We start from the raw sequence: 72,089 nt of genomic DNA, 5'->3' as shown, positions 1-72,089 counted from the left end.
TACCTATTTGATTTACTCATCAAAATCGTTTCCCTGAGGGTAACATGTTAACCTTTTACTCATTGAAATATTACTGGGGAAAACGCTGGAGGTTATTATAAAACTTTTGAATTTTATGACTTTACTGTATGAACTTTTAGCATCAGATAAAGGGTTTAAACAAAAAAAGGAAGATTGAAAGAAATGTCTTTCTTTTAAAACAATTTTTTAGCACTCCGAATAACACATAATCTGTGTTTCCTTGTTGCATGTTACGTTTGCACCTTTTATTATAGTTTATTTACTTTATCCTTAAAACAATTCTCTAACCTCATTTAATGAGATCTTATTTCACCTTTTGATATCCATTCTCTCTTGTAGTTTATTCACACTCTTGAGAGCCAGAGGACATTTTCACCCAGAGACAGAGGATATGTGGCTTCTTTGCTCACTGTGGCTCTTCACAGTAAGCTGGAGTACTTCACTGACATCCTCAAAACATTGCTGAATGATCTGGTGGAGCAGTACATCGCCAAGAACCCTAAACTTATGCTCCGGAGGTAAGAGTAATGCAACAGTTTATTAATATTCACTGTTCTTTTACAATCACTATGATTGAGGCTATAATTCTCTTCTCAGAACTGAGACGGTAGTGGAAAAGCTCCTGACTAACTGGATATCCATCTGCCTATATGGCTTCTTAAGGGTACGTATGAAAATGGCTAAGATTGTATTATTCGTAATGTCTGGGTGGGTTTAACAAAAATAAAATGAGATGATCTGTGGATGGGGTTTAAAAGTAATAAGCATGTATGTAAAACTGTGGTCCAAGATTGTACAGTTGATGTCAAAATTATATTAGCTCTCCTGTGAAATTTTTATTTAAATATTTTCCAAGTGATTTTTAACAGAGCGAGGACGTTTCACAATTAGACGTTTTCCTAAAATGTTTTTTTTCTGAGGAGGAGAGTATTTTTATTGATTTGGTTTTTTTTATTATTATTATTTTTTTTAAGTTTGGCTGGAATAAAAATTTTTAAATTCAATATTATTAACCCCTTAAGACTTTTTTTTATACCTACGGAACAAACCAGTGTCCAATGACTTGCCTAGTTAACATAATAATCTAGTTAAGTCTTTAAATTTCAAGTTAAATACTAGTATCTTGCAAAATAAGTGAATTTAAAATAGAAAATGTTATGCCCTGTCTGTCAACATGGCAAAGACGGAATAAATTTGGGGAGGGCGGAGCACAAAGTAACACATTTTGATTTTGGCCAAATAATGAACAAAGTAATGGAGTAAGACAAATAATTTTTTCATCAACAACACGCAAACCTTTCCTACAAATGAGCATTGAAAGTATGATCGCCGGACCTGTGGTTTATGTGCAGTATTGACAAAAGTGCCAGGAGTAAAAATTACTATTTACCATTTACCCCACCTGTGGGGCAAGTTGTAACAGACAGAGGGTTAGTTGTAACGAGTTTAAAAAGTCAGATTTCACACAATTAGTTTAAATTCAGTTTACTTTAAAGGAATATTTCCTCAGTACTTAACAAATTTTTTTTATTGTACATAGCACAGTATGTTTTTTTATTTATCTATGGGATAAACACATTTGGATTTATTTGCATTATTATTCATTTTTATACAAAGCATTTATTTGCATTATTAGCAATAAAATAGATTTTTTCTATTAAAATATAGTGTCTATTTTAAAACATTTTTATTTAAAGTTCTCAACTCACCCCGCTGTGTCATGTTTTCCTCAAAACTGACTAGCAGTCACTGTGTTTTTTTACACCTTTCAAAATGGTTCCATCTTTTAGCCTAAAAGATGATGATCACAACAATAAAAGATTTTACGTACATACTTTCACAGATTTTTTTTAAATACAAAAAATATTGAGTATAATAAAAAATACTTTTAATGCTGAAAAAAAGTTTTCTCCTGTGTTTCTCATCCAAATTTCACCAAACTTTTTTGATAATTGGCAGGAAGACGTCTGCTGATACTGGTGAAAACCTCGGAAGCATGCCATGGTTAGCCCTGAGCAAATACCTTAAAACTCAATGTTACATTTTATCCCACGTTACGTTGTGCCCCGCACTCCCCTAGTTATTAGAATTTAGTTATTAAAACTATTATGTTTTAAAAATGTGTTGAAGAAAATCTCTCTCCATTTAGCAACAATTGGGAAATATTTTAAAAAGAATTTAAATATCACATGAGGGCTAATAACTTCAACTATAAGTAATCTCCGGAAACTCACCTCAACTCAAGTAGAGTGCACAATATTGTGGCTAAAAATTTTAAATAAAATAGTGCTACATATTACAATAGTGCAATAGTGTCTATTGGATGAGATGTTTAATCGAGATCCTGACTCCTGACTGGTCATTAAAAATCCCATGGCACTTCTCCTAAAGAGTGTCCTGGCTAAATTCCCTCAATTGGCCCTTACCCATCATGGCCTCTCAATCATCCCCATCCACAGAATTGTCTCTCCGTCTATAGCTGGTGTGTGGTGATGCACTAGAGCTGTTGTCCTGTGGCTGCCGTTGCATCATCAGGGTGTATGAGCGGGGTCTTAAAAAGTGTTTAAAGTTGATAAATCATTTATGAGAAAATTAAGGCCCTTAAAAGGTATTTAAAAAGTCTTAATTGCGTTTTTACAAGGTCTTAATTTTTGTTCAAGTATTGTCCAGAAAAAAAATGTCTTAATGTTAACAACGGCGTGCTCTTCCGGGTGATATCACGTAATTTGCGACAAAGTGGGAAGGTGATGTGATACTCTCCACATCTAGCGAAACTGACGCCAAAGTGGAAAAATGTAAGTTTGCGTACTCATGGTTGGAGAAAGAGGAGTTTAAACAATGGCTAAAACCTGTCGCTGAAAACAACCACGTAGTTTATTCTTTCAAGGTTTGTTTCTTCTGAGCTTATTTGAATTCTGTTGCATGGTTGGGCTCCATTTATTTATTTAACTACAACTGTTTATTAACAACTGTTTAATGAGTTAAAGGTTTGATTATGATTAGAACTTGAAGTTGCGATGAGGTCTTCAAATTTTCTGAGAAGCTCTTTAAAAAGTCTTAAAAGGGTATTAAAATTATCTTTAGGATTCCTGCATCTACCCTGATCATCCAAGTGGATGCTGGAGAGACCCCTCCACCCATGATTGTAAAGCGATTTGGGTGTATAGCCATACACAATAAATGCACTATATGAATACACATTACATTATATAGTACAGACTTGACTGAAAACCAAGAATGTCCTTTTGTCATTACTGATTTTGGCTTTTTTAACTGAATAGATTTGTGACGTGTTGTGCAAATGCCATGTCTTATTGTGATTGTATTTCTGCTCTCTGTGTTCAGCATTCAGCTGGTGAGCCTCTGTACATGCTCTTCAGAGCCATTAAACACCAGGTGGATAAAGGACCTGTGGATGCAGTGACTGGCAAAGCCAAATACACCTTAAATGATAACCGCTTGCTGAGAGAGGATCTGGAGTACCGCACTCTGGTTAGCCTTTTTTTAAGCAAATCTTTTTGTTATACAGTTTTTGTGCATTAGTCTAACTAGGTAACAGAGTATACCAACAAACCACTGTTAAAAACAAAACAAAACTCAATCTTTGTGGCACTTAATGCCAAAATGCTATGTATCCTTGTTTCAATGTGATTACACAAGTAAAGTAATATTATAAGCTAATTAATAAAGTGTGGACATGTTCATACTGAAAATGTGTGCATAGAATAGAAAAAGAATGACTATTTGATTCATGAACAAACTTCGTGATGTTTTAAAGAACAAGTCCTCAGCCCTGAGGTTTTTGCCTAAAAATTATAATCTCATCTCATGTAATCAATTTATTAGTGTTTACCCTAGGCTTATGTTATTCAGTGTCCAAAGCTGCTTAGTTCTGTAGCTCTCTATAGTATAGTTTTCAGTATATTGGTCTATACAATCACTATAATGGTGGTGGAGTGGGTAGCACTGTCACCTCACAGCAAGAATGTCACTGGTTTGAGCCTCGGCTGGGTCACATTTCTGTGTGGAGTTTGCATGTTCTCCCTGTGTTCGCGTGGATTTCCTCCAGGTGCTCCGGTTTCCCCTACAAGTCCAAGACACACGGTATAGGTGAATTGGTCAAGCAAAATTGTCTGTAATGTATGAGTGTGAATGAGAGTGTATGGGTGTTTTCCCAGCGATGGGTTGCATTTGGAAGGGCATCTACTGCATAAAAGATATGCTGGATAAGTTGGTGGTTCATTCCGCTGTGGCGACCCCTGATTAATGAAGGGACTAAGCCGAAAAGAAAATGAATGAATGAATGAACAATCACTATATTTTGCTTATTCTTTAGTGATGTCTTATTGTTGTTATATTTTATTTATGTTTTATTAAATCTGCCATGAAAACAAGCTATGAAATCCAAAGTGTAAATGTGTATATTTAAATTTAAAATAAGGTGAAAATACAGTTGAAGTCATAATTATTAACCCCCCTGTTATGTTTCCCTAATTTCTGTTTAACGGAGATAAGATTTTTTCAACACATTTCTAACATAATAGTTTTAATAACTCATTTCTAATAACTGATTTCTTTTATCTTTGCCATGATGACAGTAAAAAATATTTTACTACTTATATTTCAAGACACTTTTGTACAGCTTAAAGTGACATTTACAGGCTTAACTAGATTAATTAGGTTAACTAGGCAGGTTAGGGTAATTAGGCAAGTTATTGTATAATGATGGTTTGTTCTGTAGACTTTAGAAAAAATATAGCTTTAAGGGGCTAATAATTTTGACCTTAAAATGGTGTTAAAAAAATTCAAAACTGCTTTTATTCTCGCCGAAAATAAACAAATAAGACTTTCTATAGAAGAAAAAATATTATCAGACATACTGTGAAAATGTCCTTGCTCTGTTTAACATCATTTGGGAAATATTTAAAAAAAAAAATCAAAGGGGGCGGGGTAATAATTCTGACTTTAAGTGAATATTTATGATTACATTTAAATATTAATGAAAAACCCTCATGCCTTATGTGCTGTTGACATATTTGCATTAATTTTTATATTTTTATATAATTTTATATTTTATGTAAAAATGGGTAGTATAATAGAAATAGTTTGGGTTTTGTTTTTAATTGTAGGCTTTAATATAATAGTAATGTACAAGTAACCAAAATTCCATTATATAGATTTAACATTGTTCTCACTTTTCTCTGAATCTGAAAGAAACAACAGCCAATAGGAAAGTAAATATGTCAGCTATTCTAGTGTCATTTCTTAATTAGGATTGATCTCAGATTTGTCTGTTTGCATTTAGATCCTTTAAAAAACATTGTAACACTTCTAAATATGCATTTAACTTTATTGAATAATGACTCAATTATAGAGCTAGTGTTTCTTCCTATACTGATAAGGTAAATGTGAATGAATTGATAAACTTCCAGTGAACGGTTATTGTGACTTTTTTTTCCATTTATACGGGTCCTTTTACAGAATCGATGTTGTAATGTAATTAAAATATAATCAGTTTAAATAAACGTTGGCATTCAATTAGTTGCTCAAGCGTAAAACAAGTTGAAAAGCCGTTAACATGCACCATTGAAGCTCCATTGAATATACTGGGGTAAAATAAATGTTCATATTTTAAACACATGGCGGGGAAAAATGTAATTAATGCAATGCTTCTTGTACAATCTCACTCAGGCAGTGGGGATCGCTGGTTTTTAAAGAAAACAGACCTTAAACACGCAGATTTTGTAATAGGATACAGTTCATCGGAAGTGCTTGACCCAGGATACTGACAAATTAAAAGTCTTTCCGCATATACCCCATTGTGTTTTACTAAAGTCCCTTTAAGGCAGGTCATTTCACTTGGCGTCCATCTTTGAAATGCTTCTCAGGCAGTAGGCTCTGGAATTCTGTTTGAATTCAATTTAAATTTTCCAAAACTGTTTGCCAAGCTCACGATTAAATTTCATATTTGGATTCACCAAATAAATTAACAACAACAGTCTCTTTAGTTTTATTCTAAATGATCGAATCACACAAAATCTGCAGAAACTAAAAACACACGTTTGGTCCAAGTCCCTCCCCCTGGAGAATTGCCAGTGTAAAGAGATTGATGATTGACTCCACCTAAAAGGCGGGGTTTCATTTACCATATTGACCATTACACTTTTCAAAACTATACTGATGGGCTCCTCTACTAAAAGCTGGGGCTCCATTCACCATATTGACCATTACACTTTTCAAAACTGTACAAGTGACATGTCTTGTGTCTTCTATAGTCTTTGGTTTTACCAAAGTGCTTAGAATGACCAAGAGGTGATACTCAATAGAACGTTCCATTGCAACAGCAGCGCCCAGCAAGAGCCCCAGATTCTGAAATTTTGGAGTGAAAGCGATCGGCTATCTATTGGATCTTATTACTGTCGCGATGGCAAGCAGCTGCTTTGTTTTTTATTTATTTATTTAAATTGTGCATTAAAGCTGAGATACAACCTGAAAGATGCCAATACAATACTTACTATCACAATCATCAGCACTTTTAATAGTTTATTTTACAGACTTATAATTATGCTGTTGTTCTATTGGAATTTTCATTCCAAAATGGCCGCCGCTCTATCTAGTGTCCCAAATTGCACTAGAGTGTCGCCTTTTGGTGATTCTATGGTTTTTGGTTTTATTTAACAAAGAGTAGATTGATTAAAAATTAAAATTTGCACTTAATCGAATCCTGTGTCATCCGAAGTCAAGTTGGATTTGCCAATAAACAGAGCACTCACAAATTTGTTTTTGCTTGTATAAAAAAAGTACTCTTTCACTTTATTCTTTTTTATTCTTTCTCTCTTTAGACGGTGAACGTTCTGATGCAGGGAATAGGCATGAATGAGGCTCAGCCGGTTGCTGCTAAAGTTTTAGATTGTGACACTATAACCCAAGTGAAGGAGAAGATTCTAGACCAGGTGTACAAGGGCACCTCATTCTCTCATCGACCACATACCGACTCTGTAGACCTGGGTGAGAACAACCATTCATGTCTGCTCTTGCTCTCGCATATTAGCTATATCCTGCTTTTATTCTTTTATTCATCGTTTCTTTTCAATTTTTTCAGAATGGCGCTCTGGTGTAGCTGGTCATCTAATCTGTCAGATGAAGATCTAACATCTGTGGTTCAGGGCAACTGGAAACGTCTCAACACGCTCCAGCATTATAAGGTACAAACACAATCTTTGAAACGCACTGTGCTATTCAATATTGACGCCAAGTTTTTTCTTTACAAGCACTGTTACAATGTATATGTTACATACAAATGAACCTGCAGTCAGACTAGAGTTTGAGCTTGCGAAATCTGTACTACGGTGCTACGAAAGGGGGGTGGGATTAAATAAGATATTTAGACATATAAAAAGTGAGCGATTGCTCTATATTTTAAATTCTGTCCAGAGAGGTCATGTTTTGATCCTCGATTGGTCTCATGCAGTCAAGTGATGCGATTTCGCAGGTCAGAGTTCACCAAGCTTGAACTTTGCAATGCAGCAAACTGCGAAACTGCGTTTCCGATCTGCCGCATTCGCCGTGCTTATGTATGGAGGTCTATGGGGAGAAAAGTCCAGTATGACTGCAGCTTAAGTATGCAAATAAACTTAAAGGAACACCCCACCTTTCTTTTGAAAAGGGCTCATTTTACAAATCTCTTAGAGTTTAACAGTTGACTTGAACCATTTTTGAATCCATTCAGCTGATTTCTTGTTCTGGCAGGGTCACTTTTAGCTTAGCTTAGCATAATGAATTGAATCAGATTTGACCATTAGCTTTTTGTTACAAAAAAAAGTTTTGATGATTTTTCTATTTAAAGCTCAAGTCCTCTGTGGTTACATTGTATAATAAATGATGACAACTATTTTCTACTATTTTTCTTACTGTTTTCTAGGCCAATATTGCAAGTCAAAATTGCTAGTCATATTGCTATATTTTTATTTTGGCGTAACAGTCAAAAAACTCTGCTGCTGTACCATATCTGCACCAGGTGGAATTATGTTATGCAGTGCATGACGATGGGCTACTTTCAGAGGGCTGAGAAATGAGCTGAAGGGATTAAAAAATAGTGCAAGTCAACTGTTAGGAGGCTTGTAAAATGTCCCTTTAAAGCATAGGTCTCAACTCAATTCCTGGAGGGGCCGCAGCTCTCCACAGTTTTGCTCCACCCTAATCAAACACAGCTGATCTAGTCGTGTCTGGTAGCCTTGAACACCTTGATTAGTTGGATCAGCTGTGTTGGATTAGGGTTGCCGCAAAACTGTGCAGAGCTGCGGCCCTTCAGGAACTGAGTTTGAGACCTATGCTTTAAGGGGTAAGTTACCCTAAAATTGAAAATTCTGTATTAGTTGTTCACTTTCATGTTCTTTCAATGAGATTTCGTTATCTTCAGAACACAAATAAAATATTTTTGATGAAATCCTAGCACTCTCTCATCTTCCAAAGGACTGCAATAGTTCCAATGTTTAATGTCCAGAAAAGGAACCAAAAACAATGTCAAAGCATTCCATGCCACTTCAGGGGTTCAAGTGTAATCATACAAAAATCCAAAAAACATTTTTGTGTGCCAACATTTTTTAAATACCACTCTGTTTGCCCATATCTTCTCTCTCAGGTCAGGGTGCACATTTACTATAGGTTATACAACATATCAATTCATCATTAGACATCATTAGCGTCAGCAGCAGAAAACGCAAGTATGGTATTTATAGTAAAGGCGTACATTGATCTGATATGGAAGACGTTGGCAAACAAAATGGTTCTTACAATTTTTGAACTGAAAGAGTCACAGAAAATGTGTTTGAAGGTGCGGGGCATTTACCATAGCTCAGAATTTTCCAAGTGTAGTCCAATAAATTCTATAGAAATCTACTCAATGTTGTATGAAATCTAAAAACAAAACAATGCATATAATTCCTGTCATGAATTCTGTTTGGATGCACAGGCTAATAGGTCCAGTTCAGTCTGTAGTGTGTTTTCACTAAGAAACCTGAAGAAAGAGTCCAAGTAATTGGCAACCCTATAGTATAGAATGTGCCAATAAAGACACAAGCCATTGGAGTCCAATGTCTGCTTGATTCAGAACATAAAAAAAAATTTAAAAAGTGCTGGTTAAATCTAAATGTAAGTTTTAATTCATTACCATGCTAAATCTCTCAGAGATGTCATGACAGAAATATGGAAAATATAAAGAATTTATTAAACTTAGAACATATTCACATATTATTTGATTAATAAGATTATTTTAAAATCAAATTGAATTTATTTGGGTATTGAATTCATCAAACTCACTCACTTTCCTACAGCCTAATGCCTGATTATCAGGGATTGCCACAGTGGAATGAACTGGCAATTAATTGATCAAACTCTCACTATATATTCATAGCTCTCATCCTATTAATTAGTCAGTTTGTAACATTTTTGTAAAATTCATTACATTTATTTGTAGATCAAAATCCATTGAATTTTACAATTTAAACCCATTATATTTTTAATGGACTTGGACCCAACCAATACAATAAGTGACTAGGCGTATGGACAAAACAGGAGTGCAAATGTGCGTATGCCACTTCCCACTCAAAAGTTGTAAAAAAATTAAAAAATTAACATGATGGGAAAATGTGCGCAACATATTAACTTGCATATATTCTTCATTGAACCACTTTAAATCTTCATATGAGCCATAATCATTAATAAATAAATTCTAATTTGTTTTGGTGTAGATTCACTTTAAGGAATGTTTCCTTGCTAATTGTATAAATCAAACCCAGTTGTATGTTGTATTGCTGTAAACAGAGATGAATAAAAACTAATGCTAGTTAATTAATGTTGTAAAGTGTTACCAAGAATAGTTTTTCACTTTTTTTCTTCGCATATTTTTGGATTTTAGGTTCCAGATGGTGCAACTGTTGCTTTAGTGCCACGCCACAGCAAACACATTCACCATGATACCCACGATTACATCGCCGGGGAGAGTAAGTAAAATGACTGTGTATAGTGTTCATGTTCACATACACACAACACACAATCGTTTAGATTAATTTTGAAACATTTAAGCTACAAATGGAAGGCTCTGGTGATAACTAATAGTACACTCCCTTTGATGAAGGTACAATATTGTACCTGCAGGTTTTATAAACACAGGTACATTTTGCTTTCCCAAGTACAAATCATGTCCTTAAAGGTACAAACTACAATGTTATAAATTTGTTTCTTTGTCTTAAGGTACAGTCCTCTTCCGTAAAAAGTACTGCCCCAGTGACAAGGTTTTGTACCTTCTTTGGTACAACATTGTAGCTTTTTTTCTGAGAGTGTATAGCAATAATTTGAATACACATAACTAGAGTAATATACAAGACTCCATAAACAAACAAAAAAGAAATTTGTGAAAAGATTGTCCATTAATTAATATAGTCTATATCTAACATTCAGTTCAACAGATTATCAGTGGTGTGTCAAGATGAGAATCATATAATCTATAACTATGTTAAGACATGCTAGGAACACAATGAAACCTGAAACATTGTGCTAAAAATGCTATGCAGTGTGGTAAGATATGTTAGAAACTTGGTAGCATACATTACATCAAGCAGCTGCACAGTAACCAGGCAATATTTCAGAGCATCATAGCAACACATATGAAAATGAATGAATGCTAAATAAAAACAAACAACACATTTTCTCCGTTTTCCACACTTGGAGAATAAGTACTGCATGAAATCTAAATTTACAATGTTTATTTTGCTAGCACACAATGGTAGTTTTAAGGTGAACGATTAATCTGTGCAAGTTAAAACTTTCATTCAAAAGCATTCAAAATCTAACCATTCTTTGTAATGTAGTGTTTCTCTGATGACATTAGTTTGATGATGTAGGTGAAACATGCTTAGCCACCCTAACGTTAGTTTGCCGCAAGTGAAAAAGAATGAGTGCGGTGATGGAAATTTTTTACACTGATGATCATATATTGATGATTGATAATTATATATCGATATTATAAGTTGATTAAGGTTTTGCTAAAGTAAAGATTAAATGCTTTATAATCATTGAGCTATCGAATGTAATCTACTGATTGTTTAACAGTTAAGGAGCTGTAGAGAAATTCTTACCTAAATCATTTGATGTGTCCCAATTTGCATTCTATACTACGCCCTAAAAGTATGTACTTTTTTGTGAAGGAAAATATACCTTTGAGTGTGTAACAGAAGAGTATGCAAGCTTTGGGACACATACTACTGCCTCATTCACAGATCGTGTTTGCTTAGTTATAATCCCTGTCAATCATCCACATTTCTGTCATATTTAATTTCCTACCTTATTGGAGAAGTAGCAGTAGGTTAATCTCCCTTTCACAAGTTTTTTCATGCAGAGAAATCTCCTCAAGGTCTTTGGATAATTATGCATTCAGACGTTAATGTCCAAACACATCTTTATACAAGTTCACATTGTTGTTGCAGATTAATATAATACGGAAAACATGATTTAAATATTTTCCAGTTGGCTAGATATTAATTAACAGTCATACAAACATCTTTACAGAAGCCTCTCTACTTTAAAGGTTGGTCTCGAGCGGTCCACATTGTTTGTTGTTTATTTACACTTTCACCTGCGTATTTAGTTAGAATCAAATTCACATTCAACGCGCAATGTATTGGGGGCAATATCAGCGGTTAGAGTATGGACACTAATATGCTTACGGTTTTTACCAGATATAGTAAACCATCCAGGAACTTTTGGCATACTATTTTCAACATACTATGATTTGGAACATGCTTATTCTATTTTCAAATACTATTTAGGACAGATATGTGAATTGGGATGCAGCATTTGTCTTTAAAAATGCTTGTGAGCCTATGCTTGGAATTATTTTGCTCACAGAGGCTGTCTGTTTTTAAACAGATCATTCTCCGGAGAATAAAGCACTTAAAAAAACAAACTTATTCTGACTTATTTTAATTTCGGTCTTCACATAAAAATGTATTCCTTGTGAATAGGAAGAAACTAATTTGCCATTACAGTGCAAAATTAAACCCCACCACCTACTCAATATTCCATTTCAGTTGGAAATTTGTGTTACTGTAAAGCTGCTATTACTTAAAGACACTTATCATTTTTTAAAACCAACTACACGTAAATAGAGATTACATTTGAAATAAATAATTGAAGCAGTACGTTTTATATGTGTAGCTAGCCTTTTTTTGTGTTCTGCGTTCATCTCTTGAATATATTGCTTCATTTGAACCGCTTGAATTTTGACTATGCAGAGACGCCCATGCTGGAGGATGCAGATGAAGGAGGAGTGAGGCTGTGGCATCTGGTGAAGGCCAGCGAGGAGCCAGAGTTACCCAAACACAGACGAGGGAGTTTAAAAGAACGAGAACGAGCCAAGACCATTCCAGAGATTTATCTCACGCGACTCCTGTCAATGAAGGTGTCCTGACAAATGCACATTCACAAAGCCTATAGATACAGACATACAAAGAAGCCAAACTCATATCAGTCATGTTCCTCTTTTTCCTAATTCTAATTCTAAGTTGCTAATTCTAAAAATAAATAATAAATATACACCCAGGGTATAAATTTAACATTTGCCAAGCATAAATCACTAGAATTTCATAAAACAGGTAGAGAAATGATGCAAGAGTCTTGCATCTTGGCACCCCTTTTACCCCTGATGAGTTTGCATCCCTGCAAACAGTTGCAATTAAACAAGTGTTGTAACCTGATGAAATTTTTAAGGAGTCAATTTAAATGTGCAGCAATATAAATGTATTGTTGTTATATAAAAGAATATATTCTTGTTTAATTAATGATAACTATATGTATGACATATTTTTACGTTAATTAGTATTATAGAAATGTATCTTTAGTCATCCATTTAAACCTTATGTGCTGTTGGGGAGGTTTTCATCCTCTCTGCGTTAATTTGAGTCTTAATTTGGCCATAACCATTTCTGTGTTTCAGCTAGCAGAATGATTTTTGGTGACAAATCTATTTTGACACTATTTTCAGAAAATGCTTTGAATTGAAAAAAAACAACAATACACTTTGGGGAATTTACTATCCTTTTGTTATGTTTAGGATGAAAACATCCACCAAATTAAACTGCTGTAAAACTGCATCAGATCAATAATCAACCTCAGTCCTAATCAAAACTACTAAATGTTTTTAAAAGTAAGGGATTTTAACTCTTTAAGTGGCAAATTCATAAATGATTTGACTGATTTCGGTGGGGGAAAAAGCAATAAAGGATGTATTTTTAAAATAAAAAGTAATTGTGGACTGGATTTTTTAACCTTTTATCAAAGTCTTGGACATGTGAAACAACATTGCCTTTGATGCTTTGTTTTTGATTCATATTATTTTTCTCTCTCTAATTTACTGTTGGTGGTTGTTTTTTTCCCTATTGACTTTCATTATAAACACATCTTTTGGTTACAAATCCATGTTGGAAGAGGTCATATTTGTCATTTTTACTGTTGCTCATCCAGTTGGCATTAACACTTTAGATAGGCCTGTGCAAAAAAAAGCTTAGTTGCTGAATTTTATATGTAGGATAACAGCAAAGTAAAGTTGTGTGTCTGTGAGTGTTTAAAACTGACCTTTACACACTTACCTTGATGTGTCTGAGTAAATCAAAGTATGCATCTCAGCTCTCAGAACTACATGGAATAAATAAAACAAAGACTGTGTATTTATGTACCATTAAATGTGGTTATAATGGAAGTCAGTGGAGCAAAAACAGTAAACAGTAACAGTAAATTATGGAGAAAAAACTTTTTTATCTAATCAAAATCTAATCATGAATGGCATCAAAGCCAATGTTGTTACTAATCTTTCACATGTCCAAGACTGTGATAAAAGGTTAAAAAAATCCAGTCCACAAATACTTTTTTATATTGAAAATACATCGTAATACGTAAAATACATAATTACGTATAACGCATATAAACGCATAACATTTAGTAGTTTTGATCAGGACTGAGGTTGATTAACAGATTTATGCAAAAAAAAAAACTGAAAAAAAAAAAATTTTATATGATGCATTTTACAGTAGTTAATTCACTTGATGTTTTTATCCCTAACATAACAAAGGTTAGTAAATTTGAACAATGCACAAGGGTTAGTCTGTTGTTTTATTCATTCATTCATTTTCTTTTCGGCTTAGTCCCTTTATTAATCAGGGGTCGCCACAGTGCAATAAACCGCCAACTTATCCAGCATATGTTTTATAAAGCGGATACCCTTCCAGCCGCAACCCAACACTGGGAAACACCCATACACTCTTGCACACACTAACATACACTACAGACAATTTAGCTTACCCAATTCACTTATAGCGCATGTCTTTGAACCCATGCAAACACGGGGAGAAAATGCAAAGTCCACAAAGAAATGCCAAGCGACCGAGCTGAGGCTCGAACCAGCGACCTTCTTGCTGTGAGGCGATTGTGCTACTGTCATTTTATATTATTATTAATAATAATACACTAGAGAATAATTATAATACATAATTTGCTCTGGCTGTTTTGAAATAATGAAATAAATCACATTTCTGTTGTTGGTTAAAATTATTTAAGGCCAATAAATGTTAGTCACCGGCAATTAAATAAATCTTACTTTTAGGCCCTACAATTCTATGTTAACATGCTTCTTTTTGGTTTTTATAGGGTACACTGCAGAAGTTTGTGGATGATCTGTTCACAGTTATTCTAAGCACTAGTCGACCGGTTCCTCTGGCAATCAAATATTTCTTTGACTTGCTGGATGATCAGGCAGTCCGCCATGGCATTTCAGACTCTGAGACCATTCACATCTGGAAAACCAACAGGTACTCACAAATTAATCAATGCTTAACATTTTAAGATTCAGTCTTTGTACAACATTTTATTATCATTCACAAAATGACATATCTGCAACGTTCCAGTACCTTAATCACCTATTAATACACAATATGCAATAACAATCTGTCTCTCTGTTAAGCCTTTAATGCGTAAAATCATACCATAGCAGTGTGATCAGTCTTGGCTGGTCTCTGGAACATACGATCACACCAGTGTGATTAAAAATATTCAGTGCGTCACATGATCAGCTGCTAAAATCAAATCTGCTTTCCTGCGATGGCTCATATTTAAAAATCACAATTTATCAGTAAAACGAAAATATAAAACGAAAAAAGTACTTTATATTAAATACAAATCTGGTATATTTTAATGGCTGTAACAGTATAAGCTGTTTGGTGGGAAAAAATGGGCTACGGGTCGGACTCTGGCCAAAAATTTTGATGAGCTGGTGGACAAGGGCCGGTCTACAGCCGGTCTGTCATTCACACACTATTGATTTTTGGTTTGATTTTTATAGAAAATGGGGAAAAAACACTTTAATATGTTGTGCATTTTATTAGACTGGACAGAGTGGGATTTAAAAAGTGCTGCTTCTTCTCCACATGATCATGACTAGACGAACTGGATGTGGTTGACTGTTGCATAATAAAAGCACCACTGCTTTTGTGCCACTCACTCTCGTCTCTCATCAGCAATTGCTTCAGCCATCTAGTTTCACTTTAAGGGCTTTCAGTCTTACTCCGCTTCATACAACCATGATAATAAGTTTAGAATAGTTTAGCTCATTCATGAACATGCTTTCTGCCCCGTAAGATGTAATGAAGATGAAAACTCCCATGATTCCACTCTCAATGTCAAACTGGAAATGAAGAGTTCAGCCAAAACTCTCTAAATCCATCTGACCTCTTTTCTTTTAAATGAGCATTTTCTATCAGGCTCCTCTGATTAGGTTCAGAAGTTTCATTTTATATGTAATGATAAGGTTATTAGCTAGTAAATAAAATAACTTTTTTTTAAAAAAATATCACTTTAGACAATTCTTTGGTATTTAACAAGGTAAATTTTCTTTTGTGTCAAAACCAGCTAAATCCACTTGTGATTTTTTTTTTTTGCAAAAACCTCAAAATCCATCTATTGGGACAAGACTGGGAAAGTGATTGGGAAAATCACTAAAGATGCAATTAGAAATTAAAGCTGCAAGCAGCGATGATAGGGACCTCGCACCCGGGCTCACCGCCGCCCGGCGGCCGTAGGATGACAGAGAACCGCGAACAATAATAATTTAGGCCGATACATAAAAAAATCTGAGAAAATCACAGATTTATGCCAAACTTGCTCCCGTCAGCTGGTGGCGCTATGACTGTGACTCAATATTTTCATGTAGATGTCTTCAGGAGAGGATTTTAATCAACCATGTGAATTTTCAGGCAGATCAGACATTGTTTGGCTGAGTTATAGGCAATTTTACTGTTGCCACCAGGTGGCGCTATGACTGTGACTCAATATTGGCATGTAGATGTCTTCAGGAGAGCAATCTTATAAACCATGTGAAGTTTTAGGCAGATCGGATATTGTTTGGCTGAGTTATAGGCAATTTAAAGTTTGCCAGCAGGTGGCGCTATAACTGTATCGAGTTATTGGCATGTAAACATGTTCAGGTCAGGACACTTATCAAATGTGTGAGTTTTGAGGCAGATCGGATCATGCATGCCTGAGTTATAACGACTTGATGTTTCATGGCGAATCATCAAAGTTTGCGAGTCCGCCACGGACACGCCCATCAACGAAAACTCTAGACCTTCACAATATATCATCGATACTGCTTTCAGATGACACCACTCAAATTTGGTGCTGATATGATAAAATTTGTGGGAGGAGTTTGTTTCACTGTAAATCTTGCTATTTCCTGTAGCCAGCAGGTGGCGCTATAACTGTATCGGGATATTGTCATGTAAACGTGTTCAGGTCAGGACGGTTATCAAACGTGTGAATTTTGAGGCAGATCGGATAATGCATGCCGAGTTATAACAACTTGATGTTTCGTGGCGAGTCGTCAAAATTTACGAGGCCGCCACGGACACGCCCATCGACGAAAACTCTAAAGCTTCGCAATTTAACATCGCCAAGGCCTTTAGATGACATGACTCAATTTTGGTGTCGATCGGATGAAATCCCTAGGAGGAGTTCGTTAAAGTACAACGCCTGGAAATGGCAAAATCGCCACTTTTCGCCGCAGGAAGCCGTAAATATCCGACTTCCTGTTGGGTTTGAGATATCGCTCCTTGAGACTTTTTTGTAGGTCTTGGCATGTTTGAGGTGTGTGCCAATTTTTCGTGCATGTGCGTGATTCGTGGCTCGGGGGCTTGTCCGTATCAATTTTCTAGGTGGCGCTGTCGAGTCATTTTGCCACGCCCACTTCCGAAGCCTATAAGAAACGTAAATTTTCGCGACTTCTGGGGCGTGTGCAAATTTTCGTGAGTTTTCGGGCATGTTTAGACCCTCAAAATCGCGATTCATTCGGGAGAAGAATAAGAATAATAATAATAATTAAAGCTGCAAGCAGCGATGATAGGGACCTCGCACACGGGCTCACCGCCGCCCGGTGGCCGTAGGACGACAGAGAACCGCGAACAATAATAATTTAAGCCGATACATAAAAAAATCTGAGAAAATCACAGATTTGCCATACTTGCTCCTGTCAGCGGTGGCGCTATGACTGTGACTCAAGATTGGCATGTAGATGTCTTCAGTAGTGGAAACTCATCAAACATGTGAAGTTTCAGCCTGATCGGACATTGTGTGGATGAGTTATAAGCCAAACTACCTACTGTCAGCAGTGGCGCTATGACTGTGACTCAATATTGGCATGTAGATGTCTTCAGGAGATGAGTCTTAACAACCATGTGAAGTTTCAGGCAGATCGGACATTGTTTGGCTGAGTTATAGGCAATTTATTGTAGACAGCAGGTGGCGCTATAACTGTGACTCAATATTGCCTGTAGTTGTCTTCAGGAGTGGATTTTAATCAACCATGTGAATTTTCAGGCCGATCGGACATTGTGTGGCTGAGTTATAGGCAATTTTACTGTTCCCAGCAGGTGGCGCTATAACTTTAACTGGATATTGATATGTAAACATGTTCAGGTCAGGACGGTTATCAATTGTGTGAATTTTGAGGGATCGGATCATGTATGCCTGAGTTATAATGACTTCTGTTTTGTGGCGAATTGTCAAAGTTTGCGAGGCCGCCACGGACACGCCCATCGAGTAAAGCTCTAAAGCTTCGCAATTTAACATCGCCAAGGCCTTTAGATGACAAAACCCAATTTTGGTGTCGATCGGATGAAATCCCTAGGAGGTTCGTTAAAGTACAAAGCCTGGAAATAGCAAAAACGCCACTTTTTCGCCGCAGGAAGCTAAAAATATACGACTTCCTGTTGGGTTTGAGATTTCGCTCCAAGAGACTTTTTCGTAGGTTTTGGCATTTGACGTGTGTGCCAAGTTTCGTGCGTGTGCGAGATTCGTAGCTCGGGGGCCTGTCCGTTTAATTTTTATAGGTGGCGCCAGCAGGTGGCGCTATAACTGTATCAGGATATTGGCATGTAAGCGTGTTCAGGTCAGGACGGTGATCAAATGTGTGAGTTTTGAGGCTGATCGGATCATGCATGCCTGAGTTATAACAACTTCCTGTTTCGTGTCGAACCATCAAAGTTTGCGAGGCCGCCACGGACACCCCCATCGACGAAAACTCTGGACCTTCACAATATATCATCGCTAGAGTGTTCAGAGGACACCTCTCAAATTGGTGCTGATATGACCAAATTTGTGGGAGGAGTTTGTTACAATGTAAATCATGTCATTTCCTGTAGCCAGCAGTGGCGCTATAACTGTATCGGGATATTGTCATGTAAACGTGTTCAGGTCAGGACGGTTATCAAACGTGTGAATTTTGAGGCTGATCGATAATGCATGCCTGAGTTATAACGACTTCCTGTTTCGTGGCGAGTCGTCAAAGTTTGCGAGGCCGCCACGGACACGCCCATCGACGAAAACTCTAAAGCTTCGCAATTTAACATCGCCAAGGCCTTTAGATGACATAACCCAATTTTGGTGTCGATCGGATGAAATCCCTAGGAGGAGTTCGTTAAAATACAAACGCCTGAAATGGCAAAAACGCCACTTTTCGCCGCAGGAAGCCGTAAATATCCGACTTCCTGTTGGGTTTGAGATATCGCTCCTTGAGACTTTTTTGTAGGTCTTGGCATGTTTGAGGTGTGTGCCAATTTTCGTGCGTGTGCGTGATTCGTGGCTCGGGGGCTTGTCCGTATCAATTTTCTAGGTGGCGCTGTGGAGTCATTTTGCCACGCCCACTTCCGAGACCCATATCAGCCGACCATTTACGCCGCGTTTGATGTGTGTGCAAAGTTTCGTGACTTTTCGAGCACGTTAGACCCTCAAAAGTGCCCCGATTAGGGGCGAATAATAATAATAATAAAATAATAATAATAATAATAATAATAAAAAACATTACATTACAATAGGGCCTACGCACCGTAGGTGCTCGTCCCTAATTAAAGCTGCAAGCAGCGATGAAAGGGACCTCGCACACGGCTCACCGCCGACCGGTGGCCTTAGGACAACAGAGAACCGCGAACAATATAATTTAAGCCGATATATATAAAAAACCTGAGAAAATCAAGGATTTATGCCATACTTGCTCTGTCAGCAGTGGCGCTATGACTGTGACTCAATATTGGCATGTAGATGTCTTCAGGAGATGAGTCTTAACAACCATGTGAAGTTTCAGGCAGATCGGACATTGTTCGGCTGAGTTATAGGCAATTTTATTGTTGCCAGCAGGTGGCGCTATGACTGTGACTCAATATTGATATGTAGATGTCTTCAGAGAGAATTTAATCAACCATGTGAATTTTCAGGCAGATCTCATTGTGTGGCTGAGTTATAGGCAATTTTACTGTTCCCAGCAGGTGGCGCTATAACTTTAACTGGATATTGATATGTAAACATGTTCAGGTCAGGACGGTTATCAATTGTGTGAATTTTGAGGCAGATCGGATCATGTATGCCTGAGGTATAATGACTTCCTGTTTGTGGCGATCGTCAAGTTTGCGAGGCCGCCACGGACACGCCCATCGAGTAAAGCTCTAAAGCTTCGCAATTTAACATCGCCAAGGCCTTTAGATGACAAAACCCAATTTTGGTGTCGATTGGATGAAATCCCTAGGAGGAGTTCGTTAAAGTACAAAGCCTGGAAATGGCAAAAACGCCACTTTTTCGCCGCAGGAAGCTAAAAATATACGACTTCCTTGTTGGTTTGAGATTTTGCTCCAAGAGACTTTTTCGTAGGTTTTGGCATGTTTGACGTGTGTGCCAAGTTTCGTGCGTGTGCGAGATTCGTAGCTCGGGGGCCTGTCCGTTTAATTTTTATAGGTGGCGCCAGCAGGTGGCGCTATAACTGTCTCGGGATATTGGCATGTAAACGTGTTCAGGTCAGGACAGTGATCAAATGTGTGAAGTTTGAGGCTGATCGGATCATGAGTGCCTGAGTTATAACAACTTCCTCTTTCGTGGCGAACCATCAAAGTTTGCGAGGCCGCCACGGACACACCCATCGACGAAAACTCTGGACCTTCACAATATATCATCGCTAGAGTGTTCAGAGGACACCTCTCAAATTTGGTGCTGAAATGACCAAATTTGTGGGAGGATTTGTTACAATGTAAAATCATGTCATTTCCTGTAGCCAGCAGGTGGCGCGATAACTGTATCGGGATATTGTCATGTAAACGTGTTCAGGTCAGGACGGTATCAAACGTGTGAATTTGAGGCTGATCGGATAATGCATGCCTGAGTTATAACGACTTCCTGTTTCGTGGCGAGTCGTCAAAGTTTGCGAGGCCGCCACGGACACGCCCATCGACGAAAACTCTAAAGCTTGCAATTTAACATCGCCAAGGCCTTTAGATGACATAACCCAATTTTGGTGTCGCTCGGATGAAATCCCTAGGAGGAGTTCGTTAAAATACACGCCTGAAAATGGCAAAAACGCCACTTTTTCGCCGCAGGAAGCTGTAAATATCCGACTTCCTGTTGGGTTTGAGATATCGCTCCTTGAGACTTTTTGTAGGTCTTGGCATGTTTGAGGTGTGTGCCAATTTTCGTGCATGTGCGTGATTCGTGGCTCGGGGCTTGTCCGTATCAATTTTCTAGGTGGGCGCTGTCGAGTCATTTGCCCGCCCACTTCCGAGACCCATATAAGCCGACCATTTACGCCGCGTTTGATGTGTGTGCAAAATTTCGTGAGTTTCGAGCACGTTTAGACCCTCAAAAGTGCCCCGATTAGGGGCGGAATAATAATAATAATAATAATAATAATAATTAAAGCTGCAAGCAGCGATGATAGGGACCTCGCACCCGGGCTCACCGCCGCCCGGTGGCCGTAGGACGACAGAGAACCGCGAACAATAATAATTAGGCCGATACATAAAAAAATCTGAGAAAATCACAGATTTATGCCAAACTTGCTCCCGTCAGCAGGTGGCGCTATGACTGTGACTCAATATTTTCATGTAGATGTCGTCAGGAGTGGAATTTTATCAACCATGTGAATTTCAGGCAGATCGGACTTGTTTGGCTGAGTTATAGGCAATTTTACTGTTGCTCTAAGACCTCTTTTTGTGCTCTTGGAATAATATTCTTCTTTATACATTCATACAGTGGAGGACGTGTAATTAAAGTCTCAGGCCATAACTTGGATGTGGTACAAAAACCTCGGATGCGAGTGACGGGTTCCAAACAGACACCATTTTCCACCCGGAAGAGGCAAAGGCGAAGGAGAAAACTAGAAGTATAACAGATGTGGAAGGGCTGGAAACTGACTGTACAGGAAACACGCACGTTCTGTCAAACGTGTGTATTTTTATTCACTTCAATTATGCTTAAGCCCACACATAACATTGAAGTCAGAATTATTAGCTCCCGTGTTTATTTTTTTCCCAAATTTCTGTTTAACGGAGAAGATTTCTTCAACACATTTCTAAACATATAGTTTTAATACTCATTTATAACGAATTATTTTATCTTTGCCATGATGACAGTAAATAATATTTGACTAGATATTTTTCAAGACACTTATATACAGCTTAAGTGACATTTAAAGGCTTAACTAGTTTAATTAGGTTAACTAGGCAGGTAGGGTAATAGGCAAGTTATTGTATAGCAATGGTTTGTTCTGTACTACTGAAAAAATATATATCTTAAATGGGCTAATAATTTTAAGGTCAAAATTATTAGCCCATTTAAGATATATTTGCTTTTATTCTAGCCGAAATAAAACAAATAAGACTTTCTCTAAAAGAAAAAATATTAACGGAAACACTGTGAAAATGTCCTTGCTCTGTTAAACATAATTTGGGAAATATTAAAAAAGAAAAAAAATTCAATGGGGGCCTAATAATTCTGACTTCAACTGTAGAATAATTCTCAAATTATTATTGTTCTATATTTTTAGAAAACTGCATAAACTCAGATAAACTGTTTGATATTAGATTATTCAGAGATGCATTATGAGCTATTCACTTTATTTTAAAACTGTGTAGATCGTGAAAATAGTGAGTTGGTATTCTTTTGTTCTTACTTTATTGTCTAATAAACATTTATTCATTTAGCAGATGCTTTTATTTTAAGTTTATAATAAATATAACAGACATAACCCATATAGTTAAACAAGTTTAAGATTAATCGAATGATATGATGTATTTTACCAGGAATGTTGACTCTCTACTCACAGTCTTTTTCTGATGTTTTCATTTTTTTCTGTAGTTTGAGGAGCACTGCGAGGTGCAGACCTCCTCTCTGTTATTGTGCTGGACCCCTGGTGTAGATGCTCAAGTACTCAGTGGAAATATGCACGTTGAGTTTCTGTTGGATAATTTACGCTTTGACTTTAACTCTGTCAGCCAGTCACCTTTCACTTATAAGTCCAACCCAACCCTTCACCCACTGAACCATCGAGATCCCACAAAGCCATACCGCTACAAACCTGGATCAGTCATATCAGTGGAGGTCAGTGGGCTTTTATTACTGCATGTTTGACATTTATAAGATTTAAGTGATAGATTTACTAAACAGGGCAAATTTGCACTAGAGTGAAATTCGAAAACAACGCAGATGACATCGAGCAAATTTTAGACATAGATGTACACTACCTGACAAAAGTACTTTGTCGTCGATCCCAATTGTAAGAGCAACAAACAATAACTTGACTTCTAGTTGATCATTTGGAAAAGTGGCAGAAGGTAGATTTTCCCAATGAATCATCTGTTGAATGACCCAAACGTAACAATACTGCAGAAGACATATTGGAACCCGCATAGACCCCAGATTCTCACAAAAATCAGTCAAGTTTGGTGAAGGGAAAATCATGGTTTTACATTCAGTATGAGTGCGTGTGAGAGATCTGCAGAGTGGATGGCAACATCAACAGCCTGAGGTATCAAGACATTTGTGCTGCCCATTACATTACAAACCACAGGAGAGGGCAAGTTCTTCAGCAGGATAGCGCTCCTTCTCATACTTCAGCCTTCACATCAAAATTCCTGAAAGCAAAGAAGGTCAAGGTGCTCCAGAATTGGCCAGCCCAGCCCAGTCACCAGACATGAACAATATTGAGCATGTCTGGGGTAAGATGGAGGAGGCAATGGAGATGAATCCAAAGAATCTTGATAAACTCTTGGGAGTCCTGCAAGAATACTTTCTTTGCCATTCCAGATGACTTTATTAATAAATTATTCGAGTCATTGCAGAGATGTGTGGATGCATCCTCCAAGCTCATGAGAGTCATACACAATATTAATTCTTTTTCCACTGCACCATGACTTTATATTCTATACTGTACATTTTTTCTGTTAAGTGACAAGACATTTGTCTAAGCAAAGTCAGACCTTACTGTCATAATTAAATAATTAAAAATCAAGGCATGATCATATCTTATTTTGGTAAAATAAGTTGAATCTATAGCCCTTTACCTTTCATAAAAGCCACTTCTGATACAAAATGACCAAACTATTTGTTGCTCCTAAAACTTGGATAGATGACAAGACTTTTGCCAGGTAGTGTAATATCTGATTTACATATTGACCAACACAGTAAGTGCAGCACAAATTAGCATAATGGCAAATGAGCAGAGCTGATGCTATTGAGGTCCAGATGATCTATTATGACAAGGAACGGTGCAATTTTTTAAAGGTTATTATTTTATTCAGGCTTATTTATTGGCCAAAGAATATTCATTTTAATAAAATGGAGAAGCTTAATATAAGTGACCTCAAGACAATGAAATATAACAACTTTTACATGCAAAGCTGAATGACTTCAGAACTGGACAGTACCCATGCGCTCAGCTTAAACAGCTTATGTTTATTTACAGTAAGCCATTTCCAACTGAATTACATGAGATAGTCCACAAGATGTACATTTTGACAAACTGTTTGTGGTTTTGAAAGTTCAGGTGCAAAGAGAACAGATTGCACAATGTCCTATGATTGCGCTGGTATACACATGACTCACCCTAATTCCAGGTCATCTTTTAACTACTGAAGCAAATTAAAAATGACAAATTTGGTCGAGCACCATGTTTGGACTATGTTTTCCTCTTTCATTCCAAATAAAATACACATGTAAAACATCTTCTATCTTATATCACACACTCTCTGTTGTCTGCAATGTCTCTTTCTGGCAACAAAAGCAGCCATTTCAAGTTTTTTTTAGCGGTTAAATAATATTAATATATTGAAACACTAAATGAATATTTATATATATAGTATGTTAAATAATATTTGTAAATCTGGTAAAGTGTGTGCAAAGGCATTTATATTTTTATGTTCTCACAATCAACATTGATTGGTTTCAGTGTGCTTTAATGCTCAAAATACTTCAATCTTATTATTCCGTCACAGCATTTTCTATTATAGAAGTTATTCATTGTATTGTTAAAAACCTCAGAGTGCTGATCACTATAACCACTAAATTACTATAGGTGACACGGCGGCTCAGTGATTAGCACTGTCACCTCACAGCAAAAAGTTGGTTCGAATTGGCAAATCTGTGTGGAGTTTGCATGTTCTCCCCTTGTTCATGTGGGTTTCCTCTGGGTGCTCCGGTTTGCCCCACAATCCAAAGACATGCACTATTGGTGAATTGAATAAACTAAATTGGCTGTAGTGTATGTGTGTGAATGAGTGTTTATGGATGTTTCCCAGTACTGGGTTGCAGCTGAAAGGGTGTTCGATGTGTAAACCATATGCTGGATAAATTGCCGGCGGTTCATTCTGCTGTGGCGACCCCTGATGAATAAGGGGGGACTAAGCCAAAGGAAAATGAATGAATAAATAAATTGTTGTAATATTTGTTGTGTGCAGTTTGCCTTCTTGTAAAGTTGATTTTTATGCACATTGGTGCTTTAATGTACATTATACCTTGAGATATAATTATACAAATAATTTCAACTCCCTTGTAACCAACATAATAATCTGGACACAGTGTGTTTTTTAATAATGAACTGCTGACTGTACAATGTATACCAATTGTCATGTTAAGAACTTCATCTAATGTGTCTGTTAACCTTTTTTTTTTCTAGGGTGAGAATTTAGACTTTGCCATCTCCAAAGAGGAAGTAGTAGCGCTGATTGGTGAAGGGGTTTGCACTGTTAAAACTCTGACACATAATCACCTTTGTGAGCCTCCATCCCAGCAACCCCCCCTCTCCCTCAGGCATGGACGCAAGCGAGAGGGAGCTGAGGCCTTTCCAGAGTTTATAGTAAGCATGAACCTAAATCCCTCACAACACACAGTGATGGACCATGGTAAAAAACCTGGCAGCTAAAGCATTAGCTGCTGCTCTATTGACACTGTAGACTCTATTTTAACGATCTAGGTGCAAGTCTAAAACGCATGGTGCAAAAGCATTAACACTTTTGCTGTTTAAGGATGGAAAAATATGCTTTGCATCCTGGCGCATGGACTAACAGCATTGTGCTTATTCTCTTAATGAGTTATGGGTTTGTTTTGAGCATAACATGCCAATATACCAATTAGAGTCTCATTTCCCATTCCCTTTAAGAGTCAGTTGCACTGCGCCATGACACATTCGCTATTACATGGCAGACTTTAAATAGAAAAATTTAATGCTTCACAAAGCTAGAAACAGTAACAGATCATCTGCATGCGAGGATAAAGAATGAGTCTCCTCTATTAGGTCTCTTTACTCACTCTTTACTTTTACTCTTTACTTTACCTCCTTTACTTTCATGGATAAGAAAACGGTGTTGTACGCACTCCACTAAAGACATCCATTAGCCTACATATTGAATTTCGCTTATTAAGCGCAAAGATTGTTTCAAAACTATTTCTAAATTCAGTTCTAATTTTCAGCAAATGAATAAATTAACAATAATAAGGAAATGTGGTCAAACAACTGAGTTACAGTTGAAATCAGAATTATTAACCCCCGCCTGAATTATTAGCCTCCTGTTTATTTTTAAATGTATAAAAATTCAAAGGGAGACTAATAATTCTGATTTCAACTGTATATATTTATCCTGATAAATATTATGTTTAATTTGACTTTTTTATAGCTCCATATTCTCTTATAGTATTTAAGATTTATCCAGTGAGCGACTCAACAAAACGAGCAAAAACCTTTTTTAAACCAATTGTAATAATTTTCATGCTATTTTTTCGTATGATAGACTTTATAGTGCTAAAAGTGCACAGTCATCATCTATTCTGTAACTTAATTGTTTGTAGTAGTGTTGTATTGCACAAACTGGTAATGTGATGTGTGTCTGTCTGTTTCCAGGTCCATTTGGGAAACCTGAACTTTTCGCTGGGACAAGTGCAGTATGATTCTCTCAGTCACTCCATCTTTCCTCTGGTGGCACAGATTGGGGGTTGGAGCAGTTGCTTCTCTGGTCGCTCTTATTGTACTCATCATAGTGTTCATATACAGGTCCGTATATATCGTTGTAATTTGAGATGATATGCTTAGACAGTGCTGTGAAATAGTACTCTATAGAGAATGTGGTATTTTTCAAAAATGTGAAAAGTGCAGTTATTTAATCAGAATTTCTAGATAAAAGATGTACATTTGCTTTCATGTTCTCTCATTTCTGTTCCACCCAGGAGAAAAAGTAAACAGGCTCTGAGAGATTATAAAAAAGTTCAGATTCAGCTGGAGAATCTAGAGACCAGTGTGAGATGACCGCTGCAAAAAAGAGTTTACAGGTAATTTGTGTATATTTAAGATCAGACTTCTAATGATTTAAAAGGATTACAAACTAAATAAAGTTTTATTACAGTGTAAAAGTGCTGAGTTCCACAAAATCGATTGAACATAACACAATTAAAGAGTCACAAAACACCATAACACATTTTTTAAGATGTTGACAGTCGTATATGTGTCCCACTCTGCTATAAACACTATTAGGACACACACAGTTGAAGTCAGAATTATTAGTCTATATATATAATTTTTTTCTTTTTTGAATATTTCCCAAATGATGTTTAACAGAGCAAGGAAATTTTCACAGTGCGTCTGATAATATTTTTTCCTTTGGAGAAAGTCTTATTTGTATTTATTTCGGCAAGAGTAAAAGCAGTTTTTAATTTTTTTAACTAATTTTAAGGTCAAAATGATTAGCCCCTTTAAGCTATATATTTTTTCCCCGATAGTCTACAGAACAAACAATCATTGTACAATAACTTGCCTAATTACCCTAACCTGCCTAGTTAACCTAATTAACCTAGTTAAGCCTTTAAATGTCACTTTAAGCTGTATAGAAGTGTCTTGAAAACTATTCAGTAAAATATTATTTACTGTCATCATGACAAAGATAAAAATAAATAAGTTATTATAAATGAGGTTTTAAAACTATTATGATTAGAAATGTGTTGAAAAACTCTTCGCTCAGTTAAACAGACACTGGGGAAAAAAATAAACGGGCTAATAATTCAGGGGGCTAATAATTCTGACTTCAACTGTATATTTCACAAAAAAGTGAAAATTGGTTATGACCGTGTTAGTAGTTTGAACAAAATAGATTTTGAGTGCACGTTATACAAGCTTTGCATTTGATGTTGGTAATTTACATTAAAAAACATCTGAACTTAAAAGTGTTTTTTTCATATGTTCTGGAATCTTTTTTCCTAATCTTACAGTGTATTTGCACTGGATATAATCAGTTCAGCATGACTAGAGACTATAGAATATATTAAAAGTAGTGATTCTGTCTACACTGAATGCACTCAAAAAATGATTTTTGCTGCTTGTTCAAACTTACTTATATTACATGAGTTAAAAACAACACATTTCTTAAAGGGCCATGAAACCCCCCTGTCTCAGCAGGGCGTTTTCACACGTCTAGTTTGAAAAAAGTCAGGAAAGTGGGTGAGTCCAGCTTTGTTTAGGTGGGAGTGTTGAGTGGCGAAAGAGGGAAGGCTTTGCATGAAAAAGGGGAGTTTCATTATGTGCACACGCTGATTTTCACAGCAGCAACACAGACGCAGGGGAGATAGACAGTGATTTGGAGAGCAGCATTTACAGCTGAGCTGTGTGGAAGTGGACGATTTTCAGTCTACAATATTGTAGTGATATTACTGTAAACTTAGTAATTAAATCATTTTGACTAAGGTATGTCTTTAAAAACTGAAAGAGTACTACTGACGATACTAACTAATTTAGCCTCTTAATAAACACAAACAAAGAACATTAATCACACACTTAAATGACAAATCCAGATTTCACCATTTCCAAAAGCTTTCATGTAAAAATGTTCCAAGCCAAATATCAAACTTAATTGTTTTATGGTCAACAACTTAAATTTGATAAAAATTATTAAGTTTAGCTAAATTGATTTGTGTTGGGACAACATGAAGGAATAGTGTGGAACTCTGCATTTTTTTCAGTGTGTGGTGCGATACGACAACAAATAATCGGATTTCTGGTATTTCCTTAAAGGAACTATCATTTTGTTGTTATAATAATAGAAACAATAGGTTACAATAGTGTATTCCATTATTCAAAAGACCAAACATGCACCTGCTTCAGTTTTTTTTTTCATAGTGCTAAATAAAAAAATGATGCAATAAATATAATCTATTCGTGAAAAACAAAGTGTATTTAAACAGCAATGACTGCACAGAAACCAAACATGAAAAGGTGTAAATTCAAATAATAAAAAAGAAAGTGGGGGGCATTTTTACCAGTATTTGATAGGACATTAGGAGGACAGAAAATAAAGTGGGAGAGAGGGAAAGGGGGGGCAGGATTGGGAAAGGTCCACAGGTCAGGATTCGAACTTGGGACCCCCTGGTGCACTATATGTTGGCACACTAACCACTTGGGTATCGGCACCTACCAAAAATTTGTATTTACACAAACCGCTTAAGCCTTTAACTGCCTGCTCTACCTAATGTCTGGTTGACCATATTTGACTGGTGTAAATAATGACTGTTAAGATCATTCAAACAATGATTTAAATAATGGCTTACACTCGCAGTATTGTTAGTATACAAAAAATCTAACTTTAATCCTCTTGCACTTCTACACTTGATTTTAGTTTTAATGTAAAAAAAAAAAAACAAGAAAACATGTTAAATGAGAATCTGAAATGTTTTATGGCATACTTCAAAAAATAAAGATGATTTAGTATTGAAAAATGTTTTATTTCGATTGTTTTTAAGTAAATTGGTCTTACACTTCATATTTTGATTATGGGATGTGTTGAAAAAAATGCATTAAGTGTTTTAACTAGTGACATTAGGAGTTAAGAAATGCAGTCCAAATTTTTTTAACACTGAATTTTGAGCAGACACAGACCCACTTTAGGGTGTAAAGATGGCTCTAGTTCTCTTAGTTTCTCCAGTGTAAAGCAGACTTGTAATAATTGCACATCTGACTCTTAAACTTTCTCAGACCTGATGACTGAAATGATGGATGTGACGAGTGATCTTGTGGGATCAGGGATCCCTTTCTTGGAGTACCGCATGTATGCAGAGCGTATCTTTTTCCCCGGACACCGAGAGTCTCCGCTTCGCAGAGACCTGGATGTGCAGGAGTGTCGGCGGGCCACGGTGGAGCAGGGACTCATTCAGTTATCTAATCTCCTAAACAGCAAACTCTTCCTCACAAAGGTACCTGAAGTAATACTTTCTTCTTTTGTCATTTTTGATCCATTTTCTCCTAAAATTACCTATTACATTATTCCTAACAGAGATTTTGAGCTGTATCTAAAATCGCCCCATATACTTATTCACTATTCCTTATATTAGTCCGCTAATAGAGTCCACCTAAAGGAGTGAATTTAAACACTGAGGTGAATTTGTAGTAGCTGTAGTAGCTAGAAGCGGTAGTTGCTGTACACATTAAAGAATCTACAAATCATTTAAACAAAATGATCATAATCATCATAAAAACAGCATTACATGTACTTACTATAATATTAGTAGACAACCCTAAAACAAGCCTACATTATGCATCCCTATAGTAAAGACATGTTATTAATGAATATTTTCCCATACTCTGTACACACACAATGACAAAATAACTGAATTTACAAACAATTTAGACATTTTGAAAGTTTAGATGGAAAAAAAAAAACATTTTTGGGGCACTATATGTTGGTGCACTAACCACTTGGCTGTGTATATATATATATACACACACACACACACAGTTGAAGTCATAATTATTAGCCCCCCTGTTTATTTTTTCCCCAATTTCTGTTTAGCGGAGAGCAGATTTTTTTTCAACACATTTCTAAACATAATAGTTTTAATAACTAATTTCTAATAACTGACTTATTTTCATCTTTGCCATGATCACAGTAAACAATATTTTACTAGATAGTTTTAAAGACACTTCTATACATCTTAAGTGACATTTAAAGGCTTAACTAGGTTAATTGGGTTAACTAGGCAGGTTAGGGTATATAGGCAAATTATTGTTTAGCAATGGTTTGTTCTGTAGTTAATCGAAAGAAATATAGTTTAAAGGGGCTGATAATTTTGACCTTAAAATGGTTCACAAAAATTAAAAACTGCTTTTATTCTAGCCAAAATAAAACAAAAAGACTTTCTCCAGAAGAAAAAATATTATCAGACATACTGTGAACATTTCCTTGCTCTGTTAAACATCATTAGGGAAATATTCAAAAAAGAAAAAAATTCAAAGGAGGCTAATAATTCTGACTTCAACTGTGTGTATATATATATATATATATATATATATACACCTTATATTAAATTCAGTGGTGGAAAGAGTACTGAAAAATCATACTTAAGTAAAGGTACCATTTACTTGCCTAAAAATGTAGTGCAAGTAGAGTAAAAGTATCTGTTGTAAATATTACTCAAAGTATGAGTAAAAAGTAGACCTTTCAAAAGTACTCAAGAGTAGTGAGTAATGATTATTATGCTGTAAAAAGCTGATGCGTTAACATGTAATTTGTGGATGTGTGTAAACGTAGCATTCTGTAGTGCATTTAGTTATTGCCTAGCAGGCACACAACATCATAAGACGTTAATATTAGGTTAGATTTAGGTCGTGATGTCAGGTGACCAAAATGGACAACGTTATTTTGATGTCCAATAACGACGTCAAATGATGTTGATATTTGGTTGATTTTAGGTTGTGTTGGAAAGTGACCAAAATCCAACGTCGAGCCAACATCTTAAACCAACGTCATGTTGACATCAAATAGTGACATTTATTCATCAGGTATGGCAACCATAATCCAACCTTTGATAGATGTCATAGTGGTAATGTCCACACAACGTCAAGCTGTAACATCATTAGATGTTGATGGTTGGTTGATTTTAGGTTGGATGTTTACCACTGACGTCGGCCTGACGTTGAGTTCTGATGTCAACCTGATTTTATTTCCAAACAAAATCCAACGTCCCCTCGATGTTGGGGTACACCATCAATCTTACAGTAAACCTTCTCATCAGTGACGTGCATCTAAACAGTCTCTGGGTCAATGCGTGTAAAGATTTTAGACATCTTCTTGGACACTTTTAATGCTTCCAAACAGTTTGCTGCATGTCTTGAGGTAGTTCATTATGATGCGATTTACCTTCTATGTGCAATTTGATTAGACAGGAACCACAGGACTGATTATTCTAGACAAGAAAAAATAATGTAGTGACTGCAGGTTGAAGGAAATTAGTGGAGTAAAAGTACCAATACAGCTGTAAAAATCTAATCAAGGGAAAGTAAAAGTACACATTTTTAAAACTACTTCGTTTATTACAATTTCTGAGAAAAACTACTTAATTACAGTAATTTGAGTATTTGTAATTTGTTACTTTACACCACTGATTAAATTATTGTCAAACTCAAGTAAACATCCCTGCTCGATAATTTAGCAGCAGTCAGCACAAAGTAGTTCTTATACCTATTTGATTTACTCATCAAAATCGTTTCCCTGAGGGTAACATGTTAACCTTTTACTCATTGAAATATTACTGGGGAAAACGCTGGAGGTTATTATAAAACTTTTGAATTTTATGACTTTACTGTATGAACTTTTAGCATCAGATAAAGGGTTAAACAAAAAAAGGAAGATTGAAAGAAATGTCTTTCTTTTAAAACAATTTTTTAGCACTCCGAATAACACATAATCTGTGTTTCCTTGTTGCATGTTACGTTTGCACCTTTTTATTATAGTTTATTTACTTTATCCTTAAAACAATTCTCTAACCTCATTTAATGAGATCTTATTTCACCTTTTGATATCCATTCTCTCTTGTAGTTTATTCACACTCTTGAGAGCCAGAGGACATTTTCACCCAGAGACAGAGGATATGTGGCTTCTTTGCTCACTGTGGCTCTTCACAGTAAGCTGGAGTACTTCACTGACATCCTCAAAACATTGCTGAATGATCTGGTGGAGCAGTACATCGCCAAGAACCCTAAACTTATGCTCCGGAGGTAAGAGTAATGCAACAGTTTATTAATATTCACTGTTCTTTTACAATCACTATGATTGAGGCTATAATTCTCTTCTCAGAACTGAGACGGTAGTGGAAAAGCTCCTGACTAACTGGATATCCATCTGCCTATATGGCTTCTTAAGGGTACGTATGAAAATGGCTAAGATTGTATTATTCGTAATGTCTGGGTGGGTTTAACAAAAATAAAATGAGATGATCTGTGGATGGGGTTTAAAAGTAATAAGCATGTATGTAAAACTGTGGTCCAAGATTGTACAGTTGATGTCAAAATTATATTAGCTCTCCTGTGAAATTTTTATTTAAATATTTTCCAAGTGATTTTTAACAGAGCGAGGACGTTTCACAATTAGACGTTTTCCTAAAATGTTTTTTTCTGAGGAGGAGAGTATTTTTATTGATTTGGTTTTTTTTATTATTATTATTTTTTTTAAGTTTGGCTGGAATAAAAATTTTTAAATTCAATATTATTAACCCCTTAAGACTTTTTTTTATACCTACGGAACAAACCAGTGTCCAATGACTTGCCTAGTTAACATAATAATCTAGTTAAGTCTTTAAATTTCAAGTTAAATACTAGTATCTTGCAAAATAAGTGAATTTAAATAGAAAATGTTATGCCCTGTCTGTCAACATGGCAAAGACGGAATAAATTTGGGGAGGGCGGAGCACAAAGTAACACATTTTGATTTTGGCCAAATAATGAACAAAGTAATGGAGTAAGACAAATAATTTTTTCATCAACAACACGCAAACCTTTCCTACAAATGAGCATTGAAAGTATGATCGCCGGACCTGTGGTTTATGTGCAGTATTGACAAAAGTGCCAGGAGTAAAAATTACTATTTACCATTTACCCCACCTGTGGGGCAAGTTGTAACAGACAGAGGGTTAGTTGTAACGAGTTTAAAAAGTCAGATTTCACACAATTAGTTTAAATTCAGTTTACTTTAAAGGAATATTTCCTCAGTACTTAACAAATTTTTTTTATTGTACATAGCACAGTATGTTTTTTTATTTATCTATGGGATAAACACATTTGGATTTATTTGCATTATTATTCATTTTTATACAAAGCATTTATTTGCATTATTAGCAATAAAATAGATTTTTTCTATTAAAATGTAGTGTCTATTTTAAAACATTTTTATTTAAAGTTCTCAACTCACCCCGCTGTGTCATGTTTTCCTCAAAACTGACTAGCAGTCACTGTGTTTTTTTACACCTTTCAAAATGGTTCCATCTTTTAGCCTAAAAGATGATGATCACAACAATAAAAGATTTTACGTACATACTTTCACAGATTTTTTTTAAATACAAAAAATATTGAGTATAATAAAAAATACTTTTAATGCTGAAAAAAAGTTTTCTCCTGTGTTTCTCATCCAAATTTCACCAAACTTTTTTGATAATTGGCAGGAAGACGTCTGCTGATACTGGTGAAAACCTCGGAAGCATGCCATGGTTAGCCCTGAGCAAATACCTTAAAACTCAATGTTACATTTTATCCCACGTTACGTTGTGCCCCGCACTCCCCTAGTTATTAGAATTTAGTTATTAAAACTATTATGTTTTAAAAATGTGTTGAAGAAAATCTCTCTCCATTTAGCAACAATTGGGAAATATTTTAAAAAGAATTTAAATATCACATGAGGGCTAATAACTTCAACTATAAGTAATCTCCGGAAACTCACCTCAACTCAAGTAGAGTGCACAATATTGTGGCTAAAAATTTTAAATAAAATAGTGCTACATATTACAATAGTGCAATAGTGTCTATTGGATGAGATGTTTAATCGAGATCCTGACTCCTGACTGGTCATTAAAAATCCCATGGCACTTCTCCTAAAGAGTGTCCTGGCTAAATTCCCTCAATTGGCCCTTACCCATCATGGCCTCTCAATCATCCCCATCCACAGAATTGTCTCTCCGTCTATAGCTGGTGTGTGGTGATGCACTAGAGCTGTTGTCCTGTGGCTGCCGTTGCATCATCAGGGTGTATGAGCGGGGTCTTAAAAAGTGTTTAAAGTTGATAAATCATTTATGAGAAAATTAAGGCCCTTAAAAGGTATTTAAAAAGTCTTAATTGCGTTTTTACAAGGTCTTAATTTTTGTTCAAGTATTGTCCAGAAAAAAAATGTCTTAATGTTAACAACGGCGTGCTCTTCCGGGTGATATCACGTAATTTGCGACAAAGTGGGAAGGTGATGTGATACTCTCCACATCTAGCGAAACTGACGCCAAAGTGGAAAAATGTAAGTTTGCGTACTCATGGTTGGAGAAAGAGGAGTTTAAACAATGGCTAAAACCTGTCGCTGAAAACAACCACGTAGTTTATTCTTTCAAGGTTTGTTTCTTCTGAGCTTATTTGAATTCTGTTGCATGGTTGGGCTCCATTTATTTATTTAACTACAACTGTTTATTAACAACTGTTTAATGAGTTAAAGGTTTGATTATGATTAGAACTTGAAGTTGCGATGAGGTCTTCAAATTTTCTGAGAAGCTCTTTAAAAAGTCTTAAAAGGGTATTAAAATTATCTTTAGGATTCCTGCATCTACCCTGATCATCCAAGTGGATGCTGGAGAGACCCCTCCACCCATGATTGTAAAGCGATTTGGGTGTATAGCCATACACAATAAATGCACTATATGAATACACATTACATTATATAGTACAGACTTGACTGAAAACCAAGAATGTCCTTTTGTCATTACTGATTTTGGCTTTTTTAACTGAATAGATTTGTGACGTGTTGTGCAAATGCCATGTCTTATTGTGATTGTATTTCTGCTCTCTGTGTTCAGCATTCAGCTGGTGAGCCTCTGTACATGCTCTTCAGAGCCATTAAACACCAGGTGGATAAAGGACCTGTGGATGCAGTGACTGGCAAAGCCAAATACACCTTAAATGATAACCGCTTGCTGAGAGAGGATCTGGAGTACCGCACTCTGGTTAGCCTTTTTTTAAGCAAATCTTTTTGTTATACAGTTTTTGTGCATTAGTCTAACTAGGTAACAGAGTATACCAACAAACCACTGTTAAAAACAAAACAAAACTCAATCTTTGTGGCACTTAATGCCAAAATGCTATGTATCCTTGTTTCAATGTGATTACACAAGTAAAGTAATATTATAAGCTAATTAATAAAGTGTGGACATGTTCATACTGAAAATGTGTGCATAGAATAGAAAAAGAATGACTATTTGATTCATGAACAAACTTCGTGATGTTTTAAAGAACAAGTCCTCAGCCCTGAGGTTTTTGCCTAAAAATTATAATCTCATCTCATGTAATCAATTTATTAGTGTTTACCCTAGGCTTATGTTATTCAGTGTCCAAAGCTGCTTAGTTCTGTAGCTCTCTATAGTATAGTTTTCAGTATATTGGTCTATACAATCACTATAATGGTGGTGGAGTGGGTAGCACTGTCACCTCACAGCAAGAATGTCACTGGTTTGAGCCTCGGCTGGGTCACATTTCTGTGTGGAGTTTGCATGTTCTCCCTGTGTTCGCGTGGATTTCCTCCAGGTGCTCCGGTTTCCCCTACAAGTCCAAAGACACACGGTATAGGTGAATTGGTCAAGCAAAATTGTCTGTAATGTATGAGTGTGAATGAGAGTGTATGGGTGTTTCCCAGCGATGGGTTGCATTTGGAAGGGCATCTACTGCATAAAAGATATGCTGGATAAGTTGGTGGTTCATTCCGCTGTGGCGACCCCTGATTAATGAAGGGACTAAGCCGAAAAGAAAATGAATGAATGAATGAACAATCACTATATTTTGCTTATTCTTTAGTGATGTCTTATTGTTGTTATATTTTATTTATGTTTTATTAAATCTGCCATGAAAACAAGCTATGAAATCCAAAGTGTAAATGTGTATATTTAAATTTAAAATAAGGTGAAAATACAGTTGAAGTCATAATTATTAACCCCCCTGTTATGTTTCCCTAATTTCTGTTTAACGGAGATAAGATTTTTTCAACACATTTCTAAACATAATAGTTTTAATAACTCATTTCTAATAACTGATTTCTTTTATCTTTGCCATGATGACAGTAAAAAATATTTTACTACTTATATTTCAAGACACTTTTGTACAGCTTAAAGTGACATTTACAGGCTTAACTAGATTAATTAGGTTAACTAGGCAGGTTAGGGTAATTAGGCAAGTTATTGTATAATGATGGTTTGTTCTGTAGACTTTAGAAAAAAATATAGCTTTAAGGGGCTAATAATTTTGACCTTAAAATGGTGTTAAAAAAATTCAAAACTGCTTTTATTCTCGCCGAAAATAAAACAAATAAGACTTTCTATAGAAGAAAAAATATTATCAGACATACTGTGAAAATGTCCTTGCTCTGTTTAACATCATTTGGGAAATATTTAAAAAAAAAAATCAAAGGGGGCGGGGTAATAATTCTGACTTTAAGTGAATATTTATGATTACATTTAAATATTAATGAAAAACCCTCATGCCTTATGTGCTGTTGACATATTTGCATTAATTTTTATATTTTTTATATAATTTTATATTTTATGTAAAAATGGGTAGTATAAATAGAAATAGTTTGGGTTTTGTTTTTAATTGTAGGCTTTAATATAATAGTAATGTACAAGTAACCAAAATTCCATTATTATAGATTTAACATTGTTCTCACTTTTCTCTGAATCTGAAAGAAACAACAGCCAATAGGAAAAGTAAATATGTCAGCTATTCTAGTGTCATTTCTTAATTAGGATTGATCTCAGATTTGTCTGTTTGCATTTAGATCCTTTAAAAAACATTGTAACACTTCTAAATATGCATTTAACTTTATTTGAATAATGACTCAATTATAGAGCTAGTGTTTCTTCCTATACTGATAAGGTAAATGTGAATTGAATTGATAAACTTCCAGTGAACGGTTATTGTGACTTTTTTTCCATTTTATACGGGTCCTTTTACAGAATCGATGTTGTAATGTAATTAAAATATAATCAGTTAAATAAACGTTGGCATTCAATTAGTTGCTCAAGCGTAAAACAAGTTGAAAAGCCGTTAACATGCACCATTGAAGCTCCATTGAATATACTGGGGTAAAATAAATGTTCATATTTTAAACACATGGCGGGGAAAAATGTAATTTAATGCAATGCTTCTTGTACAATCTCACTCAGGCAGTGGGGATCGCTGGTTTTTAAAGAAAACAGACCTTAAACACGCAGATTTTGTAATAGGATACAGTTCATCGGAAGTGCTTGACCCAGGATACTGACAAATTAAAAGTCTTTCCGCATATACCCCATTGTGTTTTACTAAAGTCCCTTTAAGGCAGGTCATTTCACTTGGCGTCCATCTTTGAAATGCTTCTCAGGCAGTAGGCTCTGGAATTCTGTTTGAATTCAATTTAAATTTTCCAAAACTGTTTGCCAAGCTCACGATTAAATTTCATATTTGGATTCACCAAATAAATTAAACAACAACAGTCTCTTTAGTTTTATTTCTAAATGATCGAATCACACAAAATCTGCAGAAACTAAAAACACACGTTTGGTCCAAGTCCCTCCCCCTGGAGAATTGCCAGTGTAAAGAGATTGATGATTGACTCCACCTAAAAGGCGGGGTTTCATTTACCATATTGACCATTACACTTTTCAAAACTATACTGATTGGCTCCTCTACTAAAAGCTGGGGCTCCATTCACCATATTGACCATTACACTTTTCAAAACTGTACAAGTGACATGTCTTGTGTCTTCTATAGTCTTTGGTTTTACCAAAGTGCTTAGAATGACCAAGAGGTGATACTCAATAGAACGTTCCATTGCAACAGCAGCGCCCAGCAAGAGCCCCAGATTCTGAAATTTTGGAGTGAAAGCGATCGGCTATCTATTGGATCTTATTACTGTCGCGATGGCAAGCAGCTGCTTTGTTTTTTATTTATTTATTTAAATTGTGCATTAAAGCTGAGATACAACCTGAAAGATGCCAATACAATACTTACTATCACAATCATCAGCACTTTTAATAGTTTATTTTACAGACTTATAATATGCTGTTGTTCTATTGGAATTTTCATTCCAAAATGGCCGCCGCTCTATCTAGTGTCCCAAATTGCACTAGAGTGTCGCCTTTTGGTGATTCTATGGTTTTTGGTTTTATTTAACAAAGAGTAGATTGATTAAAAATTAAAATTTTGCACTTAATCGAAATCCTGTGTCATCCGAAGTCAAGTTGGATTTGCCAATAAACAGAGCACTCACAAATTTGTTTTTGCTTGTATAAAAAAAGTACTCTTTCACTTTATTCTTTTTTATTCTTTCTCTCTTTAGACGGTGAACGTTCTGATGCAGGGAATAGGCATGAATGAGGCTCAGCCGGTTGCTGCTAAAGTTTTAGATTGTGACACTATAACCCAAGTGAAGGAGAAGATTCTAGACCAGGTGTACAAGGGCACCTCATTCTCTCATCGACCACATACCGACTCTGTAGACCTGGGTGAGAACAACCATTCATGTCTGCTCTTGCTCTCGCATATTAGCTATATCCTGCTTTTATTCTTTTATTCATCGTTTCTTTTCAATTTTTTCAGAATGGCGCTCTGGTGTAGCTGGTCATCTAATCCTGTCAGATGAAGATCTAACATCTGTGGTTCAGGGCAACTGGAAACGTCTCAACACGCTCCAGCATTATAAGGTACAACACAATCTTTGAAACGCACTGTGCTATTCAATATTGACGCCAAGTTTTTTTCTTTACAAAGCACTGTTTACAATGTATATTGTTACATACAAATGAACCTGCAGTCAGACTAGAGTTTGAGCTTGCGAAATTCTGTACTACGGTGCTACGAAAGGGGGTGGGATTAAATAAGATATTTAGACATATAAAAAAGTGAGCGATTGCTCTATATTTTAAATTTCTGTCCAGAGAGGTCATGTTTTGATCCTCGATTGGTCTCATGCAGTCAAGTGATGCGATTTCGCAGGTCAGAGTTCACCAAGCTTGAACTTTGCAATGCAGCAAACTGCGAAACTTGCGTTTCCGATCTGCCGCATTCGCGTGCTTATGTATGGAGGTCTATGGGGAGAAAAGTCCAGTATGACTGCAGCTTAAGTATGCAAATAAACTTAAAGGAACACCCCACCTTTCTTTTGAAAAGGGCTCATTTTACAAATCTCTTAGAGTTTAACAGTTGACTTGAACCATTTTTGAATCCATTCAGCTGATTTCTTGTTCTGGCAGGGTCACTTTTAGCTTAGCTTAGCATAATGAATTGAATCAGATTTGACCATTAGCTTTTTGTTACAAAAAAAAAGTTTTGATGATTTTTCTATTTAAAGCTCAAGTCCTCTGTGGTTACATTGTATAATAAATGATGACAACTATTTTCTACTATTTTTCTTACTGTTTTCTAGGCCAATATTGCAAGTCAAAATTGCTAGTCATATTGCTATATTTTTATTTTGGCGTAACAGTCAAAAAACTCTGCTGCTGTACCATATCTGCACCAGGTGGAATTATGTTATGCAGTGCATGACGATGGGCTACTTTCAGAGGGCTGAGAAATGAGCTGAAGGGATTAAAAAATAGTGCAAGTCAACTGTTAGGAGGCTTGTAAAATGTCCCTTTAAAGCATAGGTCTCAAACTCAATTCCTGGAGGGCCGCAGCTCTCCACAGTTTTGCTCCAACCCTAATCAAACACAGCTGATCTAGTCGTGTCTGGTAGCCTTGAACACCTTGATTAGTTGGATCAGCTGTGTTGGATTAGGGTTGCCGCAAAACTGTGCAGAGCTGCGGCCCTTCAGGAACTGAGTTTGAGACCTATGCTTTAAGGGGTAAGTTACCCTAAAATTGAAAATTCTGTTATTAGTTGTTCACTTTCATGTTCTTTCAATGAGATTTTCGTTTATCTTCAGAACACAAATTAAAATATTTTTGATGAAATCCTAGCACTCTCTCATCTTCCAAAGACTGCAATAGTTCCAAATGTTTAATGTCCAGAAAAGGAACCAAAAACAATGTCAAAGCATTCCATGCCACTTCAGGGGTTCAAGTGTAATCATACAAAAATCCAAAAAACATTTTTGTGTGCCAACATTTTTTAAATACCACTCTGTTTGCCCATATCTTCTCTCTCAGGTCAGGGTGCACATTTACTATAGGTTATACAACATATCAATTCATCATTAGACATCATTAGCGTCAGCAGCAGAAAACGCAAGTATGGTATTTATAGTAAAGGCGTACATTGATCTGATATGGAAGACGTTGGCAAACAAAATGGTTCTTACAATTTTTTGAACTGAAAGAGTCACAGAAAATGTGTTTGAAGGTGCGGGGCATTTACCATAGCTCAGAATTTTCCAAGTGTAGTCCAATAAATTCTATAGAAATCTACTCAATGTTGTATGAAATCTAAAAAACAAAACAAATGCATATAAATTCCTGTCATGAAATTCTGTTTGGATGCACAGGCTAATAGGTCCAGTTCAGTCTGTAGTGTGTTTTCACTAAGAAACCTGAAGAAAGAGTCCAAGTAATTGGCAACCCTATAGTATAGAATGTGCCAATAAAGACACAAGCCATTGGAGTCCAATGTCTGCTTGATTCAGAACATAAAAAAAAATTTAAAAGTGCTGGTTAAATCTAAATGTAAGTTTTAATTCATTACCATGCTAAATCTCTCAGAGATGTCATGACAGAAATATGGAAAATATAAAGAATTTATTAAACTTAGAACATATTCACATATTATTTGATTAATAAGATTATTTTAAAATCAAATTGAATTTATTTGGGTATTGAATTCATCAAACTCACTCACTTTCCTACAGCCTAATGCCTGATTTATCAGGGATTGCCACAGTGGAATGAACTGGCAATTAATTGATCAAACTCTCACTATATATTCATAGCTCTCATCCTATTAATTAGTCAGTTTGTAACATTTTTGTAAAATTCATTACATTTATTTGTAGATCAAAATCCATTGAATTTTACAATTTAAACCCATTATATTTTTAATGGACTTGACCCAACCAATACAATAAGTGACTAGGCGTATGGACAAAACAGGAGTGCAAATGTGCGTATGCCACTTCCCACTCAAAAGTTGTAAAAAAATTAAAAAATTAACATGATGGGAAAATGTGCGCAACATATTTAACTTGCATATATTCTTCATTGAACCACTTTAAATCTTCATATGAGCCATAATCATTAATAAATAAATTCTAATTTGTTTTGGTGTAGATTCACTTTAAGGAATGTTTCCTTGCTAATTGTATAAATCAAACCCCAGTTGTATGTTGTATTGCTGTAAACAGAGATGAATAAAAACTAATGCTAGTTAATTAATGTTGTAAAGTGTTACCAAGAATAGTTTTTCACTTTTTTTCTTCGCATATTTTTGGATTTTAGGTTCCAGATGGTGCAACTGTTGCTTTAGTGCCACGCCACAGCAAACACATTCACCATGATACCCACGATTACATCGCCGGGGAGAGTAAGTAAAATGACTGTGTATAGTGTTCATGTTCACATACACACAACACACAATCGTTTAGATTAATTTTGAAACATTTAAGCTAAAAATGGAAGGCTCTGGTGATAACTAATAGTACACTCCCTTTGATGAAGGTACAATATTGTACCTGCAGGTTTTATAAACCACAGGTACATTTTGCTTTCCCAAGTACAAATCATGTCCTTAAAGGTACAAACTACAATGTTATAAATTTGTTTCTTTGTCTTAAGGTACAGTCCTCTTCCGTAAAAAAGTACTGCCCCAGTGACAAGGGTTTGTACCTTCTTTGGTACAACATTGTAGCTTTTTTTCTGAGAGTGTATAGCAATAATTTGAATACACATAACTAGAGTAAATATACAAGACTCCATAAACAAACAAAAAAAGAAATTTGTGAAAAGATTTGTCCATTAATTAATATAGTCTATATCTAACATTCAGTTCAACAGATTATCAGTGTGTGTCAAGATGAGATCATATAATCTATAACTAATGTTAAGACATGCTAGGAACACAATGAAACCTGAACATTGTGCTAAAAATGCTATGCAGTGTGGTAAGATATGTTAGAAACTTGGTAGCATACATTACATCAAGCAGCTGCACAGTAACCAGGCAATATTTCAGAGCATCATAGCAACACATATGAAAATGAATGAATGCTAAATAAAAACAAACAACACATTTTCTCCGTTTTCCACACTTGGAGAATAAGTACTGCATGAAATCTAAATTTACAATGTTTATTTTGCTAGCACACAATGGTAGTTTTAAGGTGAACGATTAATCTGTGCAAGTTAAAACTTTCATTCAAAAGCATTCAAAATCTAACCATTCTTTGTAATGTAGTGTTTCTCTGATGACATTAGTTTGATGATGTAGGTGAAACATGCTTAGCCACCCTAACAGTTAGTTTGCCGCAAGTGAAAAAGAATGAGTGCGGTGATGGAAATTTTTTACACTGATGATCATATATTGATGATTGATAATTATATATCGATATTATAAGTTGATTAAGGTTTTGCTAAAGTAAAGATTAAATGCTTTATAATCATTGAGCTATCGAATGTAATCTACTGGTTGTTTAACAGTTAAGGAGCTGTAGAGAAATTCTTACCTAAATCATTTGATGTGTCCCAATTTGCATTCTATACTACGCCCTAAAAGTATGTACTTTTTTTGTGAAGGAAAATATACCTTTGAGTGTGTAACAGAAGAGTATGCAAGCTTTGGGACATACTACTGCCTCATTCACAGATCGTTGTTGCTTAGTTATAAGCCCTGTCAATCATCCACATTTCTGTCATATTTAATTTCCTACCTTATTGGAGAAGTAGCAGTAGGTTAATCTCCCTTTCACAAGTTTTTTCATGCAGAGAAATCTCCTCAGGTCTTTGGATAATTATGCATTCAGACGTTAATGTCCAAACACATCTTTATACAAGTTCACATTGTTGTTGCAGATTAAATATAATACGGAAAACATGATTTAAATATTTTCCAGTTGGCTAGATATTAATTAACAGTCATACAAACATCTTTACAGAAGCCTCTCTACTTTAAGGTTGGTCTCGCGCGTCCACCTTGTTTGTTGTTTATTTACACTTTTCACCTGCGTATTTAGTTAGAATCAAATTCACATTCAACGCGCAATGTATTGGGGGCAATATCAGCGGTTAGAGTATGGACACTAATATGCTTACGGTTTTTACCAGATATAGTAAACCATCCAGGAACTTTTGGCATACTATTTTCAACATACTATGATTTGGAACATGCTTATTCTATTTTCAAATACTATTTAGGACAGATATGTGAATTGGGATGCAGCATTTGTCTTTAAAAATGCTTGTGAGCCTATGCTTGGAATTATTTTGCTCACAGAGGCTGTCTGTTTTTAAACAGATCATTCTCCGGAGAATAAAAGCACTTAAAAAACAAACTTATTCTGACTTTATTTAATTTCGGTCTTCACATAAAAATGTATTCCTTGTGAATAGGAAGAAACTAATTTGCCATTACAGTGCAAAATTAAACCCCACCACCTACTCAATATTCCATTTCAGTTGGAAATTTGTGTTACTGTAAAGCTGCTATTACTTAAAGACACTTTATCATTTTTTAAAACCAACTACACGTAAATAGAGATTACATTTTGAAATAAATAATTGAAGCGTACGTTTTATATGTGTAGCTAGCCTTTTTTTGTGTTCTGCGTTCATCTCTTGAATATATTGCTTCATTTGAACCGCTTGAATTTTGACTATGCAGAGACGCCCATGCTGGAGGATGCAGATGAAGGAGGAGTGAGGCTGTGGCATCTGGTGAAGGCCAGCGAGGAGCCAGAGTTACCCAAACACAGACGAGGGAGTTTAAAAGAACGAGAACGAGCCAAGACCATTCCAGAGATTTATCTCACGCGACTCCTGTCAATGAAGGTGTCCTGACAAATGCACATTCACAAAGCCTATAGATACAGACATACAAAGAAGCCAAACTCATATCAGTCATGTTCCTCTTTTTCCTAATTCTAATTCTAAGTTGCTAATTCTAAAAATAAATGAATAAATATACACCCAGGGTATAAATTTAACATTTGCCAAGCATAAATCACTAAGAATTTCATAAAACAGGTAGAGAAATGATGCAAGAGTCTTGCATCTTTGTCACCCCTTTTACCCCTGATGAGTTTGCATCCCTGCAAACAGTTGCAATTAAACAAGTGTGTAACCTGATGAAATTTTAAGGAGTCAATTTAAATGTGCAGCAATATAAATGTATTGTTGTTATATAAAAGAATATATTCTTGTTTTAATTAATGATAACTATATGTATGACATATTTTACGTTAATTAGTATTATAGAAATGTATCTTTAGTCATCCATTTAAACCCTTATGTGCTGTTGGGGAGGTTTTCATCCTCTCTGCGTTAATTTTGAGTCTTAATTTGGCCATAACCATTTCTGTGTTTCAGCTAGCAGAATGATTTTTGGTGACAAATCTTATTTTGACACATATTTTCAGAAAATGCTTTGAATTGAAAAAAACAACAATACACTTTGGGGAAATTTACTATCCTTTTGTTATGTTTAGGATGAAAACATCCACCAAATTAAACTGCTGTAAAAAGCATCAGATCAATAATCAACCTCAGTCCTAATCAAAACTACTAAATGTTTTTAAAAAGTACAGGATTTTAACTCTTTAATTGGCAAATTCATAAATGATTTGACTGATTCGGTGGGGGAAAAAGCACATAAAAGGATGTATTTTTAAAATAAAAAGTAATTGTGGACTGGATTTTTTAACCTTTTATCAAAGTCTTGGACATGTGAAACAACATTGCCTTTGATGCTTTGTTTTTGATTCATATTATTTTTTCTCTCTCTAATTTACTGTTGGTGGTTGTTTTTTCCCTATTGACTTTCATTATAAACACATCTTTTGGTTACAAATCCATGTTGGGAAGAGGTCATATTTGTCATTTTTACTGTTGATCATCAGTTGGCATTAACACTTTAGATAGGCCTGTGCAAAAAAAAGCTTAGTTGCTGAATTTTATATGTAGGATAACAGCAAAGTAAAGTGTGTGTCTGTGAGTGTTTAAAACTGACCTTTACACACTTACCTTGATGTGTCTGAGTAAATCAAAGTATGCATCTCAGCTCTCAGAACTACATGGAATAAATAAAAACAAAGACTGTGTATTTATGTACCATTAAATGTGGTTATAATGGAAGTCAGTGGAGCAAAAACAGTAAACAGTAACAGTAAATTATGGAGAAAAAACTTTTTATCTAATCAAAATCTAATCATGAATTGCATCAAAGCCAATGTTGTTACTAATCTTTCACATGTCCAAGACTGTGATAAAAGGTTAAAAAAAATCCAGTCCACAAATACTTTTTATATTGAAAATACATCGTAATACGTAAAATACATAATTACGTATAACGCATATAAACGCATAACATTTAGTAGTTTTGATCAGGACTGAGGTTGATTAACAGATTTATGCAAAAAAAAAAACTGAAAAAAAAAAAAATTTATATGATGCATTTTACAGTAGTTTAATTCACTTGATGTTTTTATCCCTAACATAACAAAAGGTTAGTAAATTTGAACAATGCACAAGGGTTAGTCTGTTGTTTTATTCATTCATTCATTCATTTTCTTTTCGGCTTAGTCCCTTTATTAATCAGGGGTCGCCACAGCGCAATAAACCGCCAACTTATCCAGCATATGTTTTATAAAGCGGATACCCTTCCAGCCGCAACCCAACACTGGGAAACACCCATACACTCTTGCACACACTAACATAAACTACGGACAATTTAGCTTATTCAATTTACCTATAGCGCATGTCTTTTGGACTGTGGAGGAAACCCATGCAAACACGGGGAGAACATGCAAACTCCACACAGAAATGCCAACTGACCCAGCCGGGGCTCGAACCAGCGACCTTCTTGCTCTGAGGCGATTGTGCTACTGTCATTTTATTATTATTATTAATAATAATACGCTAGAGAATAATTATAATACATAATTTGCTCTAGCTGTTTTGAAATAATGAAATAAATCACATTTCTGTTGTTGGTAGAAATTATTTAAGGCCAATAAATGTTAGTCACCGGCAATTAAATAAATCTTACTTTTAGGCCCTACAATTCTATGTTAACATGCTTTTTTTTTGGTTTTTATAGGGTACACTGCAGAAGTTTGTGGATGATCTGTTCACAGTTATTCTAAGCACTAGTCGACCGGTTCCTCTGGCAATCAAATATTTCTTTGACTTGCTGGATGATCAGGCAGTCCGCCATGGCATTTCAGACTCTGAGACCATTCACATCTGGAAAACCAACAGGTACTCACAAATTAATCAATGCTTAACATTTTAAGATTCAGTCTTTGTACAACATTTTATTATCATTCACAAAATGACATATCTGCAACGTTCCAGTACCTTAATCACCTATTAATACACAATATGCAATGACAATCTGTCTCTCTGTTAAGCCTTTAATGCGTAAAATCATACCATAGCAGTGTGATCAGTCTTGGCTGGTCTCTGGAACATACGATCACACCAGTGTGATTAAAAATATTCAGTGCGTCACATGATCAGCTGCTAAAATCAAATCTGCTTTCCTGCGATGGCTCATATTTAAAAATCACAATTTATCAGTAAAACGAAAATATAAAACGAAAAAAGTACTTTATATTAAATACAAATCTGGTATATTTTAATGGCTGTAACAGTATAAGCTGTTTGGTGGGAAAAAAATGGGCTACGGGTCGGACTCTGGCCAAAAATTTTGATGAGCTGGTGGACAAGGGCCGGTCTACAGCCGGTCTGTCATTCACACACTATTGATTTTTGGTTTGATTTTTATAGAAAATGGGGAAAAAACACTTTAATATGTTGTGCATTTTATTAGACTGGACAGAGTGGGATTTAAAAAGTGCTGCTTCTTCTCCACATGATCATGACTAGACGAACTGGATGTGGTTGACTGTTGCATAATAAAAGCACCACTGCTTTTGTGCCACTCACTCTCGTCTCTCATCAGCAATTGCTTCAGCCATCTAGTTTCACTTTAAGGGCTTTCAGTCTTACTCCGCTTCATACAACCATGATAATAAGTTTAGAATAGTTTAGCTCATTCATGAACATGCTTTCTGCCCCGTAAGATGTAATGAAGATGAAAACTCCCATGATTCCACTCTCAATGTCAAACTGGAAATGAAGAGTTCAGCCAAAACTCTCTAAATCCATCTGACCTCTTTTCTTTTAAATGAGCATTTTCTATCAGGCTCCTCTGATTAGGTTCAGAAGTTTCATTTTATATGTAATGATAAGGTTATTAGCTAGTAAATAAAATAACTTTTTTTTTAAAAATATCACTTTAGACAATTCTTTGGTATTTAACAAGGTAAATTTTCTTTTGCGTCAAAACCAGCTAAATCCACTTGTGATTTTTTTTTTTTTGCAAAAACCTCAAAATCCATCTATTGGGACAAGACTGGGAAAGTGATTGGGAAAATCACTAAAGATGCAATTAGAAATTAAAGCTGCAAGCAGCGATGATAGGGACCTCGCACCCGGGCTCACCGCCGCCCGGCGGCCGTAGGATGACAGAGAACCGCGAACAATAATAATTTAGGCCGATACATAAAAAAATCTGAGAAAATCACAGATTTATGCCAAACTTGCTCCCGTCAGCTGGTGGCGCTATGACTGTGACTCAATATTTTCATGTAGATGTCTTCAGGAGAGGATTTTAATCAACCATGTGAATTTTCAGGCAGATCAGACATTGTTTGGCTGAGTTATAGGCAATTTTACTGTTGCCACCAGGTGGCGCTATGACTGTGACTCAATATTGGCATGTAGATGTCTTCAGGAGAGCAATCTTATAAACCATGTGAAGTTTTAGGCAGATCGGATATTGTTTGGCTGAGTTATAGGCAATTTTAAGTTTGCCAGCAGGTGGCGCTATAACTCTATCGAGTTATTGGCATGTAAACATGTTCAGGTCAGGACACTTATCAAATGTGTGAGTTTTGAGGCAGATCGGATCATGCATGCCTGAGTTATAACGACTTGATGTTTCATGGCGAATCATCAAAGTTTGCGAGTCCGCCACGGACACGCCCATCAACGAAAACTCTAGACCTTCACAATATATCATCGATACTGCTTTCAGATGACACCACTCAAATTTGGTGCTGATATGATAAAATTTGTGGGAGGAGTTTGTTTCACTGTAAATCTTGCTATTTCCTGTAGCCAGCAGGTGGCGCTATAACTGTATCGGGATATTGTCATGTAAACGTGTTCAGGTCAGGACGGTTATCAAACGTGTGAATTTTGAGGCAGATCAGATAATGCATGCCTGAGTTATAACAACTTGATGTTTCGTGGCGAGTCGTCAAAATTTACGAGGCCGCCACGGACACGCCCATCGACGAAAACTCTAAAGCTTCGCAATTTAACATCGCCAAGGCCTTTAGATGACATGACTCAATTTTGGTGTCGATCGGATGAAATCCCTAGGAGGAGTTCGTTAAAGTACAACGCCTGGAAATGGCAAAATCGCCACTTTTTCGCCGCAGGAAGCCGTAAATATCCGACTTCCTGTTGGGTTTGAGATATCGCTCCTTGAGACTTTTTTGTAGGTCTTGGCATGTTTGAGGTGTGTGCCAATTTTCGTGCATGTGCGTGATTCGTGGCTCGGGGGCTTGTCCGTATCAATTTTCTAGGTGGCGCTGTCGAGTCATTTTGCCACGCCCACTTCCGAAGCCTATAAGAAACGTAAATTTTCGCGACTTCTGGGGCGTGTGCAAATTTTCGTGAGTTTTCGGGCATGTTTAGACCCTCAAAATCGCGATTCATTCGGGAGAAGAATAAGAATAATAATAATAATTAAAGCTGCAAGCAGCGATGATAGGGACCTCGCACACGGGCTCACCGCCGCCCGGTGGCCGTAGGACGACAGAGAACCGCGAACAATAATAATTTAAGCCGATACATAAAAAAATCTGAGAAAATCACAGATTTATGCCATACTTGCTCCTGTCAGCAGGTGGCGCTATGACTGTGACTCAAGATTGGCATGTAGATGTCTTCAGTAGTGGAAACTCATCAAACATGTGAAGTTTCAGCCTGATCGGACATTGTGTGGATGAGTTATAAGCCAAACTACCTACTGTCAGCAGGTGGCGCTATGACTGTGACTCAATATTGGCATGTAGATGTCTTCAGGAGATGAGTCTTAACAACCATGTGAAGTTTCAGGCAGATCGGACATTGTTTGGCTGAGTTATAGGCAATTTTATTGTAGACAGCAGGTGGCGCTATAACTGTGACTCAATATTGCCATGTAGTTGTCTTCAGGAGTGGATTTTAATCAACCATGTGAATTTTCAGGCCGATCGGACATTGTGTGGCTGAGTTATAGGCAATTTTACTGTTCCCAGCAGGTGGCGCTATAACTTTAACTGGATATTGATATGTAAACATGTTCAGGTCAGGACGGTTATCAATTGTGTGAATTTTGAGGCAGATCGGATCATGTATGCCTGAGTTATAATGACTTTCTGTTTTGTGGCGAATTGTCAAAGTTTGCGAGGCCGCCACGGACACGCCCATCGAGTAAAGCTCTAAAGCTTCGCAATTTAACATCGCCAAGGCCTTTAGATGACAAAACCCAATTTTGGTGTCGATCGGATGAAATCCCTAGGAGGAGTTCGTTAAAGTACAAAGCCTGGAAATAGCAAAAACGCCACTTTTTCGCCGCAGGAAGCTAAAAATATACGACTTCCTGTTGGGTTTGAGATTTCGCTCCAAGAGACTTTTTCGTAGGTTTTGGCATGTTTGACGTGTGTGCCAAGTTTCGTGCGTGTGCGAGATTCGTAGCTCGGGGGCCTGTCCGTTTAATTTTTATAGGTGGCGCCAGCAGGTGGCGCTATAACTGTATCAGGATATTGGCATGTAAGCGTGTTCAGGTCAGGACGGTGATCAAATGTGTGAGTTTTGAGGCTGATCGGATCATGCATGCCTGAGTTATAACAACTTCCTGTTTCGTGTCGAACCATCAAAGTTTGCGAGGCCGCCACGGACACACCCATCGACGAAAACTCTGGACCTTCACAATATATCATCGCTAGAGTGTTCAGAGGACACCTCTCAAATTTGGTGCTGATATGACCAAATTTGTGGGAGGAGTTTGTTACAATGTAAAATCATGTCATTTCCTGTAGCCAGCAGGTGGCGCTATAACTGTATCGGGATATTGTCATGTAAACGTGTTCAGGTCAGGACGGTTATCAAACGTGTGAATTTTGAGGCTGATCGGATAATGCATGCCTGAGTTATAACGACTTCCTGTTTCGTGGCGAGTCGTCAAAGTTTGCGAGGCCGCCACGGACACGCCCATCGACGAAAACTCTAAAGCTTCGCAATTTAACATCGCCAAGGCCTTTAGATGACATAACCCAATTTTGGTGTCGATCGGATGAAATCCCTAGGAGGAGTTCGTTAAAATACAACGCCTGAAAATGGCAAAAACGCCACTTTTTCGCCGCAGGAAGCCGTAAATATCCGACTTCCTGTTGGGTTTGAGATATCGCTCCTTGAGACTTTTTTGTAGGTCTTGGCATGTTTGAGGTGTGTGCCAATTTTCGTGCGTGTGCGTGATTCGTGGCTCGGGGGCTTGTCCGTATCAATTTTCTAGGTGGCGCTGTGGAGTCATTTTGCCACGCCCACTTCCGAGACCCATATCAGCCGACCATTTACGCCGCGTTTGATGTGTGTGCAAAGTTTCGTGAGTTTTCGAGCACGTTTAGACCCTCAAAAGTGCCCCGATTAGGGGCGGAATAATAATAATAATAATAATAATAATAATAATAATAATAATAATAAAAAACATTACAATTACAATAGGGCCTACGCACCGTAGGTGCTCGGTCCCTAATTAAAGCTGCAAGCAGCGATGAAAGGGACCTCGCACACGGGCTCACCGCCGACCGGTGGCCTTAGGACAACAGAGAACCGCGAACAATAATAATTTAAGCCGATATATATAAAAAACCTGAGAAAATCAAGGATTTATGCCATACTTGCTCCTGTCAGCAGGTGGCGCTATGACTGTGACTCAATATTGGCATGTAGATGTCTTCAGGAGATGAGTCTTAACAACCATGTGAAGTTTCAGGCAGATCGGACATTGTTCGGCTGAGTTATAGGCAATTTTATTGTTGCCAGCAGGTGGCGCTATGACTGTGACTCAATATTGATATGTAGATGTCTTCAGGAGAGAATTTTAATCAACCATGTGAATTTTCAGGCAGATCGGACATTGTGTGGCTGAGTTATAGGCAATTTTACTGTTCCCAGCAGGTGGCGCTATAACTTTAACTGGATATTGATATGTAAACATGTTCAGGTCAGGACGGTTATCAATTGTGTGAATTTTGAGGCAGATCGGATCATGTATGCCTGAGGTATAATGACTTCCTGTTTTGTGGCGAATCGTCAAAGTTTGCGAGGCCGCCACGGACACGCCCATCGAGTAAAGCTCTAAAGCTTCGCAATTTAACATCGCCAAGGCCTTTAGATGACAAAACCCAATTTTGGTGTCGATTGGATGAAATCCCTAGGAGGAGTTCGTTAAAGTACAAAGCCTGGAAATGGCAAAAACGCCACTTTTTCGCCGCAGGAAGCTAAAAATATACGACTTCCTGTTGGGTTTGAGATTTTGCTCCAAGAGACTTTTTCGTAGGTTTTGGCATGTTTGACGTGTGTGCCAAGTTTCGTGCGTGTGCGAGATTCGTAGCTCGGGGGCCTGTCCGTTTAATTTTTATAGGTGGCGCCAGCAGGTGGCGCTATAACTTTATCGGGATATTGGCATGTAAGCGTGTTCAGGTCAGGACGGTGATCAAATGTGTGAGTTTTGAGGCTGATCGGATCATGCATGCCTGAGTTATAACAACTTCCTGTTTCGTGGCGAACCATCAAAGTTTGCGAGGCCGCCACGGACACACCCATCGACGAAAACTCTGGACCTTCACAATATATCATCGCTAGAGTGTTCAGAGGACACCTCTCAAATTTGGTGCTGATATGACCAAATTTGTGGGAGGAGTTTGTTACAATGTAAAATCATGTCATTTCCTGTAGCCAGCAGGTGGCGCTATAACTGTATCGGGATATTGTCATGTAAACGTGTTCAGGTCAGGACGGTTATCAAACGTGTGAATTTTGAGGCTGATCGGATAATGCATGCCTGAGTTATAACGACTTCCTGTTTCGTGGCGAGTCGTCAAAGTTTGCGAGGCCGCCACGGACACGCCCATCGACGAAAACTCTAAAGCTTCGCAATTTAACATCGCCAAGGCCTTTAGATGACATAACCCAATTTTGGTGTCGCTCGGATGAAATCCCTAGGAGGAGTTCGTTAAAATACAACGCCTGAAAATGGCAAAAACGCCACTTTTTCGCCGCAGGAAGCTGTAAATATCCGACTTCCTGTTGGGTTTGAGATATCGCTCCTTGAGACTTTTTTGTAGGTCTTGGCATGTTTGAGGTGTGTGCCAATTTTCGTGCATGTGCGTGATTCGTGGCTCGGGGGCTTGTCCGTATCAATTTTCTAGGTGGCGCTGTCGAGTCATTTTGCCACGCCCACTTCCGAGACCCATATCAGCCGACCATTTACGCCGCGTTTGATGTGTGTGCAAAGTTTCGTGAGTTTTCGAGCACGTTTAGACCCTCAAAAGTGCCCCGATTAGGGGCGGAATAATAATAATAATAATAATAATAATAATTAAAGCTGCAAGCAGCGATGATAGGGACCTCGCACCCGGGCTCACCGCCGCCCGGTGGCCGTAGGACGACAGAGAACCGCGAACAATAATAATTTAGGCCGATACATAAAAAAAATCTGAGAAAATCACAGATTTATGCCAAACTTGCTCCCGTCAGCAGGTGGCGCTATGACTGTGACTCAATATTTTCATGTAGATGTCTTCAGGAGTGGAATTTTATCAACCATGTGAATTTTCAGGCAGATCGGACTTTGTTTGGCTGAGTTATAGGCAATTTTACTGTTGCCACCAGGTGGCGCTATGACTCTGACTCAAAATTGGCATGTAGATGTCTTCAGGAGAACAATCTTATCAACCATGTGAAGTTTTAGGCAGATCGGATATTGTTTGGCTGAGTTATAGGCAATTTTAAGTTTGCCAGCAGGTGGCGCTATAACTTTATCGAGTTATTGGCATGTAAACATGTTCAGGTCAGGACACTTATCAAATGTGTGAGTTTTGAGGCAGATCGGATCATGCATGCCTGAGTTATAACAACTTCCTGTTTGATGGCGAATCATCAAAGTTTGCGAGTCCGCCACGGACACGCCCATCGACGAAAACTCTAGACCTTCACAATATATCATCGATACTGCTTTCAGATGACACCACTCAAATTTGGTGCTGATATGATGAAATTTGTGGGAGGAGTTTGTTTCGCTGTGAATCATGTCATTTCCTGTAGCCAGCAGGTGGCGCTATAACTGTATTGGGATATTGGCATGTAAACGTGTTCAGGTCAGGACGGTTATCAAGTGTGTGAATTTTGAGGCAGATCGGATAATGCATGCCTGAGTTATAACAACTTGATGTTTCGTGGCGAGTTGTCAAAATTTACGAGGCCGCCACGGACACGCCCATCGACGAAAACTCTAAAGCTTCGCAATTTAACATCGCCAAGGCCTTTAGATGACATAACCCAATTTTGGTGTCGATCGGATGAAATCCCTAGGAGGAGTTAGTTAAAATACAATGGCTGGAAATGGCAAAAACGCCACTTTTTCGCCGCAGGAAGCTGTAAATATCCGACTTCCTGTTGGGTTTGAGATATCGCTCCTTGAGACTTTTTCGTAGGTCTTGGCATGTTTGAGGTGTGTGCCAATTTTCGTGCATGTGCGTGATTCGTGTGTCGGGGGCTTGTCCGTATCAATTTTCTAGGTGGCGCTGTCGAGTCATTTTGCCACGCCCACTTCCGAGACCCATATCAGCCGACCATTTACGCCGCGTTTGATGTGTGTGCAAAGTTTCGTGAGTTTTCGAGCACGTTTAGACCCTCAAAAGTGCCCCGATTAGGGGCGGAATAATAATAATAATAATAATAATAATAATAATAATAATAATAATAAAAAACATTACAGATACAATAGGGCCTACGCACCGTAGGTGCTCGGTCCCTAATAAAAAACATTACAGATACAATAGGGCCTACGCACCGTAGGTGCTCGGTCCCTAATAATAATAATAATTAAAGCTGCAAGCAGCGATGAAAGGGACCTCGCACACGGGCTCACCGCCGCCCGGTGGCCGTAGGACGACAGAGAACCGCGAACAATAATAATTTAAGCCGATACATAAAAAAATCTGAGTAAATCACAGATTTATGCCATACTTGCTCCTGTCAGCAGGTGGCACTATGACTGTGACTCAAGATTGGCATGTAGATGTCTTCAGTAGTGGAAACTCATGAAACATGTGAAGTTTCAGCCTGATCGGACATTGTGTGGATGAGTTATAAGCCAAACTACCTACTGTCAGCAGGTGGCGCTATGACTGTGACTCAAGATTGGCATGTAGATGTCTTCAGTAGTGGAAACTCATCAAACATGTGAAGTTTCAGCCTGATCGGACATTGTGTGGATGAGTTATAAGCCAAACTACCTACTGTCAGCAGGTGGCGCTATGACTGTGACTCAATATTTGCATGTAGATGTCTTCAGGAGATGAGTCTTAACAACCATGTGAAGTTTCAGGCAGATCGGACATTGTTTTTCTGAGTTATAGGCAATTTTATTGTTGCCAGCAGGTGGCGCTATAACTGTGACTCAATTTTGGCATGTAGTTGTCTTCAGGAGTGGATTTTAATCAACCATGTGAATTTTCAGGCAGATCGGACATTGTGTGGTTGAGTTATAGGAAATTTTGCCGTTGCCAGCAGGTGGCGCTATGACTGTGACTCAATATTGATATGTAGATGTCTTCAGGAGAGGATTTTAATCAACCATGTGAATTTTCATGCAGATCGGACATTGTTAGGCTGAGTTATAGGCAATTTTATTGTTGACAGCAGGTGGCGCTATAACTGTGACTCAATATTGCCATGTAGTTGTCTTCAGGAGTGGATTTTAATCAACCATGTGAATTTTCAGGCCGATCGGACATTGTGTGGCTGAGTTATAGGCAATTTTACTGTTCCCAGCAGGTGGCGCTATAACTTTAACTGGATATTGATATGTAAACATGTTCAGGTCAGGACGGTTATCAATTGTGTGAATTTTGAGGCAGATCGGATCATGTATGCCTGAGTTATAATGACTTTCTGTTTTGTGGCGAATTGTCAAAGTTTGCGAGGCCGCCACGGACACGCCCATCGAGTAAAGCTCTAAAGCTTCGCAATTTAACATCGCCAAGGCCTTTAGATGACAAAACCCAATTTTGGTGTCGATCGGATGAAATCCCTAGGAGAAGTTTGTTAAAGTACAAAGCCTGGAAATGGCAAAAACGCCACTTTTTCGCCGCAGGAAGCTAAAAATATCCGACTTCCTGTTGGGTTTGAGATTTCGCTCCAAGAGACTTTTTCGTAGGTTTTGGCATGTTTGACGTGTGTGCCAAGTTTCGTGCGTGTGCGAGATTCGTAGCTCGGGGGCCTGTCCGTTTAATTTTTATAGGTGGCGCCAGCAGGTGGCGCTATAACTGTATCGGGATATTGGCATGTAAGCGTGTTTAGGTCAGGTTGGTGATCAAATGTGTGAGTTTTGAGGCTGATCGGATCATGCATGCCTGAGTTATAACAACTTCCTGTTTCGTGGCGAACCATCAAAGTTTGCGAGGCCGCCACGGACACACCCATCGACGAAAACTCTGGACCTTCACAATATATCATCGCTAGAGTATTCAGAGGACACCTCTCAAATTTGGTGCTGATATGACCAAATTTGTGGGAGGAGTTTGTTACAATGTAAAATCATGTCATTTCCTGTAGCCAGCAGGTGGCGCTATAACTGTATCGGGATATTGGCATGTAAACGTGTTCAGGTCAGGACGGTTATCAAACGTGTGAATTTTGAGGCTGATCGGATAATGCATGCCTGTGTTATAACAACTTGATGTTTCGTGGCGAGTCGTCAAAGTTTGCGAGGCCGCCACGGACACGCCCATCGACGAAAACTCTAAAGCTTCGCAATTTAACATCGCCAAGGCCTTTAGATGACATAACCCAATTTTGGTGTCGATCGGATGAAATCCCTAGGAGGAGTTCGTTAAAATACAACGCCTGGAAATGGCAAAATCGCCACTTTTTCGCCGCAGGAAGCTGTAAATATCTGACTTCCTGTTGGGTTTGAGATATCGCTCCTTGAGACTTTTTCGTAGGTCTTGGCATGTTTGAGGTGTGTGCCAATTTTCGTGCATGTGCGTGATTCGTGTGTCGGGGGCTTGTCCGTATCAATTTTCTAGGTGGCGCTGTCGAGTCATTTTGCCACGCCCATTTCCGAGACCCATATCAGCCGACCATTTACGCCGCGTTTGATGTGTGTGCAAAGTTTCGTGAGTTTTCGAGCACGTTTAGACCCTCAAAAGTGCCCCGATTAGGGGCGGAATAATAATAATAATAATAATAATAATAATAATAATAATAATAATAAAAACGGAGCAATTCCAATAGGGCCTTGCACCGTTTGGTGCTCGGTCCCTAATAATAAAAAACATTACAGATACAATAGGGCCTACGCACCGTAGGTGCTCGGTCCCTAATTAAAGCTGCAAGCAGCGATGATAGGGACCTCGCACACGGGCTCACCGCCGCCCGGTGGCCGTAGGACGACAGAGAACCGCGAACAATAATAGTTTAGGCCGATATATGAAAAAATCTGAGAAAATCACAGATTTATGCCAAACTTGCTCCCGTCAGCAGGTGGCGCTATGACTGTGACTCAACATTTTCATGTAGATGTCTTCAGGAGTGGAATTTTATCAACCATGTGAATTTTTAGGCAAATCGGACTTTGTTTGGCTGAGTTATAGGCAATTTTACTGTTGCCACCAGGTGGCGCTATGACTGTGACTCAATATTGGCATGTACATGTCTTCAGGAGAGCAATCTTATCAACCATGTGAAGTTTTAGGTAGATCGGATATTGTTTGGCTGAGTTATAGGCAATTTTAAGTTTGCCAGCAGGTGGCGCTATAACTTTATGGAGTTATTGGCATGTAAACATGTTCAGGTCAGGACACTTATCAAATGTGTGAGGTTTGAGGCAGATCGGATCATGCATGCCTGAGTTATAACAACTTGATGTTTCATGGCGAATCATCAAAGTTTGCGAGTGCGCCACGGACACGCCCATCGACGAAAACTCTAGACCTTCACAATATATCATCGATACTGCTTTCAGATGACACCACTCAAATTTGGTGCTGATATGATGAAATTTGTGCGAGGAGTTTGTTTTACTGTAAATCATGTCATTTCCTGTAGCCAGCAGGTGGCGCTATAACTGTATCGGGATATTGGCATGTAAACGTGTTCAGGTCAGGACGGTTATCAAACGTGTGAATTTTGAGGCTGATCGGATAATGCATGCCTGAGTTATAACAACTTGATGTTTCATGGCGAGTCGTCAAAATTTACGAGGCCGCCACAGACACGCCCATCGACGAAAACTGTAAAGCTTCGCAATTTAACATCGCCAAGGTCTTTAGATGACATAACCCAATTTTGGTGTCGATCGGATGAAATCCCTAGGAGGAGTTCGTTAAAGTACAACGCCTGGAAATGTCAAAATCGCCACTTTTTCGCCGCAGGAAGCCATAAATATCCGACTTCCTGTTGGGTTTGAGATATCGCTCCTTGAGACTTTTTTGTAGGTCTTGGCATGTTTGAGGTGTGTGCCAATTTTCGTGCATGTGCGTGATTCGTGGCTCGGGGGCTTGTCCGTATCAATTTTCTAGGTGGCGCTGTCGAGTCATTTTGCCACGCCCACTTCCGAAGCCTATAACAAACGTAAATTTTCGCCACTTCTGGGGCGTGTGCAAATTTTCGTGAGTTTTCGGGCATGTTTAGACCCTCAAAATCGCGATTCATTCGGGAGAAGAATAAGAATAATAATAATAATAATTAAAGCTGCAAGCAGCGATGATAGGGACCTCGCACCCGGGCTCACCGCCGCCCGGTGGCCGTAGGACGACAGAGAACCGCGAACAATAATAATTTAGGCCGATACATAAAAAAATCTGAGAAAATCACAGATTTATGCCAAACTTGCTCCCGTCAGCAGGTGGCGCTATGACTGTGACTCAATATTTTCATGTAGATGTCTTCAGGAGTGGAATTTTATCAACCATGTGAATTTTCAGGCAGATCGGACTTTGTTTGGCTGAGTTATAGGCAATTTTACTGTTGCCACCAGGTGGCGCTATGACTCTGACTCAAAATTGGCATGTAGATGTCTTCAGGAGAACAATCTTATCAACCATGTGAAGTTTTAGGCAGATCGGATATTGTTTGGCTGAGTTATAGGCAATTTTAAGTTTGCCAGCAGGTGGCGCTATAACTTTATCGAGTTATTGGCATGTAAACATGTTCAGGTCAGGACACTTATCAAATGTGTGAGTTTTGAGGCAGATCGGATCATGCATGCCTGAGTTATAACAACTTCCTGTTTCATGGCGAATCATCAAAGTTTGCGAGTCCGCCACGGACACGCCCATCGACGAAAACTCTAGACCTTCACAATATATCATCGATACTGCTTTCAGATGACACCACTCAAATTTGGTGCTGATATGATGAAATTTGTGGGAGGAGTTTGTTTCGCTGTGAATCATGTCATTTCCTGTAGCCAGCAGGTGGCGCTATAACTGTATTGGGATATTGGCATGTAAACGTGTTCAGGTCAGGACGGTTATCAAGTGTGTGAATTTTGAGGCAGATCGGATAATGCATGCCTGAGTTATAACAACTTGATGTTTCGTGGCGAGTTGTCAAAATTTACGAGGCCGCCACGGACACGCCCATCGACGAAAACTCTAAAGCTTCGCAATTTAACATCGCCAAGGCCTTTAGATGACATAACCCAATTTTGGTGTCGATCGGATGAAATCCCTAGGAGGAGTTAGTTAAAATACAATGGCTGGAAATGGCAAAAACGCCACTTTTTCGCCGCAGGAAGCTGTAAATATCCGACTTCCTGTTGGGTTTGAGATATCGCTCCTTGAGACTTTTTCGTAGGTCTTGGCATGTTTGAGGTGTGTGCCAATTTTCGTGCATGTGCGTGATTCGTGTGTCGGGGGCTTGTCCGTATCAATTTTCTAGGTGGCGCTGTCGAGTCATTTTGCCACGCCCACTTCCGAGACCCATATCAGCCGACCATTTACGCCGCGTTTGATGTGTGTGCAAAGTTTCGTGAGTTTTCGAGCACGTTTAGACCCTCAAAAGTGCCCCGATTAGGGGCGGAATAATAATAATAATAATAATAATAATAATAATAATAATAATAAAAAACATTACAGATACAATAGGGCCTACGCACCGTAGGTGCTCGGTCCCTAATAATAATAAACGGAGCAATTCCAATAGGGCCTTGCACCGTTTGGTGCTCGGTCCCTAATAATAATAATAATAATAATAATAATAATAAACGGAGCAATTCCAATAGGGCCTTGCACCGTTTGGTGCTCGGTCCCTAATTATTTTACAAAACATAAAACACATTACACAAACCACCTACAATTAAAAATCTATAAATCTGTCAAGTACATGGCGGTTCATTCCACTGTGATAAACCAGGGAAAATGCAGAAGGAAAATTAATGAATGAATTCTGTCAAGTAAGTGGATTGATCAATAACATTAAACTGACATTAATTAAATCTTAACCATCTGTTGTCATTTCTGATATTTGGGATTTAGATTTAATGTAAGTACAGCAATGTAAACATTGCAGACATTGTAAACTAAGCTTGATAGATTCAAATAATGTAGTGTAAAAACATTGTGAAACATCAATATCTGTGCATTGTCCATTAATATAAAAATCTTATCAGATTAATAGGTATTATAAAGTAATACAAATAATGTATAGTTTTTATGTATTATATTTATCTTTTTTAAAATAGCTTAAATTAGCAAATAAAACACAAGGTAGGCATACTGGGCAAAAAGGAAATGTCTCTCAGACAATTTTAGAAGCTGTCATTCATTCATTCTTACCATACTCAAGCTCTTGGGTCTCTTTTTTTATCCTCATAGCATCCACGTGGGATAAAAGAACGGCATCTTAACTATTTCTTTCGTGGAATGCAGTTGCCGTTTAATGTATAGTAAATCAGACTCATTCGAAGTAGCGTCGCTGCGCAAAAACATTTTATGAATGCATGCTACACTTCCGACTGTACATTGTTTTTTCTTTTTCTTATAATGCAGTTTTGAGGTAAGGGATGTTTTTATTAGCTATTCACTGACAGTTGGTCAGGCTCATCTATTTCATCAGACTCCGTCTTTTTAAACCGACATCAAAAGTGGAATAAAACAGTCTCCTTATAAAAGCCGGCATATCAGTGTGCTGCTACGTTGAAAATATATGATTCAATTCACACTTTCTAATTGGTTCTCGGGATATAGAGGCTTTTGCTGTCAAAGGCAAGTGGCATTTAGCAGCTTTTGCCAACAAACTGTTATTTCTGAATGCGCTGATGCTGCGATTTGGATGATTAGAAGCAAATATATATGTTGATGGTGTTCTACGTGCCTAAAGCATTCACTCAATGTCATTATCTCATTTTTGGTGGAAGTGGCGTTTAGCGGCTTTTGCATCTGAACTCTTCGAATATGTAAATATGTATTTTTTTCTGTTAACATGCACCCTCTGGTGGTGAAAATCACAAACTGTGCCTTTACATTTGTTATATAAATATTTTTAAGCACTATATATATATATATTTAAGCACTTAACTGGAAATACTTTGTAGATGAATAAATAAGATATTCAAGCATCAGCTTATGAGCAAGTGTGAAACTCATCCAGTTTTCCCCATAAACTGATTCAGCTCTGTTTTTGCTTCCAGTTTGCCTCTGCGGTTCTGGATCAACATTGTGAAGAACCCTCAGTTTATCTTCGATGTGCAGGTGTCTGATAATGTGGATGCAGTTCTGTCAGTAATTGCTCAGACATTCATGGACTCCTGTACTACCACAGAGCACAAGCTGGGCAGGGTAAGAGACAAACAAAAGAAGGCACTGTGGAATATTGAAAAGACTGCAGATTATAATATCTAAAATATAAATGTTTCTTACTATCCATTTAGGATTCACCTATTAATAAGCTGCTGTATGCTAGAGATATACCTCGCTACAAACAGATGGTTGAACGGTAAAATGACCTTGGACTGCTTAACCATTATAAAGGCTATATAGGGAAGCCACCTTGTTCTGAATCTCTGTATTTTTCTGACCCAGATATTATGCAGACATCAAGCAGACAATCTCTGCCAGCGATCAGGAGATGAACTCTGCTCTGGCTGAGCTCTCCAGGGTATGGCCATCATCTGTGCACTTTCTTTAAACCGTTACATTTACAAGTGTAATTAACTGTTCATGAGGTTTACACTCTTAATGTGTGCTTTGTTTGTCAGAATTATTCTGGAGAATTAAATTACTTGGTGGCCCTGCATGAGCTCTATAAGTACATCAACAAATACTATGACCAGGTGAGTTGTGAGAGGATTAAACAGACACAAAAGACTATTCCTGATAAGAAATAAAAGGTTAATGATAAAAATATAGTTCTAAAAATATAAAGGTGATTTTCATCAGAATGTATATACTCAGAATACCTAGAATCAAATTATATTAAGATTTTAAGAAGACTTTCTTACAGTTGATGAACGTACAGTTGATGAACAGTAAGAACATTGACAGTCTTACAATCCATCCTTCATCAGCTTGAGTATTTAAAGCAGCAGGCCACAAAACTGCAGAGAATGAAACTAAACTTGTAATAACCTGATTATTGTTGTCTTTTTGTGTGGATTCTAATATAGTTATAATTTTAGTTATCGGAATAGTTTACTAATTCCAGTTACTAAGTTTACTTAAATTGTACGTTTACAGCATTAATTAATCTGCTTACACTTCACAAAAACATCCCACTGGTTTGTGCATTAACAAGCATTGACAATGAGCAATATATTTTAAGCTGTATTAATTTTTGTTAATGGTACTTGATGAACAAAAAGCTTCTAGCTCAGATCCATTAACTAATACCTTCAGATTTTGATTTGATAATGTGTTAGTAATAGTATACACATTAACATTTACATTTAGAATTTCTAAAGTACAGTTGAAGTGAGAATTATTAGCCCGCCTTAGATTTTTTTTTTTTTTTTTTTTTTAAACATTTCCCAAATTATGTTTAACAGAGCAAGGAAATGTTCACAGTATTTCTGATAATATTTTTTCTTCTGGAGAAAGTCTTATTTGTTTTATTTATATACAGCTAGAATAAAAGCAGTTTTACATTTTTTAAATAAATTTTAAGGTCAAAATTATTAGCCCCTTTTGGCTATTGTTTTTCCCAATAGTCTACAGAACAGACCATTGCTATACAATAACTTGCCTAATTACCCTAACCTGCCTAGTTAACCTAATTAACCTAGTTAAGCCTTTAAATGTCACTTTAAGTTGTATAGAAGTGTCTTGAAAAGTATCTAGTCAAATATTATTTACTGTTTGTCATCATGGCAAAGATTAAAAAATCAGTTATTAGAAATGAGTTATTAAAACTATTATGTTTAGAAATGTGTTGAAAAAATCTTCTCTCCGTTAACAGAAATTGGGGAAAAAAATAAACAGGGGGGCTAATAATTCAGGGGGGCTAATAATTCTGACTTCAACTGTATATTTTGATATCATAAAATGTTAACGTACAGATGTTAAATAATATACTGATACATTAGTAAAATATATATATCAAATATATATACAGTGCTCAGCATAATTGAGTACACCTCATTTTGAAAATGAATATTTGTATTCTTTTCTCAGTGAATATAGGCAATGTATTTTGGTGCATTTAAACAAATGAGATTTATTAAACAGATATAATTATTAAAATAATATTTTTGTCACCAAACATATTTAGAAATTGAAAGAAAATACAATTAACTTCAAGCAAAAAATTGCAAAACAAAATGACAACCTACAAAATTTCAACTAAATTTTTAAATTTTTTGTTGCTTCTCTTGATTTTTTTTTTTTCTTTTAAAATTTGTATTTAATATTTTTCTATAACATATAAATTTGGGTGAACTCGTTTTTGGACTGTTATTGTAAATTATTTTGTTAGATAAGCTCCAGATTTGGCTTCAGTACCGACTAATCTAATGTATATGCACAAATATAATATTGTGTAGCTGCCTATTAAAAATATGAATTAAAAAGATAGATTTGTGAGGGGTGTACTTATATATGCTGAGCACTGTACATTATTATTATTATTTTATAATTTCATTTATTTTATACAACAATAAAATAAAACATGATATAAGGAACTGTCTATTTTTTTCATTTTGATATTGGGTCATCAAAAATGTTGAGGCGTCGTTTAGCTACATATTTATATAAGCGTCATCTTAACTGTATGCATATTTATAACAAAATGGAGCCTATAACATTACTGCCTCCTTTCATTTTCATTGAAAAATATGAAACATACCCTTTTGCTGAACATCTCTTTTGCTGAATATCAGTCTTAATAATCAATAATAGCAATCAGCGATACAATAAGTTTATACAATATAGGAAATAAAGGAAAGCAATCGCTCAATGTGCAGAATCAGTGTACGTGGCTACGAAAATTTATATATTAACTTATCTTTGCATTGTCCGTAGTGTATGAGTGTGAATGAGTGTATGGATGTTTCCCAGAGATGGGTTGCAGCTGGAAGGGCATCCGCTGCGTAAAACATGTGCTGAATAAGTTGGCGGTTCATTCTGCTGTGGTGACGCCGGATTAACAAAGGGACTAAGCCGAAAAGAAAATGAACTTATCTTTGTGCTGAGGCAAAACACGTTACCTGAGAACAAGTGGTAGATTCAAAATTCAGAAGAGTGGTTAGATAGAGACAAGATGAATTAAATATCATGTTTAACAACTATAGTAAGATATGGGTCTAGCGGTAGATCCTTGATGAACTGTACGATGTGTGCTGCTCTCACCTGGGGAGGTGCCTGCAGAGCACCTGCTGATTGCCTGGAGCTCAGACGTGCACATACGCTGCAGTGCATACCAGAGTGTGTGTGCTCACGAGATGTGCGTTTTCAGCGATGTAGTGTGGACTGAGATCTTTTCAGGAAAGCTAGGTGAAACGCCAGTGTGGACGTGGATCATTTTCATTCTAAAACACTGTTTTAAAAATAAAACATATTAGTGTAAACAGGGCCTTATTTTACATCTTCTTAAAAGAGGCATAATAGGTCTCCTTTAACAATGAAACTGAATTAACTAACTGAATTCATCTTTCCTAAATGCTTATGTTTTTGTCGGTATGTTAGATTATCACGGCCTTGGAGGAAGACACCACTGCTCAGAAGATGCAGCTTGGCTACCGGCTTCAACAGATTGCCGCGGCTGTAGAAAATAAAGTGACAGACTTGTGATCAAGGACAAAGTCAAAGTGAAAGCAATAAGTGCAAAGACACTCATAGGGGTGACTGTGAACCCACGGTACAGGTACTTTAGGTACAGCATCAGTTGCAAATGTGTGGCAGATTTCCACAAAGCTCATGCTCCATTCATTTTGATATCTACTAACGGAGATGATTGAAACCAGAAGGGTGTAGAATGTTGCAGTCTTTGAATGTAGGAATGGGATGATTTTATTCAGAACTATATGGATTACAGTATTCCCATTAGAGTTGGTCAGATGTCCTTTTTCATTTTTTTATTATAAACCTGGATGCCTTGAGTTCATGAATCTACTCCCAGTGGACGTGTTTTTCTGCAGAAGAAAACATATAAGCTTTTTGCTTGGACATGACTTTATTACAGAACACTATGAGATGTTCTGTCCTCTGTCTACCTCTTCTTTCTGCATCTGTCTGTGTGGTCTTGTTTCGCTAATGTTCTTCTGCTCAGCGCAGCTATAGAACGTTTGCTCTTGTTCACTGGGGGAAACATTTGAATGTGATTTTAAGATTTTGCTAAAACTGTCAAAGAAACAACCCCAACAATGACTCGTTTTAAATGTTTTAGAATTTTTTTTTTTACTTTTTCATAATTAATGTGTCACTGGAGAAATATTAAGCCAAGCATACACTGTTCTCTGTTACATAAGGCTCGTACACACCGGGATGCTTTTTGTTTGCGTTTATCATCAGCGTTTTACGAGACGTTTTTCTGGGTTCAAACCCAAGCGATTTTCACTGCCGTCGAGCAGAAGAGTATGCAAAATCACTCCTTGACATTAGATGGCGCTACACAATTTTAAGCTTCTGACACCCGCTTGTAACACAGAAAAAGTTACTGGCAATTCTAACAAGCATGGATGGCTCAAGTAGCAGCTCCAGCGATGAAGAAATCCAGTTGGTGATGGTTGACATTACTGGAGTTTTCCAGGAGAAATAACAAAACGGGAGGGTGGCGGGAGATGGATCTGAAATAAGGGAGACTCCCGAGAAAAACGGGAGTGTTGGCAGGTATGTTAGTGCACTGGTGAACAATAATCATTTCTTCATCGCTAGAGCTGCTACTTGACCCATCCATGCTTGTTCGAATCACCAGTAAAACTTTAACAACAAGCGTGTCAACTTTCTGTCTTCTGTGTTAGAAGTGGGTGTCAGAAACTTAAAGTTGTGTAGTGCCATCTTGGGTTTGAATCTGGAAAAACGTCTGAAAACGCTGACGAAAAACGCAAAAAAAAGTGTCCTGGTGTGTACGAGCCTTGAAGTGCCATTATTCACCAAGTCAGGTCAAATCATGTTCAGACACTTTTAAATGTTTTTTTAATCTTGTGGTGTCTTTTTAAGCTTTTTAGTCTTGTTTTTTTGTGCCAATATTGGGCTGAATGGATTAATCGTCTCATCCTCTAACATTTCATCAACAAGGCTTTTTGAAGACAGATAACTGTATGTAGGTACATATAAAAGATAGTATTGTAAAGTTTTAGCGTTCATGTGGGAAAATAATGATCTGTATTGTATGTAAAGTCATGCTTAATTATATTAGTGCTGGTCCACTGTATAGGTAAATGTGTTTCTCAGTCGCAGTTAACTTCTTTTAATTTGAAGAGCATTCTCAAACACTTAACGATGGAAATTTGAGAGAAATAGTTTTTCAGTTGTCAAGAGGAAAGTTGTGACTGTGGTATTTACCTTTTGTTTTTAGTACAGGGGCACCACGGGTGGGGTGGGGCGGAATTTAGGACGATTCTTAGACACTTAATAGAGGGCTCATACATCCCCTTCTTCACTTTCATCCGCGACTATCCCCTGCTGCCAACCCCCCTCTTCATTTTCATCCGCAATAGCCACCCCCCCCCCCCCCCCCTGTATTAGTATACTACAATTTTGTAAATATTTCCTGTGTATACTGATTTCCTGTGTAGTGGTTTGGCAAGTTCAAAAAAGTAAATTATTTTAAAACTTGTAAACAGTTTAAAAGAGATGTTTAACAAAAAAGCTTACAACTTTAACATTAAGAAGATTTATAGATTTTCATTTCTGAATGTATGTGTATTGTGAGAATTCAAATTTAAGATATGTTGTCTTTTTCATAACATCACATGAACTAAAGTGGCATTGTATTTGGGCATTCAAAGATTATGCATCAGTTTAAAAAATAGGATGAATAAAGTTTACATCTGGAAAGTTCTGTCAGACTCTGTTGTTGTTGGTGCTTAAAACTCTTTCTGTTGTTTATTGTGATTTAGGTGTGCAGGAACTCAAAATACTATATTGTAGACAACAAGAACTTGATTAACGTAATAATTGAATTAACTTCTCACCCTGATGACATTTTAAACCTGTTTGTCTTTCTTCTGCGGAAGAATAATATTATAATTATATATTTTGGTTTATACACTGTTTTAGTATGCCCCAAATTTTAGCATGTAAAATGTTTCAGCATACTAAAAAAGGTTTTAGTATGGTTTGTGTTTATGCAAGAGAGACAAGTGTGGCGCTCATACCTGTCAACATTGGGATAGGAAAATGAGGGATATGGCCACCATAATATGGGATACTCCCAAAAACAAACAAAACAAAACAAATGACCAAATATGATATTCTGGAGCTGTTTGATTGTAAATAAACAGTTAAATGATCAGTAATATGTTTTATTTATTATAATAATAATTATTATTATTTACAAAAGAAAAAAAATAGTATACATTAGCAGCAAATAAATTAGCAACCAGTTCAGATAATTAAAATTAATAGCTATTATAAAGAAATAGAATCAAGTTATTAAATCTCATTAATCTTTTCTTAACTACATAACTATAACTAAAGTTTTGATAAAGACAGCTGAGAGAGCACTCAGTCTTGGATAAGAAACAGATTGTACTTTTAAGTGTGTGTGTGTTCTATTTGATTGTGATCAGAGTCAGCTCTAAACAGTCTAGTGGATGTCTGATGTTTATATGCTTAAGATATTGTTCAGAATTGTACCCTACGTGGAAATTTTTGATGAAACTGCAAACTATCTTCTGTAAACTTCATTTATTTATTTGAATCTCTGACTCCAGCTCTTCTTCATCTGAGAGACTGGTCTTTCTTTGGGTTAAAATTGTAAATTACCCCTACAATATGAACAAAGAGACAAAAAGGGTTAAATCAATAAAATGCCAGCAAATTAAACAAGTTCTTAGTGATTTACACTAGGAAAGAGTTTTACATGCAATATAATTGTTAGAGTCTTTTAAAGAAGTTCACATATAAATCAAAGTCTTTTCTGGAAATTAAAAATTAAGAGTGTTTCTTTGAAAATGTACATTTATGGATGTAAAATTGAGCTAACTATAAAGAGCACCTGCAGATCAGCCACTGGCATTTGAAACAGCCATTGAAGTATTGTAGGAATCACCACTGTAAGACTTATTTGTATGTTGTTTGTCTTATTTTCTTAGCATCTACATCAGCAATCTATCTAAAACTGCTATTATTTGTGAAAACAAATTTGAGAAAGCATCAATGTGAGGCCGCATTTTTATGATGTCATCATATAGACTTCATGCAGTACTAGTGAATTGGGTAGCCTAAATTGTCTGTAGTGTATGTATGAGTGTATGGACGTTTCCCAGAGATGGGTTGTGGCTGAAAGGGCATCCGCTGCATAAAAACGTGCTGGATAAGTTGGCGGTTCATTCCGCTGTGGCGACCCCGGATTAATAAAGGGACTAAGCCGAAAAGAAAATGAATGAATGTGCAAAAAATGCCTAATGGAATTGGCTTATGTGCAAACAACAGTATAATGGCTGGAGCAGATTGAGTGCAATAGTAGTGCAAACTGAGATGGAGAATATAAAGACCATGATAACTGACATTGTTTATGAAACAAAGATAATTTGGAAGGAATTTTCTTAGGATTATAATTACACAAAAGCAAAAAATTTAAACCCCCTAATTTAGAGAAAAATTTATTTGGTATAAGATTCACAAGGAGGCATGATTTTTAAGATGCTGATTAATCCAATTAATTTTGATTGTATAATAAAGATTAGCAAACATTTGATTTTTTTATTATTAACAACAAATACAAAATTATACAGTAATATACAAAAATCTGTGGCAGAGTGTACATCAAAAACATTCAGTAATTAAAAATCTTATATTCCTTGAGTATATTACGAGTCGTCTTTGCTTTTTTGTTAACAATGTTCAATGTGCAGGAGTCCTTAGTCACTTGGAGGAAGTGAACAAAATTTGGCTTTGATCCAGTCCATTTTTTATTAATATGAAACTTTCCCATAATAATAAAAATTTGTACTAGAAAGGTAAATTTTTTGCATGTATTGACATAATAATATATAATACTACTAATAATGCAAATATCAAAATTTTGTAATTTGAATACACTATTTGTTTTCCTTCTAAGAAATTTTCCCACATCCACCCAGAAAGTTCTTGTATCAATCACAAAACATGTGAACAATTGATTCCTTTTCAACAAAAATCACAGGAATAATCAATATCCAAATTAAATCTCTCTAAAACCTTTTTAGCTGGAAATATACAATGTCAAATTTTAAATGTAACTTCTTTTACTTTATTTATACATATACGAAATATGAAATTGTATATGAAATATACAATATATTTCATAAGAAGCTTTTTTCCAATTTATATTTATGAATACATTGGTTCATTTTAAATTATTATATATAACTGTATCACCTGTTACAATATTTCTAATACATTTATTAGTATAACTTTGTTTAATAATATCTATATCTCCTAAAAAAGATTTTCTTTAACATATTTTCCTTACATTATTCTGATCTTTTTTTTTTTTAAGTTCCCAGGTTCTGCAGGTTGCAATGTCCCGAATTTTGCTTGCCAATTTTAAGCCAACCGTAATAGATTGTTTTGGTTCAATTTAGAATTTCCCCAACCACTGCAGAGCCCGGGGGACCAGAGTGAGCGCTCCGACTAGGCCCCCCTGGTCCTACATTAATCTGATCTAACAGAAAAAAAATCCCCTTACTGACGGTATGATGACGTACCCTTGTCCAAACGAATGCCCGCCATGTTTGTAGTTTTTGTATTATTTGTTTACGCCTTCCACTTGGTTGGGAATAATAAATAAAGTAATCTTAATCAAACGCGAGCACAATTTAAGATACATTGTGCGGATGACTGCAACGTAAGTGGGACCAATTCAATTTGTTAGAATGTTTCAAAGTAAAAAAAAAACTATTCAGTTTACATTTCTTTGTAGCGTAGCCTACGTTAACCCGGAAATGTAACTAACAGACGTGACCTATGAACTCTGTGTATACGGTAATGTGTAAATCACGTTTGCGTGCAAAGCCATTGTTGCAGCAAAGTGCTTAAAAAATGAGCAGCATTTAAAGGGAATAATCTGTTCAATATAACCGCGTATCACAAATGACTCTTTGCCAACTTGAGAGTAAGAAGACAATACAATCGCTCGCTAAGAAGCTCACAGTCTCACTGGCTGATAATCGCTCGTTCACTAGTGCAATAAAGCAGGTAAGAGACGTGCTCTTTACCACTCTAAACTACAGAATACGAGTGTCTTGAACTGTTTTTATGCTGGATTCTTAAAAATTCACAGAATTAGCGGCAATGCTAACGTTAGCATAACAAAATCTGCTGTAAACTTGGACAGCGTGCAATGGAACCCCTAACATTTACGTCAACGCGTCTTCTGTTGCTTTTATACGAATCTGAAGGTGTGGATAGTGAAACGCATTGTGTTCATTCTTTTCAAACCAAACGACCAAGTTTCATTCAATCTATAGCATATCTCCACATGAACTAGCGTCAGTGATCCGCCTGTAATCCGAACACTGACGTTACATCCCGGAATAATGCTATCTTCAACTAGAATTTGACAAATCTGATTGAATGCGTAATGAATGGCAACACGGAGTGTAAAATGTATATGTTTGCATTTTAGAAATGGAGTCCCAGCAGGAAGTGAACCCTGTATTCCTGCAGCAGCTCAGAGAGTTGGACATTCCCGAGGAAGCAGCCAAGCAGGTTCACTGCACTTCACAAATCATTCTTGAATCGAGGAATTGAATTACTTGACTAAAGTGTTTGCTTCTTATAGTAAATGTCAAAATGTGGACCCGTTTTGGGTACCAGAGCATTATGTGTGCTGGACATTTTGTATTTGCAGAACCTGGCACTCATGAAAGCTGTTGTATAATGTTAATGAGGTCAAGTTGGTTTTATATTCACACATTTGGACTTTCTCTTTAATATTATTTTTTCAGAAAATTATTCTTTGCAAATTCCAAATAGAAAAATCATATAAGCAGCCAAAGATTATCAAAGTGTAACATTGTTCACAGTCGATTAAATAGTGCTAATGTTTAGAAGTCATACAA

The 72,089-nt window shown here is 36.8% G+C and overlaps 3 protein-coding genes across 3 annotated transcripts in view; all 3 read left to right on the top strand.

The window, feature by feature from the left end:
- The window catches only part of LOC130230502 (plexin-B1-like), a 110,320-nt gene extending 87,313 nt beyond the window's left edge, over window positions 1-23,007 (top strand). The window contains 11 exon segments of the mRNA XM_056459537.1: window positions 361-539; window positions 619-685; window positions 3,367-3,513; window positions 6,864-7,029; window positions 7,124-7,150; window positions 7,153-7,226; window positions 9,938-10,022; window positions 12,312-12,478; window positions 14,719-14,879; window positions 21,631-21,760; window positions 22,735-23,007. Of these exon segments, the coding sequence (XP_056315512.1) occupies window positions 361-539; window positions 619-685; window positions 3,367-3,513; window positions 6,864-7,029; window positions 7,124-7,150; window positions 7,153-7,226; window positions 9,938-10,022; window positions 12,312-12,478; window positions 14,719-14,879; window positions 21,631-21,760; window positions 22,735-23,007 (1,476 nt within the window).
- Window positions 23,008-27,176: 4,169 nt separating this feature from the next.
- LOC130230636 (plexin-B1-like) lies at window positions 27,177-67,845 on the top strand. Its single transcript, XM_056459766.1, has 15 exons — window positions 27,177-27,195; window positions 29,885-30,102; window positions 32,724-32,902; window positions 32,982-33,048; window positions 35,728-35,874; window positions 39,237-39,402; window positions 39,497-39,600; window positions 42,329-42,413; window positions 44,706-44,872; window positions 47,139-47,299; window positions 62,079-62,226; window positions 62,319-62,383; window positions 62,470-62,545; window positions 62,646-62,720; window positions 65,566-67,845. The coding sequence occupies exons 2-15, from the start codon at window positions 29,890-29,892 to the stop codon at window positions 65,668-65,670; spliced, it is 1,758 nt and encodes a 585-aa protein (XP_056315741.1). The 5' UTR covers window positions 27,177-27,195; window positions 29,885-29,889; the 3' UTR covers window positions 65,671-67,845.
- Window positions 67,846-70,995: 3,150 nt separating this feature from the next.
- The window catches only part of si:dkey-19e4.5 (UBA_like_SF and PTH2 domain-containing protein), a 7,187-nt gene continuing 6,093 nt past the window's right edge, over window positions 70,996-72,089 (top strand). Inside the window, exons 1-2 of the mRNA XM_056459534.1 lie at window positions 70,996-71,223; window positions 71,654-71,736. Coding sequence (XP_056315509.1) covers window positions 71,656-71,736 — 81 coding nt within the window. The 5' untranslated portion in view covers window positions 70,996-71,223; window positions 71,654-71,655. The remainder of the gene's footprint in view (window positions 71,224-71,653; window positions 71,737-72,089) is intronic.

This window comes from Danio aesculapii, chromosome 6 (assembly GCF_903798145.1).
Source record: "Danio aesculapii chromosome 6, fDanAes4.1, whole genome shotgun sequence".
NCBI lineage: Eukaryota > Metazoa > Chordata > Actinopteri > Cypriniformes > Danionidae > Danio > Danio aesculapii.
This window is presented reverse-complemented; position numbering and strand designations above follow the sequence as displayed.

Excerpts from the sequence above, each read along its gene's own strand:
- LOC130230636 (XM_056459766.1), top strand. The coding sequence starts at position 29,890 with ATGACTGAAATGATGGATGTGACGAGTGATCTTGTGGGATCAGGGATC. Across the intron at positions 35,875-39,236 it reads ATCTGGAGTACCGCACTCTG|ACGGTGAACGTTCTGATGCA; the intron begins GTTAGCCTTTTT and ends TTCTCTCTTTAG. Across the intron at positions 62,546-62,645 it reads CTCTGGCTGAGCTCTCCAGG|AATTATTCTGGAGAATTAAA; the intron begins GTATGGCCATCA and ends TTTGTTTGTCAG.